This window comes from Bombina bombina, chromosome 1, assembly GCF_027579735.1.
Source record: "Bombina bombina isolate aBomBom1 chromosome 1, aBomBom1.pri, whole genome shotgun sequence".
Lineage (NCBI taxonomy): Eukaryota > Metazoa > Chordata > Amphibia > Anura > Bombinatoridae > Bombina > Bombina bombina.
Window position 1 is genome coordinate 542,514,114 of NC_069499.1, and position 72,089 is coordinate 542,586,202.

Sequence of the window (72,089 nt, forward strand, 5' to 3'; positions counted from 1 at the left end):
TGATTGTATGTTTTTTTTTCCTTTTTTTTTTTTTTTTTTTTACTTATCCTATGTGTGTGAGACTGATACATACTTTTTAAAGCAACAGTTGCTGAATATAAAAAGAGAAATTGTATTTTTGCTATACTAGGAGATGCTTGTTATTAATATTAGATCTTTAACTACTAATTTCCTAGGTGTATAGAACTCAATGAATAATAGGCAAAAATGATATATCAGAATCCTATTTTTGTTATATCTGGTTAATTGAGCAAAAATAATTGAAGTATGTATAATTGAGCCAAGGACTCACTGATTTAAACTGCTAAATCTAAGGGTTAATATCACCTCTTATATATTTTTTTTTTTTATAAGTTTTTTGTTACATAGTGAGACAGAAATACAGGTGTATAAACTGATTTAATTATACGAGATCCTTTTTAAACATAGTGGCAAAGGGAATAGTATTGCATGCACACCTAATGGAATAAAATCAAAATCATATTGCCTTATTGACTACGCCCTAGTTAAAGTGAAAAATATACTAAAAAGGGCTGAAAATTAACATTAGGCCGTCGTATAAATATATTCTTGTCTTCTTTATTTATTACATTTAAATACACTTTCTCTGTATGCTTCTGATCTTAATTAGTTTTTATTCATAATAGAAAGTGCTGGGGCAGTATATATTTTGAGTATTAATTATACCTAAGCTCAAAATCTTAATTTTGCACTTTGGTGTTAAAATTAAAGAGCACATTAATATATTGCCAGGTTGAAAAATTGCCTAAGGGAATTTATAAATTAAAAAAAAAAAATCTTTTTTTTTTTTTCCTTTTATTTTTTAAAAGGCAGGGTGGAGGGAGAGGAAAAGAAAGAAAGAGAAATTCCACCAGGAATTCCTAATTAATTAAAAGTGCTTACAAAGACTAGGTCTAACAGAAATTGAGCAGATAACAGCTTAGTACTGTGATTATCAGGATTGACTGAAGCAGTTCTCTGCTCTATAGAGGTAAATTGTTAATAGTATTTCTTACAAGTTTCTTATAAATATTCCGAAAATATACTAAATTGGGTACTCCTTAAGTGAATATATTGCATAGCCTAACTAGATCTCTGCAGGATTTTGGAAGGACATAGAAAGAAAGAAGGGGAAAAAGGGCAATTCTGCTACCACCACATATTCAAAAAAAATAAGAGCAAGGAAAGGGAAAGAAAGGGAAACAAGGGGAAAAAGAAAAAGATAATAATATATCTTGATTTAGAAATATCCCCAATTAACATGAAAATTCCATAACTGAGATGTTCTGAAATACACGGATTGATTCCTAATCCCCCCTTTTTTTTTTTTTTTTTTTTTGTTTCCTCCCTTGCTTTCCTTTCCTCTTTAATTCTTCATTGCAATTCTTCACGCAATACAACACTGCACTATACTCACTGTCACTTATTCACGTGATATTCTCCTCCCCTCACTCTCCCCTCTTTTTCCTTTTTTTTTTTTTTTTTCTTCTTCTCCCTCACTTACACATGGGGATTGGAAAATTCCTTTCCTTCCCCCTTTATTAAACCCTATCACTTAATCCACGACACAGATACAGAATTTTACACAATCTATGGATAAATATATCACTGCACAAGCCAGAACTTCTCCCTCAGCCATGGCAACAAAACAAAGAGAGAGGAAAAATAAGAACATGCAAGATATGGTAGCAGAATCTCGCCCAATTAGTCCACTAAATGTAAATGAACAATTAGATATACAGACATTAGTTACCAAAATTTCAGAAGCCCTCTCCCCTAAGTTTGAGCAGTTGAAAGAAGAAATTAAGCATGATATCAATTCCTTAACTAAAGAAGTACAACAGTTCTCTAAAAGAATCTCTGAGGCAGAGCAGAGAATCTCTGACTTAGAAGATACCACCCTGAACCAGAACTCTAGTCTAGACGAAATAAACGCTAAAGTACTGAAAATGCAATTAAAAATAGAAGATCTAGAAAACCGGGCAAGAAGAAATAATATTAGAATAATAGGTATTCCTGAAAATAAACAGTATGAGGATTTAAATAAATTAATTACAGAAACTATTCCACAACTTTTGCAGATGCCCCAACCATATCCACGTATAATAGTTGAAAGAGCTCACAGGTTAGGATGGTATGATTCGGAAAGAGGTAAAGATCGACCTAGACCCATTATAGCTAAACTACTCAATTACCAAGATAAACTTACCCTGCTCCAACACTTTAGACAAAAGCAACCCATTACGCTGGGCAACACCAAAATTATGCTTTTCCAGGACTTTTCAGCGGAAACTACAGCTAAAAGGCGAGAATTAGCACCAATCTGTACACGCTTGATAAACCAGGGATATCAAGCTACTCTAATATATCCAACTAAACTTAAAATAACAATAAACAACGAAGTGCAATTTTTTGAGACAGCTAAAGAAGCTGAGAAATATATAAAACAAATTGCTCCCCAAGCACAAGGTAAAAGCTGAAAACAAACTGTTCCCTAAGTATAAGGTAAAAACTGAAATAGTAACTAAAATTATAAGTAAAACATTAACGCGAACAATTGTTATATAAGATGTATAATGAATATCCAGTCTGTAAATAGGGTAGATACCGTGATAAGAGATACCTTGGTTATTAGGTTATCTTATAGGGGTCTAGCTTGCAGGAAACCAATTACAACAGGGTTGGGGAGGATTGGGGGGGGCCCGGGGGGGAGGGAGTCGAGAGGGGTGTATGTGTTTTTTTTTTTGTTTTTTTGTTTTTTTCTCCCTCCCTTGTTGGTCTTGTTTTTATTTTTTGGGTATTATGCCTGTTTTAATTAAAAATGACAGTAAATGACTGTAAAATAATTTCTTGGAATATTGGTGGCCTTACGTCCCCAATAAAAAGGAATACAATTATCTCACATCTTAAAAAGCTGAAGGTAGATATTGCTCTTCTTCAAGAAACCCATATAAAATTAGAAGAAGTTCATAAATTTAAAAAATCGTGGGTGAAAGAAGTTATAGCTACTCCAGCACTAAGAAGGAAACGGGGGGTAGCAATTTTAATAGGTAAAAAATAAAGGCAACAACTACGGTTATTGAATCTGATCCAGAGGGAAGGTTTTTAATTGTAAAAATAAAACATGGTAATTCTGTGTATACACTTTGTAATTTGTATGCTCCAAATATTATTGATTATGCTTTTTGGGAGACTTTACAAAATAAGATTCTTTCCAAGATAGAAGGGATGTTAATTATTGGAGGAGACTTTAATATGTCACCTAATTATGCCTTAGACAAACTTAGACACAATCTTAAAACACTGAAAACAAAAAAAGATAATTTAGAAGCCAAAATTTTTAATAAATTATTTAATAATCTAAGAATAAAAGATATATGGAGATCCCAAAACCCAGAGAGTAGAAACTTTACCTGTCTATCAAAGGCTCACAAATCTCTTACGAGAATTGACTTATTCTTAGTAGATGAGAAATTATTGAACTTACAAATTAAGGCCAGTATCTTGCCAATTACTATCTCGGATCATGCCCCAATAACACTTGAAATATATTCACAAAATGCTAATTTTAGAAATAATCGATTTTTTTTTCCCTCAACATCTTGCTTCAGACCCAGAATTTAAAACGATAGTAAACTTAAAATTTGAAGAATATGCTCATTTTAATAGGGAATATGAAGATCGCCCAATGCTATTCTGGGAAACTGCAAAGGCAGTTATGAGGGGAGAGATACTGGCTTATAATATTAACAGAACTAAGTTGTACAAAAAAAGAGAAGAAATCATTATGAAATCCTTATCAAATGCTTACAATAATTATATAGTCAATAAAACAGCTCGAACCTGGAATATATACGCACAAGCAAAAAAAGATAGAGATTCTCTTCTATTACATAAAGCCACACAACAGGAATTAAGACTTCAATCACAATTATATAAATACGGGAATAAGGCAGGAAAATTACTTTCCAGATTAGTTAAACAAGACAAAGGGAATACTCCAATTGAATTTATTCAGAATAATGATAAATTAGTCTCAGAGTCAGAAGAGATCTTAAACATAATGGTAAAATATTATCAAGACCTTTACTCTTCAAACCCGTCAAATAATTCTGAAAGAGAAGACTTTTGGAAAAAAATTTCATACTTAAAAATTTCAGAAGAAATGAATGAATTAATCAACCTTCCCATTACAGAACTAGAAGTTAAGAAGGGTATAGAGGATCTGCCTATCAACAAAGCGTCAGGCCCAGATGCCTTGCCCGGCGAATTTTACAAACTATTGTCGCCGGCTATAGTTCCATACTTAACAAAACTATTTAATGATTTGTATAAAGAGGGCAGCCCACCACCAGCCAGTTTTTCAGCTTCTTATACAACTCTTATCTTAAAACCTGGCAAAGATAAATCTCAAAAAGAATCATATAGACCTATTGCTCTACTAAATGTAGATTATAAACTGTTGACATCCATACTAGCACAGAGATTACAAGCTCCTCTCTCACACATAATACACAAAAGTCAAGCAGGATTTCTGACAAATAGAAATTCTTCAGCTAAAATCCACAAATTATTTCTTACTATTGACTATGTTAAAATAGAGCCGACCAAAGCCCAAGGTGGTGAACAAAATGACTCAGACAAAGCAATAATCTCAGTCGATGCCGAAAAGGCATTCGACTCGATTCATCATGACCATTTACTACATACACTATCTCAATTCGGGTTCAAAGGACAATTTCCTAAATTTATTGATAATCTCTATAAGAAAGCACACACGAAGCTGTTAGTTAATACAAGGCAATCAATAGATATACATCTTGCGAAGGGCACAAGGCAAGGCTGCCCTCTTTCCCCATTGCTTTTCAATATGGCAATTGAACCACTAGCAATCTTAATTAGGCAGGACATTGAAGGAATTAAAATAAGGAAAAAGGAATTGAAAATCTCATTATATGCGGATGACATCCTAATATATATGAGTAATATCCAGAGAAATATCCCCAAATTATTGTCTATTATATCACAGTTTAGCTCATTCTCGGGATATAGGATAAATACTAATAAGTCTGAGCTGTATTGGTTAACTCACCCGAAACAACCTATAGAAAATATTCCGTTTAAGATTGCAACTGATTAATTTAAATACCTAGGTATTATAATTTCCTCAAATCCAGAACAGTGGTATTCTCTCAACATTTCTCCAATCTTAGAAACTACTAGAAATACATTGAAGAATTTGCAGAACCTTCCCATCTCTCTTTCTGGCCGAATTGCTTTATACAAAATGATACTATTGCCAAAAATCCTTTACATATGTCAGAATATACCGATCCTATTAAAGCAAAAAGATTTAAGACTCTTAAACATATCACTTAGAAAATTTATATGGCATGGCAAGAAACCTAGAATTGCTCTTGAAAAATTGTCCCTTCCTATAAAATATGGAGGATGTGCCTTACCTGATCTATGTTTATATAATCTTGTCTTTTTAGCCCGTATAGTAACAGATTGGATTCATTGCAAAGATTACGTAACAGACAATGACTTAGAGAGGAGTATAACCTTCCCCTATCTCCCTACAGCGTTAATTCATAATAAAATCACTGATATACCAAGAGAGATTAAGAAATTTCACTCTATTATTGTTCCAATAAAAGCGTGGCTAAAGATCTGCAACCTATTAAAAGTTAATGAAAAAATCTCAAATTACTTACCCCTAATGGGTAACCCGCAGTTTGAATTAGGATTACAAATATCACCCCTCCAAAGATGGCAGACAAAAGGACTCGAAAGGGTAGCACAATTAATAGATACAACAGGGAACTGCATTAAATCATTTAATGATCTTAGGAGTGAATTTAATATCCCACAAAAAGATTTTTTTATCTACCTTCAGTTAAGACATTATACTTGGAAGTTAACTAGTACATCAGGCTGGAATTGGTCGTTAGGATCATTAGAGAAATGGTTATTGCTGGTTAAAAAAGGCCAGATGTCTATCTTTCCTTGCTATCAATTACTCAATGCAAATAAAGGACCAACTAATATAACAAAAATAGAACTGAAATGGGATTCAATTATAGACCCACTTCGACTAGATGAGGGATTCTCCCAAGTATCCATATCAATCGTTAAACAGACAACACTTTCCTCTACATGGAGGGAGTCACACCTGAAACTACTATATATGACATATATTACCCCGGAAAAGGGATATAGATGGGGGAATATTCAATTTAATAAATGTTCAAAATGCTCACTTGTTGCAGCTAATCTTAAGCATATGCTATGGGAATGCCCAAAGGTTAGAGCAATGTGGAAGAAGGTGGAATTTTGGTTTGATAGGAGAATAGGTATTACCCATGTTGCGCTCTCATATATAAAAATAATATTTCTTAGAACAGAAGAAGGACCTTCTTTAGATAAAGAATTTATTGTTAATATTACTATATTAGCAGCAAGATATTTACTGTTTAAAAAATGGAAGGAAACTTCAACCCCTAGCATATCAGAAATTATAAATTGCATAAAAAAGCAATGCATCTTAGAACAGTATGACTCAAAACTATTTGAACCACAAGATATCAATAGATTTTTCCAAAAATGGGCAGCATTTATAAAGACCCTTCCAAAAGAAGAAATAGATCATTTAATTTATCCATTTATGAACTCAGATATAGTTCTCCTAGGAATTTGGTAAAGACACTGAAAATGAAGATGTGAAGAGAAAGTAACAACTAAACTATCCTCTCTCTTCCAAGAATCATTTTTCCTTTTTTTTTTTCTTTTCTCTCCCTCTCGTTCCCTTCCCCCTTCCCCCGTGCCCCTCCCTGGGTTGCCCATCCCCCCCTCCTTCCGGTTTATACTAATCATAATTAATTTTCCGAGCGCCCGCAAGGGAGTAGCTGAATTGCAAATGTAACCAAATAATAGTTAAGTAACAGATTACGGAACTATATAGGTAAAATTACTCAGAATATAACAACGGGCCAAGATAAGATAGTTGAAATAGAGGACCCACAAGGGTCAAAAGGTTATTATTTAGTTTAAATTCTTGTAAATGGTATTATCAGAATTAGTCTACAGATTGTTCTTAGATATAGGGCCCTTATTAGATCCAATTGATAACCCCTTCTCAGAAATCAATAACATTGTCGCTCCTAATATTAGGAGAGCTCCCACAACAGTAGAGGGATAATAGGAGAGGCAGTGGGGAAGAATCATAATTATCAAGCAGTATATTATCGGTGGGGCTGGTGGGGAGCAGGACCTCAGGGGAGAGGGGTTATCTATTTTTTTTTATTTATATATGTTCTGGTTCATTATGGTTATAGAGGTAGCTAGTTATGAAAGTCAAATGTAAATATAGAATAAGACATTACACTGATCAAGTTATGTTCAGAAATTGTTTATTTTCAAATTTGGAGCTGTGTCTCCAAGACAATGACAGAACAAACTGGAGCTGCGTCTCTACAATTTATGTCTATTTTGCTAATTATTTTCTTTTCTGTATGTATTGACTGAAAATGTGAAAAATAAATATTTAAAAAAAAAATCGCATGCTCTATCTGAATCACGAAATAAAAAATTTGGGTTCAGTGTCACTTAAAGGAATTTATAAAGAGCATGAGCCATACTGATGATATGTAACTGTGAAAGCCTCTCAGGTGACTCTCAGGATAAGAAAGAAAGTTCCCTAAACAACATCAGAACCATGATTAGCCAATGTTGTCATTTTGGTTATATTTTCATCCCTTCTACTGTAGCATTAACTAGAATTTTAGTTTTGTTTCCTTTACAATCATTACATACTCTTCCTTGTAAAAAGTCTTAAAGGGAGAGTAAACAACCTGATATTTTTATATAAAATATTTAATTATGCATAGCAAAACAACTTAGAAAAATATTTTCATTATTTATTTTGATTTTTTTAATTCTCAGAGCTGCAAATACACCATGCTGACTACTCAAGGCTAACCCTGCTACATATATTTCCCTAATTGGCGTCAGCAGATAACACCAGCAAAATAATACACGTTATACTAACATACGGCCAGATTACGAGTTTTGCGATAACAGGGGTGCGTTGCTAACAAGCCTTTTTTTTCACAGCTCCCTTAAGACAACGCTGGAATTACAAGTTTTTTTAAACCTGGCGTTAGCCGCAAAAAGGTGAGCGTAGAGCAGAATTTAGCTCCACATCTCACCTCAATACCAGCGTTGCTTACGGTAGCGGTAAGATGGCTAAATGTGCTCTTGCACAATTTCACCATAGGAAACAATGGGGCAGATTCAGCTGGAAAAAAACCTAACACCTGCAAAAAAGCAGCGTTCAGCTTCTAACGCAGCCCCATTAATTCCTATGGGGAAATAAAAGTTATGTCTACACCTAACACCCTAACATGAACCCCGAGTCTAAACACCCTTAATCTTACACTTATTAACCCCTAATCTGCCGACCCCAACATCGTCGCCACCTGCATTATATTATTAACCCCTAATCTGCCGCTCCGGACACCACCGCCACCTACATTATACTTATGAACCCCTAATCTGTCACCCCCAACATCGCCGACACCCACATTATATTTATTAACCCCTAATCTATCGCCCCCAATGTCGTCGAAACCTACCTACAACTCCGAAGAAGCGCATCCACGCATGCGCGAAATGCGTCAGACGTTCTTCACTGTGACCATATTATTTTGCCACTGATGGTTGGTCTGTACAATAAATTATTTGTTCCAGCAATACGTTCTTTTGAGTCAGTGCATCTCCTTTGTGTCTACAATTATTAAACCCTAATCTGCCGCACCCACTGTCGCCGCTACTATATTAAATTTATTAACCCCTAAACCTAAGTCTAAACCTAAGTCTAACACCCCCCTAACTTAAATATAATTTAAATAAAACAAAATAAAATTACTACAATTAAATAAATTAATCCTATTTAAAACTAACTACAATTAAATACAATTAAATTAAATAAACTAAAGTACAAAAAAACAAACACTAAATTACAGAAAATAAAAAAATAATTACAAGAATTTTAAATTAATTACACCTAATCTACTCCCCCTAATAAAATAAAAAGGCCCCCCAAAATAATAAAATGCCCTACCCTATACTAAATTACAAATAGCCCTTAAAAGGGCTTTTTGAGGGGCATTGCCCCAAAGTAATCAGCTCTTTTACCTGTAAAAAAAAAAATACAAATACCCCCCACATTAAAACCCACCACCCACACACGCAACCCTACTCTAAAACCCACCCAATCCCCCCTTAATAAAACCTAACACTACCCCCTTGAAGATCACCCTACCTTGAGCCATCTTCACCCAGCCGGGCACAAGTGGTCCTCCGGAGGGGCAGAAGTCTTCATCCGATCTGGGCAGAAGAGGACCTCCAGATGGGCAGAAGGCTTCATTCAGGCGGCATCTTCTATCTTCATCCATCTGGAGCGGAGCGGGTCCATCTTCAATCCAGCCGACGCGGAGCATCCTCTTCAAACGAAGTCCAAGCAAAGAATGAAGGTTCGTTTAAATGACGTCATCCAAGATGGCGTCCCTTGAATTCCGATTGGCTGATAGGATTTTATCAGCCAATCGGAATCAAGGTAGGAAAAATCCTATTAGCTGATGCAATCAGCCAATAGAATTGAGCTCACATTCTATTGGCTGATTGGAACAGCCAATAGAATGCAAGCTCAATCCAATTGACTGCTTGGATCAGCCAATAGGATTGAACTTCAATCCTATTGGCTGATCTAATCAGCCAATAGGATTTTTCCTACCTTAATTCTGATTGGCTGATAGAATCCTATCAGCCAATCGGAATTCAAAAGACACCATCTTGGATGACGTCATTTAAAGGATAGGCAAGGACAGGGATAGGCAAGGTGTCCTTCACTAAAGGTCTTTACCTTAGAAAATGTCCGCCACAGCCTTAGCTCGTGCCTATCTCTGCACATGTGTCAATTTCTATTGGATGTGAGAAACCTTGATTTACATCTTATAATTGAATATCACTATATGTACCCTTCATACACAACTATGTGATGTGGAACACTATTAGTTAAAAAAAGGAATTTTAACTCGCTGCAGGATGCATTTTTATAGCATTTCCTTCTCCCCGTGCTATCAAAATGCATCCTGCAGCGAGTTACAATTTCTTTTTTAACTAATAGTGTTCAAAACCATTGTCTTATGCATAAGCACTCCAGCCAACAAATAAAGTCTACCGACAGTAGGCATTTTACTGGCATCCCCCAAATATTTGTGTAGTGCGTTTGCACCCTTCTAGTTCTCAGAATACCTATGTGATGTGGTTTATAGAACATGAATATGTCATAAACATGATGATATTACCTTTTTTGGGCCATTTCCACACAGGCCTTATTATATGTTTCAACAATATTAGTGTACTAAAACACCCCTCACATGGATGTGGATGACAATTATATGGTAAATAACAGAGGCCAAGATTTATGCTGAAATATAACAATTTTTTTTTTTTTAGGCTTCTTAGAAGAGGGGGCTGAGGTGCCTGGAGTGGCTCTCCTGGGTCTCCTGGTTTGTGTGGATTCAGAGGATTCTGCAGCAGTGCTGGCCACAGATGAGAGGCTGGAGGCAGTGTCCTGCTGGTGTGTGAAATGCTCCACCAACACACCCAACAGTTGGTTTTGTTCCTGCCATCTGTTGTCAGTCTGCATCTGCATATCCGAAATAATTCTCATCATCTGAGACTGGTTTTGGACTATACCATTTAAAGATGTTGCCATGTCCCATTGCAGCTCAATGGAATGCTGGAGTAAAGTCTGTTGGCTCCTGTAAAACCTGCGCTGGTCTCTCTGTATTTTCTCACAGCTTGCTATGAGCCTCCTATGGAGGGAAATGTATTTCTCGCCCATGGGAGAATACAGAGGATCTACAGGCTGTTGACCAGCAGGGATTATAGGCGCAGGTTCACCTCTAGCTGCTGTTGCATCTGGAACATCCTCAGCTTCTGCTGCATCTGGAACTATGACAGCTGGTGCTGCATCTGGAACTATGACAGCTGGTGCTGCATCTGGAACTATGACATCTGGTGCTGCATCTGGAACTATGACAGCTGATGCTGCATCTGGAAATATGACAGCTGGTGCTGCATGAGGAACTACGACAGCTGGTGCTGCATGAGGAACTACTACAGCTATATGCTCCTCTTCAGATGCTGGAGCTCTTCCAAGGGAAGCGGATGGTGGAGCTCTCCGGGTGGACTGGTAGTCCCATTGCCGACTGGTGTGCGACCACTCAGCCTGTCCAGTTTGCATGTCCTGTATGTACAAGCCCTGACTGGCCTGATATGGGGGGGGGGGGTAAAGACATGTACCCTTTGGGGCTGACTTGGCTCCCCCTCAAAGCCAAAAGAACAATCCTCCGGCCAGGGATTCTGCCAGGGCTCTTCTGCAAATGTTGGTGGCATGACGTCTGGCTCCTCAACAGAGGCAATCCAACTCAGCTCATGCCTGGGAGCATACTGTCCTTGTTGATGGATTCTCTGGACTGGTGGTTGTGGTGGAAGCATTCTCTGGGTTGGTGGTTGTGGTGGAGGCATTCTCTGGACTGGTGGTTGCGGTGGATGCATGCCCGTTTGCACCCTGGTGACAGGAGGTTCTGTGGAGGAGTCAAATGATGAGAGGTATTAGTACAATCATATATATATCCATGTGGGCATACAATGTACATTGATACATGCTAGGGCCTATACTCATTCTCATGTCAAACTCTATAACATGCATGTGCACATTGTGATTTGTGATATGAGGGATTTTAATATGCAAAGTATACATGTATGTGTTTCATACAATAGTTATGTGTACATGTCAGTGATGGAGAAAATGTGTTCTTTAAGTGACACTATGGTCACACAATTTCCTTTAGCCTGATGTAGGCACATAACGTGCTTTCTTGAGCTAAAAGTATTGTGATGGCTATAGTGTCCATTTACTGAAAACTCTACATGTGGCTTGTGGCCTGTGTTACTCTGAGACATGTTAGTATTTCACTATTCCACCTCATATCATGAATTTCAATGTGTTAAGTAGCATTAAATGGACATTAAACCCATTTTTATTCTTTCATGATTCAGCTAGAGTATGCAATTTTAAACAACTTTGTAATTTACTTCCATTACCTAATTTGTTTCATTCTCTTGATATTTTTTGCTGAAAAGCATATCTAGATAGGCTCAGAAGCTGCTGATTGGTGGCTGCACATCAATGCCTCATGTGATTGGCTCACCCATGTGCAATAATATTTAATAAACAAAGAATATCAGAATAATGAAGCAAATTAGATAATATAAGTAAATTGGGATGTTGTTTAAAACTGTATTCTCTATCTGAATAATGACATAAAAAGATTTGGTTTAATGTCCCTTTAATGTGAAATATAATTGTAGTAGGCCAAATACCATGCTCCTGATTGTGTACATGAATGTGTGACATTAAAGGATGTTATATCTCAAATACATATAATACTGGTGTGTGGGATGTTACTCACCAGCATGCTGTGCTGATGTTGCAGCCCCTGAGTCACGAGTCCCTGGAAGTCCACGGACCTGGCATTCATTATATTCAGCCTCCTGGGGAGGACCTCCGCCTGTTCCCCTCTGGTACATGGCTTCTTGGCCCATTTTCTCCTTCACCCGCCTCTTGCAGTCGTTCCATCTTTTCTTTAGCCCATCGACATTCCTCCTCTGCTGGGCCACGCTGTTGACTGCCTCTTCGACCAACAGCCATGCATCCCTACGCCTTCGGGCAACTCCTTTGCCCTTCTCTTGGCCAAAGAGGGCAGTGTGGTTCTCCATGACGGCCTGGACTAGCGCTAGATTTTCAGCGAAAGAGAAGTTCGGGCACCTCATGAGCTCATCGTCCGTGGCCACCTGGCTTCCTCCCTGGGATGTCCCTGGTGTGGGTTCCTCTCTATCCTCTCCCTCCTTCCCCTTCTGTCCCCATGTGCACCCTCTATCCTTCTTCTAAGTGTGCCTGGTCTCGGGGCAGCCCCACTCCCATCATCCCTTCTGGCTCTCCCTCTCCCCACTCCACTTACTCCCTGACGGGGACCCTGCTGCTCCTCCTGTCCATAATCCTCTCCATAATCCTCTCCATGCAACTACCCTCCTCCTCTCCACCCTAGCTCTCCCTGTCATCCTCAAACTACACACACTCACACTCACTCACACTTCAATCAAACACAATCACAACCAAACACTCAGCCGATCACACTGTAAAAGATAAAAAAAATGTGTGAGGTGTTAGAAAAAAAAGAGTGTTGTGTATTTTGTATATGTATGTATGCTAAATGTGTGCAATATGTAAAAAAAAGTGTAAGTAAATGTACAAGCTTAACCAAACACAAATCCAAAAATCCGACCTAACTAACTTTGATGAATTGCGCCTCTCTCACTGCTCTTACTAATAATCACTATACTCACTGTAGTGTGCTGTAGCTCCAAGAACCAACCAAACACACTAAAGAAAATGGCGGCTGCGCATGGGTTTATGTATGAATTTTGAATGGTGTAATTACGTGGCGCATCTTTTAGACCTGGCGGTTATTTTTTACGATTCGTCACCTAATTTGCATCAAACTACTCTTTGTTGAGACTTAACGTGAACAAAGTACTGGCGTAAGTACTTGCGACGACTAAAATGTGTATTTGCGCACATTTTAGTTGATCGCCGGTTTTTCATACTTACGCCAGTTTAGCATCTGACGGCATAGTATATTGGAAAGCTCGAGTTGGGAGATGAAATTACGGGCGGCGCGGGTTCCCTCGCTTGCGCCGAAAACTATGCCGTTTATCGTCTACAGAATCAAGTCTTGGCTGGTTCTCCCAAACAAGGCACCTAGTATGTGGAGTATGGCTGTTGAAAACCAATTGCAAAAAATAAGATGTTAAACTATTTGAAAAACAGTTAATACTTGGCTGATATGTTATCCTATAGCAAGACAACATTTTGTGCTTAGTGGAAAATTTTAAACTCACTTTTTACCTCCCCATAATTTTAAAAGTTGTTGTATTTTGCCCAAAAATCCACTTCACCCAGCAGTGATACAACCTACTCCCAGCTGATGAGTGGGAAAAACCATGAAACAGCTGTCCTGGGATAGTACTGTACTAACCATACTTAAGCTTAAAAGCTGTGTATACAGCAATGCTATGGCATAAAAGCAGACTGAAGTAAAAAAGTGAGTCATTGTGAACCTCATTTGCATGTCTTACCCAGAATCCTTTGCTGCATTGGAAACAATTAATCCAGTGGGCTTTCTGTGGGAAAAGCAAGTCTCCTGACTTGTCTAGATTTGTTAAATGAACTACACAAGTCATTTTCTTTACATATAGCAAGACAACAAAGACGTCTTGTAATTACAAGGTGTTTACTGTCCCTTTAAATGTAAGAGATACCTTTACGGGAATACTATGGACACAACTTTTTATTCGACAGCTCATAAAAGCTACACTAGACTAGACTATATCTATATTAGTCAGATCCTACAACCCTTATTAAGAGCCTCAACAATCCACACCTGTGTATGGTCTGACCATTCCGTCCTCTACCTACATTTAATCAGAGAACCAAAACGTGGACCTTTGACCCCCTATATCTAAAAGGATCCACTTAGATTGGATAAAACTACAAAGTCATTAACTGAATTCTGGGATACAAATAAAGGAACCACTACCAACCCAATGTCGCCATGGGCTGCACATAAAGCATACATAAGGGGGTTACTAATTCAGTGTAAATAATTTCCAATTAAACAACACAAAACCCACATTGCTCAACTTCATCGAGACATAGAGAAGTTGGAATCTCAACATAAACTGACCCAAAGGCCCAGTATTCTCAAGACCCTAGAAACTAAAAAAACATCCGTGGCGGCCCTATTGAATGCTCAATCAATGAGAGCTATACAAAAACTTAAAACACAATATTATATCTACGCAAACAAGTCAGGCAGATATCTAGCACACAAAATAAAAGAACGTAGCAAAATGTTAAACATTCCCTCTATCCTACTTCCAAATTTCACCTTAACCACCCATCCTCAACATATATTTTATGGGAATCTATATGATGGGAAGAAGGTAACACGCTTCCCAAGTCTAAGCTTAAAAACCAAGACTTTCTTGGAAGAAGCTAATTTAAAAACTATTTCCAAAGAGGATAGAGATATACTTAATGCTCCAATTACAAAGGCTGAAGTCCTTTGCGAGGACTTAAGCGAGGGAAAGCAGTGGGACCGGATGGATTTGCTAGTGAATATTACAAAACTTTTAAGGACATATTAGTACCCCATATCACAGACTTTTGTAATCACATTCTCAAAGGCCAGGCAATACCCCCAGAATTACTACAAGCAAAAATTGTGGTGATACTAAAACCGGGGAAGAACACTAAATTATGCTCCAACTATCACCCCATCTCACTTATAAATCAGGACCTTAAAATCTTTACTAAAAATCTGGCCAATAGATTAAATCCTATACTCCCCTCGTTGATACACTCGGATCAGGTGGGTTTTGTTAAGGATAGGGAAGCTCCAGATAATATTAGGCGGATGATAAATTTAATAGATTATCCGGGCAAAAAAAGAGTGCCTTTTCTGCTTCTATCACTGGATGCAGGGAGAAGGCATTCAATAGAATAGACTGGAACTATATGAAGGCGGTTCTAGCGCAAATGGGCTTTGAGGGTTCATTCATTAAGGCAATACAAACGATATATTCGACACCTTCGGCTCAAGTTGCGGTTGCAGGATATAAATTGAAAACCTTCCCAATACTGAATGGAAGAAGACAAGGGTGCCCCTTGTCTCCCCTGATTTTTGCCTTGTGTATAGAGCCTCTAGCGGCCAAAATTAGAATATCCCCAGATATCACGGGTGTACGAAAAATGCGAAGCATTACCATTAACTCTTTCACAGCATACTAAGAAGGTAATAGAAACTAATTTTTACCTAAAATGGGTCCAAAACTCCCTTAAATATTTGAGTATTCACCTCACAACAAATTTTAACCAGCTCTATAAATATAATTACTTACCCATCTACAAAGAAATTAGGAAGGACATAAGTTGAGCAATTTTACATTTTTGTGGTTAGGTAGGCTAGCTGCAGTTAAAATGAATATTCTACCCTGCTTGTTGTACCTATATTGGGCTCTTTCCATTAAAATCCCAAAGCCGGATCTAGAAAACTTACAATCAGATGTAATGACATTTATCAGGGAGAAAAAATTATCACTAGACATAGTAGTCGTGGGGGAGCACCAAATTTGGTAGAATACTACAATGCATCAAGGCTAGCACAAACTACCTTATTAGGGAGAGATTTGGAGGAAATCCTTTGGACCAAGTTAGAGGCTAAGCTACATGGGTCATCTCACTCTAATGAGATATTATGGGATCAGTCGTTCAAAGATAGACACAATAGACAATATGACTCTCCCATTTTAGAGTCCACCAGAAACACTTGGTCTTTTGCGACTAAAACTAAAAACTTACTACGACAATATTCATTGACAACACCTCTCAGATATATATTACCAAAGGAAACAAAGGGTAGTGGACAAATTGGCAAATAAGGGGTTAAATAGAGTGGCGGATGCATTAATTAATAGGAAACCAATGATTTTCACTCAATTACAGGACATTACATCTCCCCTAAAACTACATTGGTGTCAATATCTCCAACTTACCTCAGCTATCCAACAATATATAAAAAAAACACAACACCTGGAAACCACTACCCTAGAGCTTAAACTGAAAAATCCACACAGAACTAAACAAACTATTTCCAGACTTTATACTTTGATTCAATCAGTCTCTGATAAGACAAAATCCAATATAATTTTGAAATGGTAAATTGACTTAAATATAACAAATGAAAAACAAGCATGGTAAGACACCTTTAATTCCGCCTGTAAAGGTCTATAAAGTGCAGACGTAAGGGAAAACACAGTTAAAATAAAAAATAAGATATCCACAACATACAAGATACATGAATCAGCAGCTGGGATTCTAGACACAAATGAAACATTCAATAAAGTATGGTATTATTTGATTTTACAGGGAAATGCAGATATTTAAAAGACTTTGACCTTTAAGAGTTTAAGATAGTTCCACATTCTCAAGATGACCCTTTAGAGAATTTCGGTGTCTCAAATTCCCCCTTTTTTAATTATCCCTTTTTAGTTATATTGTATTTTTCTATAAATGTTACTTAACTTTTCCAGTTTCTTAATTTACCCTTGGTTTAGATAAGGTTAAAATGGCAAAGTTATGTTGACCCAATGTTTTTATTTGACAATATTGAGTTGGAAATCATCTCAACATAGGACAGATATAGAGATTCCCTCTGTTTTCTTAACGAACATGGTATGTGAATTCAAGGATACTAGAAGATTTTACTTGGACATTCGCTGTATTGTATTCTATACCAAAAACTTTTGCTCATCCTTAAAGTATGTATAGCAGTCGGTTGTATGTAAAACTGGGAACTACCACATCTCCTTCTCTGTAATAATTTGTTTGAAAAAGAAAAGAAAATTTGTTACAATAAAAAGATTTAAAAATAAATGTAAGAGATATTAAAAATAAGTATATCTTCTACAGTATGCATATTTTAACTGCAAAAGCAGACTGAAATTAGGGGGTCCTATTTTTCTAACAGAGAAGAAGTGATTAATTACTGATGACGTGCATCTGGCTCACAATGGCAATGCTCTGGCATGTGGCAAGCAGTGAGATTTGTTCTTCAGATGGCTGACCCAGTGACCTAGCTTCCTGCTTCCCTGTGTCTTATTTATCACGCATATCTCTTAATATCCTCCACAAGCTTTCCAGAAAAATGTGCTCAGTTTGTTTACATGGAAGACAAAATGAAACTTTCAGATTTAGATAATAAGTAAACATTTGAAAACAACTTTCCAATTTACTTCTGTTATTAAACACCTCTTTATCTTGGTAGCTCCTTTCCATGAAAGCATAGGTAGGCTTGGAAATGTGTGCATGAATATTGGTAGGTTCAGGAGTATGCATGTACCTTCTAATGTACATGCATACTCCTGAGCTCAGGAGGGTGCATGTACAACGGTAGTGTCAAGAGGGTGTGTGTATATTTGTAGATTCTGGAGTGTGCATGTATAATGGTAGGGTCAAGAGTGTGCATGTAAAATAGTAGGCTTAGGAATGTGCATGTATAATGGTAGTGTAAGGAGTATGCATGTACATTGGTCGGCTCAGGAGTGTGCATGTATATTTATAGGCTCAGGAGTGTGCATGTATAATGGTAGGGTCAAGAGTGTGCATGTATAAAGGTAGGGTCAGGAGTATGTATGTATATTGGCGGCTCAGGAGTGTGCATGTATATTTGTAGGCTCAGGAGTGTGAATGTTTAATAGAAGGTTTAGAAGTTTGCATGTATAATGATAGGCTCGGAAGTGTACAAGTATATTGGTAGGCTCAGGAGTGTGCACATATATTGGTAGGCTCAGGAGAGTGCATGTATATTGGTAGGCTCAGATGAGTGCATGTATATTGGTAGGCTCAGGAGAGTGAATGTTTAATGGTAGGCTCAGAAGTGTTCATGTATATTAGTAGGCTCAGTATTGTGCATGTACATTGGTTGGCTTAGAATGTGCAGGTATAATGGTAGAATCAGGAGTGTGCATGTATAATAGTAAACTCAGGAGTGTGCATGCATATTGGTTGGCTCAGGAGTGTGCAGGTATAATGGTAGACTCAGGAGTGTGCATGTGCATTGGTTGGCTTAGAATGTGCAGGTATAATGGACTCTCATTTGGATATCAAGTTCTGATACCTCCAATTTCATGAACTGAAGCCATTTGCTAAAGATGACAGTTAGGCATTGAAACGTCATGGATTTTTTTTAATGGAATTTGGAAAAATGCGACCACTCGCAATGACATGTGCCCTCTGTGTTTCTCGTACATGGGCACCAATCAGCTAAGTTGTGGGCGGGGCGTCCAACCGACACATTAAAAATATGTTATTATTCTGTTTACTATTACTTTAATATTAAATTGTAATTATATTTCTTTCCAATGGCATGGAGAGCCCACAAATCCATTCAATTACTAGTGTGAATTTAACTCCTGGCCACCAGGTGGAGACAAAAAACACCCCAGCAAAGCTTCGAATATCCTCCCACTACTCACAATGCCCAGTCATTCTTTGACTGCATAACATTGTAGGTGATGTGCGAAGAAGATGTCTGAAGAAATCAAGTTGTTAATCCTTTAATGGGTACCTTTCCCTGCAAGCAAGGATTTGGGTTATGCTGTGTCCATGTAATTCTCTTTAGTAAGAGTAATGGTGGCTTTTAGCAGTTGGAAGACGGTGAGGTGGTCTTTTTTGCTACCCCTATGTAGAAAACCAGGATTGGTTACTCTTTTTTCTTTATCTACAGGTCTATGTCAGTGAGGATTCTGTCAAAAAGAAGAGTCCGTAACCTGTCACACCTGTTTGCTGTACCTGCCCTACAGCGGATCCACAGGTAATTGCTTTTTTTTTTTTTTCTTTCTTTTTTTTTTTTTCTTTTTCAAAAGCTTTACTGAGAGAATTCACAAAATACAATAAATTAATAAAGAAAAAAAAAGGACAATTACAACGGCAATCAATGAGTCAGAGGTCATGAATGTCCAGCAAGAACAAAATCCACCTAGAACATACATATTCCAAAATAAACAACAGAGGTGGTAAGAGTTCCAAAAATAAGGAACTTGGTAACATGTCACAGATGAGGGACATAACGTCCCCCAGATACACTTAGAGTAAGGTGAAATGATGGATAGGGAGAGTGAGGGGGGAAAGAAGACGAGGATAAGGGGGGAGATGCAGTAACCAGTCAGGAAGCGAGTGGGTAGAAAAAGGGAAGTTAATTAATCAGAAATCAGGGGGTTTGGTTTCCAGGTTGTGTCAAAATGAAGCTGCCAGTCTGCCCAAATTAATTCAAAAATGTCAGAAGTGCCTAATTTGTAGTAGATATCCTTCTCCATAGTATACAGGTAGGCCATTGAGGAGCAGATTTTAGACCACTTAGGGGGGCACTCGCTCATCCAAGCGCATACAATGGAGTGCTTAGTAGCCATAAAAAGATATATGCATAAATAAGAGTGATGTTTGGGGAGGAGGTGTAGGCCTAAGTGTTGTAGAGCTACTGCAGGTGATTTGTGGAGAACGATGCCCAGTTTGTAGAGAACACAAAAACACGTGTTCCACAGGGGACGGAGCTTAGGACAGTCCCACCATATATGCATGACGTTACCCTTCTGGCCACAATTTCTCCAGCAGTCGGGTGATACATTTGGGAATATTTTAGAGAGTCTGGAAGGGACGTTTATACCAATGTACTAACAATTTGTAATATGTTTCAAACAGGGTAGTGCAATGAATAGTTTTACGGGTAAGTTCAAAGGAGCTTCCCCAAGTCTCCATTGAAATGGACAGCCCCAAAAGGGCCTCCCATTTCAAAAGATGGGCCGGAGGGTCTGGTGATGAGGATGAACCCTGAAGGGCATAGTGAAATGTTAAGGGGCCACAAAGCCTATTTCCAAGATTCCACATGGATTCCCAGGTGGTCAGAGGGTGAGCAGAGGTAGGACTGAAGCCCCAACTTAGTAAGAAACTTTTGACTCTGTAGTATTTGAAAGAGAAATACCGAGGTAGCACACAATCCTCTCCAATCTGAGAAATGAGCTTAAAACCCACATTTGGGTTGGAAATCCAAAGGCCTGAAACCGTAGTGAACCCTAATTGGGCCCATTTATTGGGGTGAGAATCCTGCAAACCCATAAGGAGTCCAGCCAAAGAGGCAATGGGGGAAGGGTGTGGGGCTATGTGCGAAAAGTGACGGAGACTGTCCCAAAGCTTTAGACATTCACAAATGATGGGGTTGGTAATACCTAATTCCCTACGGCAATGTAGGGGAGTCCAGATCAGATCTCTAATTTTTAAACTAAAGGGTAAGGAAGCCTGCTCAAGGGACCTCCATTTACTTGTAGAATGTTTAACTCCCCACTGAGCAATATGAGTAAGCATAGAGCCCTCATAATATCTAAGAACAGAGGGTGAGCCTACACCGTCCCCAATCCTAGTTAATTGGAGAAGCCTGTGGGCCACTCTAGGTGGCTTACTGCGCCAGATGTGTTTAGTAAATTCACCTTGGAACTGCAGTAAAATGTGTTTTGGAACTTTTATGGGGAGACAGCGAAATAGATATGTAAGTTTAGGCAGGAATGACATTTTAAGCACGGCTATCCTGCCTAGCCACGAGACATGGGACAAGTCCAAGGATTTATTGAGGGAGCGGAGTGTCGGCCAGTAGGGGCAAGTAATTTTCTCTAATGACTCTAGTCAAGTTCCCCGATAATTTAACTCCTAAGTGGAGGACTGAGGATTCCGTCCAATTGAAGGGATACTTGGACTTCAAGGGGGCTAAGCGCGAGCTGTGGATATCCTGTGTATATATCTCGGTTTTTGTTAAATTTAGTTTATAATATGAGTGGGCATTGAAGGAGTCAACTATTTGTAGTAATCTAAGTTTGTTTTAGATCTGACGAAAAAAGGGTCACATCGTCCGCAAATAAGGCTATTTTATGGACTGTCCCATGGAGAGTGACACCTTTAATGAGGGGATCGGCTCTAATCTGGGCTGCTAGTGGCTCAATGGCCATAGCGAACAATAAGGGCGACAGGGGACAGCCCTGTCTGGTTCCATTTGTTATGTCAAATGGGGCCGACTGAAATCCCAACCCTCTAACCAAAGCAGAGGGAGAAGAATAGAGGGCCCTAATAGCTCTCGCTAGGAAATCCAAAGGCCTCGAGGACCTTCCATAAGAACCGCCAGCGTACCCGTTCAAAGGCCTTTTCGGCGTCGAGAGAGATGACCGACAAAGGCTTGCGAATACTAGAAGAAAGGCTAAGAATATTTAAGAGACCACAAGTGTTATCCGGACCCTCTCGCCCAGGGACAAAGCCCACCTGATCAGGATTGATAAGATCGGGTAAAAGTGAAGCAATTCGGTTGGCCAGCAGTTTGGAATAAAACTTCACATCAGTATTAATAAGTGATATTGGACGGTTGCTGGAACATTGGGAGGGGTCCTTGTTGGGTTTAAGAATCGTTATAATATGGGCCTCGAGAAATTCCTTTTTCATAGTGCCCTCATTTCGGGTAAGGTTATAAAATTTGAGAAGTAGGGGCGAGAGCTCTTGGAAAAACGTTTTATAAAAATGGGCCGGGAATCCATCAGGGCCAGGGGATTTAAAGGGTTTTGAGTTTTTGATAACCTGTCAAACTTCAGTTAGGGTAAAGGGAGATTTTAGCTGGTCACATAGGTCTGTTGAAAGCATAGGGAGATTCAGGGATTTTAGATAGCCGCGTAATACCTCTGTGGGCGATGGGTTAGGATTTTCAGAGTTGTGTATATTGTACAGATTTGAGTAGTACTTGGCGAACTCATTGCCAATTTGGGACGGAATTTTAAGAAGGGAGTGAGGAGTCTTAATGCTATGTATACGCGAAGTGCCCGCTCTATATCTGAGTTTGTTGGCCAGAAGGTTATCTGCCTTATTACTTTTGTAATAGAATAACTGTTTCAGTTTGGTTAAGTTAGTTTGGGTCCTTTTAAGTTCAATTTGGGATATGTGATTTTTGATGGTAACAATCTGATTCGACAGAGTGGTTGAAGGGGCTTCTCTGTTTTGAGATTCAAGATTCCTCAACTGGATATGAGCCTGTGAAAGGGTCAGACCAGCTTTTTTCTTATTGCTCACCTGCTTACTGATTATGAGGCCTTGTATTGTCGCTTTAGCGGCGCCCCATAAGGTATCATCTTTGACCTGAGAGTTGACGTTTGTGTGTATGAAGTGTTTAATCTCAGTGCGTAAAAATTCTCTAAACGGGATATCACTTAATAAGTTGTGGGGCATTCTCCAAAGGGGTCTAGATAGAGAGGAATTTATTGAATTATGTCAGCTAAGACATGATCGTGGTCCGACCAAGCACAGAGTGAGATGTTAGATTGTGTAATGAGGTCTAACGAGTCTGCTGTGGAGAAGATGTAATCAATCCTAGCATACTGTCTGTGTGGGTGTGAATATTGTGTGAAGTCCTTATTTGTGGGATGGATAGCTCTCCATATAGCGTAATATCCTGAACAGGACATTAGCTTACGGAACTTCTTAGCTAAAAGTTCGGAGGCTGGGTGAGTCTTATTTGTGTCAGCAGATTTTTGTATCAATTTTAGGGTCCCAAACCATGTTGAAGTCACCTGCCAAGATGACTCTTCCTTGTTTAACTTGGTCTATTGTATGAAGAATACGTTTCAGGCACTTGGGCTGGTGAGCATTAGGGAGGTATACTGAGGCCAACGTGTAAAGCACGTGGTTCAGTCTGCAAATAAGAATTACATATCTAGCCTGTGGGTCTCTAATAGTCTGTATGGGCTCAAAAGTGATGCGCTTATGAAGCAAGATAGCTGTACCTCTAGCTTTTTTACCGAAGGGAGCATTGTCTATATGGGTGTACGACTTGGAGAAGAGTCTGATGGGTTCGTCTATTAGCCAATGCGTTTCCTGCAAGAAAACTATGTCAGGGTTATGGTTAATGAGAGAACGCAGTAGGATGCTGCGTTTGTGAGGGGAGTTAAGACCCCTGGTGTTATGGGTAAGCAGTCTAAGTGTAGGTCGGGGCATAGGTGACTACGAGAAGACCAGCTGTACGAGTTGTATACGTCACTTGGTAAAAAGAGTTAGGGAGGAGAGGTAAGGGGAAAAGGAGAAAGAAGGAAAGAGGCACTGGGAAGTACCTAAAGTGTGGAGAAAATAGTCCACCTTAGAGGAACCCTGGGGTGGGTTTTCTAGTGGGGGGGGGAGAACTTAGTGCTTGAAAGCAAAGTGGAGATGGTAGGGCTGGAATATCAGCCCCGCTCTAACATGCAAAACTTCACTTCGGAAAACAATAAACCTTAGGTGCAAACTAAACATATCTGAACATATAGTAATAGTTAATATAAACCGTAACAGAAAACATATTGGTTCACTTCAAGATCCCTTGAGGAAATCATTCAGAACATTTAACTAAACTTATTAACTTAGTTAGTGCAACTTTAGAGAAGGAGTGGTATCTGAGCTCAGAGGAGTCCTATTGAAAACATACTATACTCAAGTGACTGTACCAGGTTGCCCTGAAAAATCTCGGGGTTGTTGCAACTTAGGTCGCTTCGATCTCTGCTCCCTTGTAGTCCATTCCGGAGCCGAAGCTCGGAGGGTAGGTTGAGCTGGAGCCTGTGCTGTTGTGGGTTCATGGTGTAAACCCCATGACGTGAGAAGGGAGAATCCCTGAGACACCGAGGATGCCACAACTGTCTGGTTGTCTTTGGTAATAAAGAGTCTCGTAGGATAGCCCCATCTGTATCTAACATTGGCTTTGCGCAAGGCGGAGGTGATTACTTGGAACTGTCGTCTTTGTTGGAGAGTATGCGCTGATAGATCAGGAAGGAGTTGGATATCTTTGAATTTATCACTCAGTGTTGGCTTTTGAAAGGCTGCCTGCATTAACCAATCCTTATACAGGAAACTGTCGAAGCACACAATAACATCCCTCGGTTTATCCTGTGCTACCAATCTAGATCGCAATGCTCTATGAGCCTGCTCCATAGTACATATTAACCCCTCAGGGGCACCAATAAGTTCCCGGAAAAGAGCCTGCAGGTAATCTTGTAGTTCAGAAGGGGCAACAGATTCAGGAATACCTCGGAATCTAATGTTGTTGCGTCTAGCTCTGTCTTCTACGTCAGCTAGCTTGAACTCTAACTGAGAGATCTGTTCAGCTAGGCTCTCGGAGTAAGCCAGAAAATTAGATTGATCCACAGCAAAGTCATCCTGCTTACGCTCCAAGGCATCCACCCTTTCTCCAATCTCTGAGATTTCCTTCTTGAGCTCAGCCGAGCTACGTTGTATCTCCTGGGTAATGGAACGAGTATGAGTAGCTAGGAGCTTCTTGAGGGAAGACTCTGTGATGAAGGGCTGTGAGGCAGCCACTGAGTGGTAACTAGATAGAGAATCTTCATCCTGAGAGTCAGGCTCGCTCATCTCTCTATTAGGTTCCATAGCCGGTTCCCTGGACACTTGTGAGAAATGATACAGGACTATTTTTTTGGATTTGGGGGTGGACTTGAGGATCTTTCTAGCTGTGTGAGGCATTTTCATACCAAATTCCAGGAACCAGAGGGAGGAAAGGAGGATAACTTTTATACACTCAAAGAGTATACACAGCCCAGAGTAAATGATATATAAGCTAGATGCACCTGTACATTCAGAAGCAACACTTTCCACAAAAACCTGTAGGGCAAAGCTGGGGGAAATATCACATTTACAGTTTACATTATTACATGCTTATGCTACAAAACATGGCAGGTGAAATATAGAACATAGGAACCTGAGAAGCGAACCAACTCCAGAGCACCTTAATGTACACCTAATTGGGAGAAATAAGGTGTTAGAAGCACATAGGTATATACAGCTTAAGAACAACCTGTTATATAGTTAGAGCGGGGCTAAGCAAAGTACCATATTAGAAACTACATTATGTATTTGAAACAGAACAGTAACAGCCGTGCAGGTGAACAAATCCTAACCCCTTACCTTAGGGAGCTAGGGATACGACCCGAAGGAAGGGAGAGGGGAGTTGGAGGTGACCCACCCAGACTAGCTGGGCGTGAGCGGGAAAGTGAGGGGCGACCACACAGGCGTTACACTTAAAGGCCCCCAATCACACTGAAGAAATGCAGTTTTCAGTATAAATCAGAACAAAAAAGATAAGCTATTTGGATTCTATACCGTTATGCAAATCAAGTACTATGAGTGTCTTGAGGGGTTAACACTTAAGGATACACTTGTCTAAATTACAGCTTTGGTTATTACTGTAAGGAGGACCTGCTATAAATAAAAATTGTTAAGCAAACAGTAAAGTAACACAACACTCCACCTTGGATTAATAGCCCAAAGACACATAGGCTGGCGCAGCAGCAATATTTTAACAAATCAATAACTCTGGGGAAGGCCCACAGAGGCACATACGCTGATGCAGCAGCTTTTATTCAGTTGCTCCTAATAAGTTACAAATTGGCACAGTTCCCTCTGAGGGAGCCCAGAATGCAGCAAAAAGCGTCATCCAATGATACAAGAAGAATCCTGTGATGCAGAGAGATGGGTGCAGTGAGACAGGTAACTTATTTATACCCTCAGGGTTATGGCCTGGGCTGGACACAACTTAAGATAATACAATTCTCTCAACTTTGCAGCTTACTAATATCCCAGTCCCTAAGTATAGGAGAGGATAGCAACCAATAAGCACCCAGAGAGAGACTTTATGTTACTTGGTGCTTGTGAATGTGGACAGCTCAATAAAAGTCCCTCTGATGCTAGGGCACATATAACTCTGGTGTAGGGTGCCTTGAGTAGTAGGGGTGATCCCAAAGCTGTAGTTTAAGGGGCCCAAACTGGATCGAGATATAAGGAGGCCCAAAGAGCAAGATAAAAAAAAAAATGCTCAGGTTGGAGGAGGGGTTATAGTTAGTCTGTTGCCCCCATAAAGTCTCAGACCCGAATCAAGTGCTAGGTATTAAACAATGTACTGATATCCCCCAGGAATATGCTGAATAAAAATTAGATCTCACCAAGTCCAAATGGGTATGCAGCCGGTTCACTCCGCAACAGTTCTCTCCCAAGGTGGGACCCGGTCCAGCTCCCTGGGTCAGAGAAGAGAGTAGTCAGGAGCAGATCAGGGGTTGTAGTGCCGTAGCAGGCCTCTCTCAGGACCTGGCAATCCACCTAAACTGCAGCTGTAAGCCTCTGATGGCACTGCGGGGACCAAGGATGGTGAATCCCCAACTTGCAGACACCTCCCCACGTGGGCACTAGTGACAGAGAGGCCGGTGAGGGAGAGAGGCCCTTGGATCCAAGATGGCGTTTATTTGCGCCTTTTAGCCAAGCTTGAGGGGTAAGCGGAGATCTTGTTACTCGTGTAACAGGGCAGGACTCTCAGTGCCCTCAGTGCCCCACAAACTCACCGGTGTCACTGAGGAGTGCTGACCAGGCTAAGTGTGTCCTCAAGGCTCTGCCAGAGCTTCTAGTTTTGGTGCGGTCGCCTCTCTCACATGCGGTGCCGATAGATGTTCACTGGGTGAAGTGTCCCCATGCACCAGGCATCCGATGAAGTTCCACCTTGAAAGTGAGTGCTCCGGAGCAAGGCACACTGTGTGGACAGCTGTAGGGCTAAGACATCGGCAGCCGCTTGTGAGGGACAGTGCAGGGATCCGGATAGTAGACTGCTTGTCCCCAGCAGTTGTCTCGGGGATGGTGCTCTCTATGAAGACCTGCTGCAAGTTGTTGAAACTCCGGAGCGGGGCCCCGACCCTCCGGAGGGCAGCAACCCCCACAGTCACGCTCTGCACCGTCTAGGCAGGGAAGGTATCTCTCAAGGTGTACAATTGAATAAAAACCTCCAAGCACACACAAAAGGGGTCACAAATGTGCAAACTATGTGTGAGAGTAGAAATAAGTGAGAATTTTCAGCTTTAGCTACAAATTTTTTAGATAAAATAAACAACCAGAGCTGATATCAAGCATGTCTTAGCTCTTTCACGGCTAGCTCCGCCCCCCCCCCCCCCCCCCCCCCAGGTAAGTGCTTTTACCTTCTAGGTGAGAAGGATGCAGCACTTAGGAGTTCCTTGTTTTTAAAAGAAGAAAAAAAGGATAGTTTGAGAACAAGGTGGATCCTTATGGGACTGAATATCCCTTTTAAAGTTTGGGGATTTATTGGGCAGCAGTTCAGGGCACTAATCTGTCATGTGACGGCTTTTTTTTATTTTGGTTATGGAGATTTGTTTGCACAAAGTTATTTAGTCTTTGATGAAGCACCACTAGGGGGCGCGAAACGCATCAGACTAGTCTTTCTGTCTATGTCTGTCTAGGTCCAAATTTGAAAATAAAGCTTGGTGTTAATTTGGAACCTTTTGTGCAGCCGTTGTTTTTGTTCCTTATCTTTTATTTTGTTTGGGTAATATCTCTTTAAGAAAGTTGTTGGACCGTACCTTACTTTTGAATTTACAATCATGTGACCGCTCAGTTAGTTCCAGAGTGCTGAACAGTTTGTTTGTAGCAGGCTATTTGGATGCCGGATTTTCAAGAAATCAGAGCGGTTTTTCTGCCATAAGATCATTTTCCCTGCCTGTTGCTTCTCTCTGGTGGTTGCAGCTTTCTAGGATTTGCAGTTTGAACAAGATTGTTTTATCTGCTGGTGTGGATTGGATTCCTGGTTACCGGTTGGGTGGGTCTCTCCAGCGCGCTAGGGTGTAGAGGTGCTGGTTTTAATTATTACTTAATGTCTATGCCTAAAGTTTTTTTTTATTTGATAAATGTCTTTATTGTGCAAATGCCCAGGTTTTTCCTCCTGTGCAATTTTGTTCCCCTTGCCTTAATAAGATTTTATTATCTAAGGATAAGGATTCCTTATCTGAGCCTTCTTTTTCTTAGGATAATGCTGTTCAGGGGTTGTCTCAGCCTTCCTCTGACATTTCCCAGTCTTTGATAGATTCACATACAGTGCCCTGCGGGTTCCTCTCAGTCAGTTTCTGGGAGTGTTTGTTTGCCTAAATATTTTTGCTGCGCAGTTGACTCCTGCAGTTTCTGCAGCCCTAAGTGCTTTACCTAGTTCTGGTAAAAGGAAGAGGAAATCTAAGAACATTTCTATGGGTTCTTTTTCCGCCAAGACTGATTTGGCTAGTCTTTCTCAGTTATCTAGCAAGGATCATTCCTCTGCAGATTCTGAGGGTGAGATCTCTGATTCGGAATCTGTGGTTCCTAGTACAGTAGATTATGAGGAGATTAATTTTAGATTTAAACTGGAGCATCTCCATTTACATTTGAAGGAGGTGTTAGCTACTTATTACTCTGAATCAATTGTAGAGGCTCCTAAGAAGGCTAATAAACCTAAATCTGTGGAGGTTTTTCTGTTCCAGATCGCATGTCTGTGTCAGGTTTTATTTAACTCGGTATTTCCCTGTAAGTCAAAATGGGTATAGTTTAGCATAAGGACCACAACTGCAGCCTAATGGTTTTGTTTTAAGTGTATCTGGCAAACTGCAAACTGTGGTGGGCGCAACAGGGGTTGCAGTGAGCCAATGCACTTAAGTTTTGATATTAGGTTCTACAGTACAAATGGCTGAGATAAATGAACAATCTGCCCAGCTCAGTATTTGTCCTGTTCACCTGGTTAGGTATGATATCAATTCCAATCTGTATTCCAGTTTAGAATACAGTGATAGTACTTAAATAGCTATAGTACAGGATAGGTTCTAGTTATATATTGTATGTCACGGTGTACTAATTATAAGTATCAGTCTGTCTGAAAAATAGTAGTGGGAAAAGAGAAATAACTATTGTTCAGACTACATAGGAATAAGGCAGTGAAAAATCAACATCGGGTTTCTTGACAAGAGACGTTTGAGCAATAACAGCTATTCTCTATTGAGACTACAGGTATCTTTAACTTACGTTAATTCGTAAGGAATCGGTCCGGTACTTAGATCCGGTAGGTTAACTTTCTAAGGAGCAGTTTAGTCGAGAGGTGCTTCTTCTGTTTGGTGAGCAGTGACGAGACTGTGTCGGCGCGGCCGCGTACGTTGGCGTGTGACGTCACCGCTACCTCCGTGTTATGTTCTGTAGAATTATGTGTTAGAACAGGTGGAAAATAAGTTTAGGTACCTAGTATCCGCTATAGTAGGACCACTCAGCCTCACACCAAACCTTGGATTCACACAGATTTAACTTACAGGAATCCGGTTTTGCTCATTGAACTGAGGGTCACTACTGCAGGGTACAGAGTGAATACGGAGCTGTCACGCAACCAGGTACAGGATGCCTGTATTTCAGCAGATAGGAGGAGTATCTATAGATAGAATAGGTAGTTAATCAACTAATTACTTAGTGATTAAATGATATAGCTGACACATATACAAAGAAGACAGGTAGTGAAATGGAATGTAATACAAACAGATGTAGTACAAAGAGATATTATAATTAGGCCAAAATGTATTTGTTAGGAATTCAGCACTTCAGGGAATATCATATGTAGTTAGAATGATATTTTGGATTAAGTTATCAGATATAGTTTATGCAAGGATAAGATAGTAACAAACGATAAGTCACTTAGGCCTAGATTTAGAGTTCGGCGGTAGCCGTCAAAACCAGCGTTAGAGGCTCCTAACGCTGGTTTTGGCCGCCCGCTGGTATTTGGAGTCAGTGATTAAAGGGTCTAACGCTCACTTTTCAGCCGCGACTTTTCCATACCGCAGATCCCCCTACGCCATTTGCGTAGCCTATCTTTTCAATGGGATCTTTCTAACGCCGGTATTTAGAGTCGTTTCTGAAGTGAGCGTTAGAGCTCTAACGACAAAACTCCAGCCGCCTGAAAATAGCAGGAGTTAAGAGCTTTCTGGCTAACGCCGGTTTATAAAGCTCTTAACTACTGTACCCTAAAGTACACTAACACCCATAAACTACCTATGTACCCCTAAACCGAGCTCCCCCCACATCGCCGCCACTCGATTAAAATTTTTAACCCCTAATCTGCCGACCGCCACCTACGTTATATTTATGTACCCCTAATCTGCTGCCCCTAACCCCGCCGACCCCTGTATTATATTTATTCACCCCTAACCTGCCCCCCACAACGTCGCCGCCAGCTACTTACAATAATTAACCCCTAATCTTCCGACCGCAAATCGCCGCCACCTACGTTATCCCTATGTACCCCTAATCTGCTGCCCCTAACACCGCCGACCCCTATATTATATTTATTAACCCCTAATCTGCCCCCTCAACGTCGCCGACACCTGCCTACATTTATTAACCCCTAATCCGCCTCACTAACCCTATCATAAATAGTATTAACCCCTAATCTGCCCTCCCTAACATCGCCGACACCTACCTTCAATTATTAACCCCTAATCTGCCGACCGGAGCTCACCGCTATTCTAATAAATGTATTAACCCCTAAAGCTAAGTCTAACCCTAACACTAACACCCCCCTAAGTTAAATATAATTTTTATCTAACGAAATAAATTAACTCTTATTAAATAACTTATTACTATTTAAAGCTAAATACTTACCTGTAAAATAAATCCTAATATAGCTACAATATAAATTATAATTATATTATAGCTATTTTAGGATTAATATTTATTTTACAGGCAACTTTGTATTTATTTTAACCAGGTACAATAGCTATTAAATAGTTAAGAACTATTTAATAGTTACCTAGTTAAAATAATTACAAATTTACCTGTAAAATAAATCCTAACCTAAGTTATAATTAAACCTAACACTACACTATCAATAAAATAATTAAATAAACTACCTACAATTACCTACAATTAACCTAACACTACACTATCAATAAATTAATTAAACACAATTCCTACAATAAATACAATTAAATAAACTAGCTAAAGTACAAAAAATAAAAAAGAACTAAGTTACAGAAAATAAAAAAATATTTACAAACATAAGAAAAATATTACAACAATTTTAAACTAATTACACCTACTCTAAGCCCCCTAATAAAATAACAAAGACCCCCAAAATAAAAAATTCCCTACCCTATTCTAAATTAAAAAGTTACAAGCTCTTTTACCTTACCAGCCCTGAACAGGGCCCTTTGCGGGGCATGCCCCAAGAATTTCAGCTCTTTTGCCTGTAAAAAAAAACATACAATACCCCCCCCCCAACATTACAACCCACCACCCACATACCCCTAATCTAACCCAAACCCCCCTTAAATAAACCTAACACTAATCCCCTGAAGATCTTCCTACCTTGTCTTCACCATCCAGGTATCACCGATCCGTCCTGGCTCCAAGATCTTCATCCAACCCAAGGGGGGGTTGGCGATCCATAATCCGGTGCTGAAGAGGTCCAGAAGAGGCTCCAAAGTCTTCCTCCTATCCGGCAAGAAGAGGACATCCGGACCGGCAAACATCTTCTCCAAGCGGCATCTTCGATCTTCTTCCATCCGGTGCGGAGCGGGTCCATCTTGAAGCAGGCGACGCGGATCCATCCTCTTCTTCCGATGTCTCCCGACTAATGACGGTTCCTTTAAGGGACGTCATCCAAGATGGCGTCCCTCGAATTCCGATTGGCTGATAGGATTCTATCAGCCAATCGGAATTAAGGTAGGAATTTTCTGATTGGCTGATGGAATCAGCCAATCAGAATCTAGTTCAATCCGATTGGCCGATCCAATCAGCCAATCAGATTGAGCTCGCATTCTATTGGCTGATCGGAACCAATGTGGGTGGTGGGTTGTAATGTTGGGGGGGGGGGGTATTGTATGTTTTTTTTTACAGGCAAAAGAGCTGAAATTCTTGGGGCATGCCCCGCAAAGGGCCCTGTTCAGGGCTGGTAAGGTAAAAGAGCTTGTAACCTTTTTAATTTAGAATAGGGTAGGGAATTTTTTATTTTGGGGGTCTTTGTTATTTTATTAGGGGGCTTAGAGTAGGTGTAATTAGTTTAAAATTGTTGTAATATTTTTCTTATGTTTGTAAATATTTTTTTATTTTCTGTAACTTAGTTCTTTTTTATTTTTTGTACTTTAGCTAGTTTATTTAATTGTATTTATTGTAGGAATTGTGTTTAATTAATTTATTGATAGTGTAGTGTTAGGTTAATTGTAGGTAATTGTAGGTAGTTTATTTAATTATTTTATTGATAGGGTAGTGTTAGGTTTAATTATATCTTAGGTTAGGATTTATTTTACAGGTAAATTTGTAATTATTTTAACTAGGTAACTATTAAATAGTTCTTAACTATTTAATAGCTATTGTACCTGGTTAAAATAAATACAAAGTTGCCTGTAAAATAAATATTAATCCTAAAATAGCTATAATATAATTATAATTTATATTGTAGCTATATTAGGATTTATTTTACAGGTAAGTATTTAGCTTTAAATAGTAATAAGTTATTTAATAAGAGTTAATTTATTTCGTTAGATAAAAATTATATTTAACTTAGGGGGGTGTTAGTGTTAGGGTTAGACTTAGCTTTAGGGGTTAATACATTTATTAGAATAGCGGTGAGCTCCGGTCGGCAGATTAGGGGTTAATAATTGAAGGTAGGTGTCGGCGATGTTAGGGAGGGCAGTTTAGGGGTTAATACTATTTATGATAGGGTTAGTGAGGCGGATTAGGGGTTAATAACTTTATTATAGTAGCGCTCAGGTCCGCTCGGCAGATTAGGGGTTAATAAGTGTAGGCAGGTGTCGGCGACGTTGTGGGGGGCAGATTAGGGGTTAATAAATATAATATAGGGGTCAGCGATGTTAGGGCAGCAGATTAGGGGTACATAGGGATAATGTAAGTAGCGGCGGTTTACGGAGCGGCAGATTAGGGGTTAAAAATAATATGCAGGGGTCAGCGATAGTGGGGGCGGCAGATTAGGGGTTAATAAGTGTAAGGCTAGGGGTGTTTAGACTCGGGGTACATGTTAGAGTGTTAGGTGCAGACGTAGGAAGTGTTTCCCCATAGGAAACAATGGGGCTGCGTTAGGAGCTGAACGCTGCTTTTTTGCAGGTGTTAGGTTTTTTTTCAGCTCAAACAGCCCCATTGTTTCCTATGGGAGAATCGTGCACGAGCACGTTTTTGATGCCGGCCGCGTCCGTAAGCAGCTCTGGTATCGAGAGTTGCATTTGCGGTAAAAATGCTCTACGCTCCTTTTTTGGAGCCTAACGCAGCATTTGTTTTAACTCTCGATACCAGAGTTAAATTTATGGTGCGGCCAGAAAAAAGCCCGCGGAGCGTTAACAGCCCTTTTACCGCCGAACTCTAAATCTAGGCCTTAGTTAGGTTCAAGGTGGTCACAGCAAATGATGTTAATCAAGCAGTAGTTCAAACAGAGTAGGCAATGGAACAGGCAGTTGAAGTTAATCCTGCAGTTTAGTGATAGTAACAGTCATTGAATACAGTGCTTAGGTAGTTTGCTTACTTGAGAGATATAATGATATCCAAATAAAGTAATAGAATATACAGACCAATTCCTGATGGTTATTTGGAAGGCTAAGTCAGAGCCAGATGAAAACCTTACGGTATCCTGAATGCTTGTTTGTAGAGAGGACACAGCGCGGTACACGCGCTGCAGACACGCTGAGATGCCGGGTGTGACGTCACAGCCACCCGGTGTAACAGTTAGGGAATTGCAAGCTGCTCCTTTGGTTCCTAAGAAACTGCAAGTAATAGAATAGGCACACCGGCACACAGCAATGAAGGATTAATGTAAGCTGCAAAGTTTCAAAGCAACAAGTAAGAAATCCCCACAGATTGAGGAATGGGCTAGGTGTCTTCAGAGAGGAGTCACATAAAGTAACTGATTCAAATTACCAAGCGAGGAGCATAGAGAGGAGGGGCCTTAAATAGGAAGAGAGGATTCAGAATTAAAGGGACAGGATTGTAATAGTGAATACCCTGACAGGACACCCCCCTCAAGGAGCCGCTCAGCGGATCAAGGACCTGGACGGTGTGGATTCCTCCTATGGAACAAGGAAACCAAGCGTGGAGCCATAACATTAGTAGCAGGCTCCCAAGAGTCTTCTTCAGGTCCATAACCCTTCCAACTGACCAAATACTGAAGGTGGTTTCGAAAGTATCGAGAATCTTGAATAGAATCAATCTCGTACTCCTTCTCATCTGTCACATGAGTCAAAGAAGTATCCATCGAAGATGTAGCCCTGATAGAAGCATAGGGTTTAAGGAGTGAGACATGAAATGTTGGATGAATTCTCATGGAAGAAGGTAGTTGAAGAGTGACTGCATTAACATTAACAACATTCTTAATTTCAAAGGGACCCAAATAAAGTGAAGCAAGCTTTTTGGAAGGAACTTGTAATCTTATATTCTTCGTGCTTAACCAAACTTTATCTCCCACCTTATATTCGGGAGGTTTAGAACGTCGTAGATCGTAGTAATGTTTTTGAGCTTTTTGAGCATCGAGTAGTAGTTGTTTAACAGTGACGAAACCTTTCACTAAGGTATTGATTTTATCATTAACAACGGGTATAGGAGAATTTTTTGGAGTCTGAATGTCATAAGAAGGATGAAAACCGTAGTTAAGGAAAAATGGAGACATTTTAGTGGAGGAGTTGAGCATGTTATTATGAGCAAATTCAGCAGTGGAAAGGAGAGAATGCCAGTTATCTTGTTCTAGAGAACAGTAACAACGGAGATACTGTTCCAGGGCTTGATTTGTTCTCTCAGTCTGCCCATTGGTTTGTGGATGAAAAGCTGTACTTAACCTCCTAGAGATGTTGAGGGATTTACAAAGATGTTCCCAAAATCTAGAGGTAAACTGAGAACCTCTGTCACTAGTAATGGAGTTTGGTAGACCATGTAATTTGACGATATGATCTATGAAAAGAGTAGCTGTTTCTTGAGCTGTGGGTAGACCTCTATGTGGCAGGAAATGGGCCATTTTAGAAAAAAGATCAACAATGACCATGATAGTGTTGAAATTAGCAGAAGGTGGCAGATCGACAATAAAGTCCATGGCAATATCTGCCCAAGGTCTTTCAGGTATTGGAAGAGATAGAAGGTATCCGTAGGGACGTGTATGTTGATGTTTTTTAGTAGTGCAAAGAAAACATGTTTTGATGTATTGCTTGATTGTATCAGACATTTTGGGCCACCAATAATTCCTTGAGAGGATATGAAGAGTCCTGTGTACGCCAGGATGACCTGCTAAAGAGGAATCATGAGCTGCTGCTAAAAGTTGATTCCTGAGATCCTTGGGTACATATAGCTGATCATGATGATAGAACAGTTCATCAGAATGTTTATTTAAATTGAGGTGTGTTATTAATGAATCCTCCTTCTGTTGCAGCTTTAGGGTCTCCAAGAAATCGTTTGTTAAACAAATGATTCTGTCCGCAGGTATCACTGAGGCAGGTGTCAAATGATCTTGTGGCTTAGGAGGTATACGAGAGAGGGTATCTGCCTTAAGATTCTTAGAACCTGGACGATAGGTGATCACATAATCAAAACGTGAAAAGAAAAGGCTCCAGCGGACTTGACGAGAAGTCAGGGTCTTGTTTGACTTTAAATACTCTAAATTACGATGGTCTGTGTAAATAGTAATTGGAAATTTTGTACCTTCCAAGATATGCCTCCAGAATTCCAATGCGGATTTGATGGCAAGCAATTCCTTATCACCAATACCATAGTTTATCTCAGCTGAGCTCATGACACGAGAGTAGAATGCAACAGGATGTAATGGCTTTTCTTGAGAGGCCCTCTGGGATAGAACAGCCCCTATTGCAAATTCAGAAGCATCAACCTCAAGCGTAAAATGACAACTGGGATCTGGGAATTGCAAAATAGGGGCTGAAGTAAATTTATTCTTGAGGGTAGTGAAAGAGTCCTGAGCTTTACTATCCCATGAAAACCTGATATGTTTCTTAGTTAAAGTTGTTAATGGTTTGACAATATGTGAGAAATCTTTAATGAATTTTCTATAAAAATTCGCAAAACCAAGAAATCTCTGGACATCTTTTTTACAAGAGGGTACTGGCCATTTGAGTATAGCTTCTACTTTACTGGTCTCCATAGTAATCCCAGTAGGAGAGATACAGTAACCCAGAAATGAAATAGAGTTAGTATTAAATATACATTTCTCTAGTTTGGCGTAGAGATGATGTTGTCTTAAACGAGATAGAACTAATTTTACATGTTTTAAATGATTTTCAAAAGTGTCTGAATAGATAAGAATGTCATCTAAATAGATAACAATACATACATCCAGAAGGTCGTGAAAAACATCATTTATGAAGCACTGGAAAGTGGCTGGGGCGTTGCAGAGCCCAAACGGCATTACTGTGTATTCGTAAAGTCCGTATCGTGTACGGAAAGCCGTTAACCACTCATCCCCTGCTCTCATCCTGATTAAATTGTATGCACCCCTAAGATCGAGCTTGGTGTAGATGGTGGCACCCTGAAGGCGCTCAATTAGTTCAGGAATGAGAGGCAGGGGATATCTGTTTTTCTTAGTACATTTATTCAGTTGTCTGTAATCTATAATGGGACGTAAACTGCCATCTTTATTTTTCACAAAAAACATAGCAGCACCTGCAGAGGAAGTGGATGGACGTATAAACCCTTTTTTCAAGTTTTCGTCTAGATATTCCTTAAGGTGTGCTAGTTCAGGTTGGGACAAAGGATATATATGACCATATGGAATGGTACAGTTAGGAATGAGATCAATAGGGCAGTCATACTTCCTATGTGGTGGAAGTGTGGCTGCCTCAACCTTATCAAAAACATCAGCATATTCTTTGTAGCAATCTGGTAATGTCTCTACATTAATATGACAAAGTGAATGAGAATCAGTGCAGAATTGCTTGCAGTACTGAGAATCAAAAACTACAGTAGAGTCTGTCCAAGAAATAGTGGGGTTATGCATAGACAACCACTGAATACCGAGTATCATAGGGTAGACAGAACTTGGTAAAACATCAAAAGATATCAACTCAGTATGCCCTGAGTCTGAGGTAACCTTAAGTGGAACTGTATGGTGTGAAATAGGACCAGAACTAAAAAATGATCCATCAACCAAACGGATGGCTAGTGCAACACTCTTTTTTATTAGTGGTATTTTGTGCTTATCAACAAAAACTAAATCTATGAAATTCCCAGATGCTCCAGAGTCAATTACGGCCTGTACGTCTATCTTCTGCTGATCCCACTGCAACGAGAGAGGGATTGATAAATGAAGCAAATTATTATTAACCATATTAACATTGTGCTTAAATCTCACTCTCTTACCCTTCTTTTGACGAAGGAGAGATGGGCAATCCCTTACGCCATGATCCTTTTCAGCACAATAAAGGCACAAATTAAGCAGTTTGCGTCTGGCTTTCTCTTCAGGCTTTAGAGGGCCTCTAATCACAGCAACATCCATGGGTTCATCAACATTCTTGGTAGCATGGGTAGGAAGATTTATATGATAGGGAGTGTATTTCTTAGGAGTGATGTCAGTTGCGGATTTTTCATATTTCCTTTCCGTGAGTCTCCGGTCAATACCAATACATAAAGTCATAAGATCCTCAAGAACATCTGGAATGATACCTCTAGCAAGTTCATCTTTTAATGAGTCACTGAGGCCGAAGCGAAATTGATTTTTCAGAGCTGGGTTGTTCCATAAAGTGTCAGGAGCCCATCTTTTAAAGTCTGTTATGTATTCCTCTACCATCCTTTTCCCTTGGCGTAAGGATCTCAAAGCTGTTTCAGCAGTATTCTGCTTGTTATGATCCTCATATAAAAGGGACATCGCAGAAAAAAAAGAATCAAGAGAATTTAATATGGGATCATCAGTCTCATAGAAAGCGTTGGCCCAAGATTCAGCTTCTCCACGCAAAAAAGAAATCACAGTCAAAACTTTGATTCTGTCAGTAGGATAAGACCTAGGTTTCAAAGTGAACATAAGAGTGCAAGAATTTCTAAAGTCTCTGAACATGGACCTGTCCCCAGAGAATTTCTCTGGCGGACTCACAACAGGCTCCGGTGTAATCTCAGAAATAGAAGGTTTAGTTGTCATATGCTCATTAATAAATTTTCTAATATTCTGGTTCTCAATTTGTATCTCTCTTAAACCCTGTAACATACTATCCATACTTTGTGCTAGAGAACCGACTCTATTGGAAAGCTCACTTAACTCCATGATAGTGGATAGAGGTACTTTTATTTTGGCTTGGTAATATGTTATGTTCTGTAGAATTATGTGTTAGAACAGGTGGAAAATAAGTTTAGGTACCTAGTATCCGCTATAGTAGGACCACTCAGCCTCACACCAAACCTTGGATTCACACAGATTTAACTTACAGGAATCCGGTTTTGCTCATTGAACTGAGGGTCACTACTGCAGGGTACAGAGTGAATACGGAGCTGTCACGCAACCAGGTAAAGGATGCCTGTATTTCAGCAGATAGGAGGAGTATCTATAGATAGAATAGGTAGTTAATCAACTAATTACTTAGTGATTAAATGATATAGCTGACACATATACAAAGAAGAAAGGTAGTGAAATGGAATGTAATACAAACAGATGTAGTACAAAGAGATATTATAATTAGGCCAAAATGTATTTGTTAGGAATTCAGCACTTCAGGGAATATCATATGTAGTTAGAATGATATTTTGGATTAAGTTATCAGATATAGTTTATGCAAGGATAAGATAGTAACAAACGATAAGTCACTTAGTTAGGTTCAAGGTGGTCACAGCAAATTATGTTAATCAAGCAGTAGTTCAAACAGAGTAGGCAATGGAACAGGCAGTTGAAGTTAATCCTGCAGTTTAGTGATAGTAACAGTCATTGAATACAGTGCTTAGGTAGTTTGCTTACTTGAGAGATATAATGATATCCAAATAAAGTAATAGAATATACAGACCAATTCCTGATGGTTATTTGGAAGGCTAAGTCAGAGCCAGATGAAAACCTTACGGTATCCTGAATGCTTGTTTGTAGAGAGGACACAGCGCGGTACACGCGCTGCAGACACGCTGAGATGCCGGGTGTGACGTCACAGCCACCCGGTGTAACAGTTAGGGAATTGCAAGCTGCTCCTTTGGTTCCTAAGAAACTGCAAGTAATAGAATAGGCACACCGGCACACAGCAATGAAGGATTAATGTAAGCTGCAAAGTTTCAAAGCAACAAGTAAGAAATCCCCACAGATTGAGGAATGGGCTAGGTGTCTTCAGAGAGGAGTCACATAAAGTAACTGATTCAAATTACCAAGCGAGGAGCATAGAGAGGAGGGGCCTTAAATAGGAAGAGAGGATTCAGAATTAAAGGGACAGGATTGTAATAGTGAATACCCTGACACTCCGGGAGAGCAGGTTGCTGCTATAGGAGCGCAGCTGTGGATTAGGATTGTAGCGTAAGTGCGGCTGTCAAAGATACAGCGTGTGTAGCAATTTCCAAGCAGTGAATGCTTGAAGTAGAGTTCTTTTTATGTAATTATGTAAAGGAGGTGTCAGAGCCCAAAAGTGAAAAGGGCGGTAGTAAAAAGGTTAGATAAGAGAAGTAGGCAGGCACAATAAATGTGACAGGATCCCCCCCCCCAAGATCAACACCGAGGATCTGGTGAGGGACGATCAGGATGCCTACTGTGGAAACGGGTCACCAATCTCTGGGCAGAGAGGTTGGCAGCCGGTTCCCAAGAGTCCTCAGAGGATGGGTATCCCTTCCAGTGAACCAGATACTGCAGCCGACCAAGTACTCGGCGTGAATCCAGCACATCCTGAACCTCATATTCCAAAGAAGGATCCGGCAGCTGGGGGATGATCGGGGTTAAAGGAGAATGCTGCCGTAGCTGCCTATAAGGCTTTAATAGGGAGACATGGAATGTGGGGTGAGATTTCATGGAAGGAGGCAGACCAAGAGTGACTGCATTGGTGTTAATGACCTTAACGACAGGGAATGGTCCAACAAATGTGGAAGTCAATTTCCTGGAGGGTACTGGTAGACGCAGGTTACGGGTTGATAACCAGACATAATCCCCGATAGCATAGGTTGGGGATGGAATCCTCTTTTTATCATATTGAAGTTTATATCGAGATTTTGCTATGTTGATGTTCTGTTTCACCAAAGAAAATGTGTCAGATATGGTATTAAGTAGTTCATTTACTACAGGGGACATGTTAGTGGTTGAGGAATCCCATTCGAAGGTAGGATGAAAACCGTAGTTAGTGAAGAATGGGGTTGACTTTGTGGAGGCATGAACAGAGTTGTTGAAAGCGAATTCGGCATAGGGCAGGAGTGTAACCCAATCATCCTGTCTCGCAGAGACAAAACATCTCAAGTATTGCTCCAACCATTGGTTGGTTCTCTCTGTTTGTCCAATAGTTTGGGGATGGAAAGAGGTGCTGAGACGTCTGGTAATGTTGAGCGATAGACAAAGCTGTTTCCAAAATTTACTGGTAAACTGTGTACCCCTATCAGACGTTATGGTATTTGGGAGTCCATGTAGTTTGAAGATATGGTTGAACATGAGGGTTACGGTGTCTGCAGTGGTAGGTAGCTTATGGTAGGGAAGGAAATGAGCCATCTTGCTGAATAGATCCACTACAACAAGTATGGTATTACATTTCTGTGATTCAGGGAGGTCAACAATGAAATCTATAGCTATATCAGTCCATGGTCGGTCTGGGGTTGGTAACGGAATCAATTGTCCGAACGGGGAGGATTTCCCAGTCTTAGTTGTAGTACACGTTTTACAGGTTTGGACATACTCAGCTGTGTCCGGGAGGAGACTAGGCCACCAGAAAAACCTCTGTACCAGATCCCGGGTCTTATTAATACCCAGATGTCCCGCCAAGTGGGAATCATGTAGGGTCTTAAGTACAGTTGTTCTGAGTGAAGGTGGTACGTAGACTCGTTCTTGGTGATAGTATAGTCCATCATCATGCAAGGTGAGATTGTGAAGAGGTTTTTGAATGTCAGAGAGTTGTTCGGACTTGAACTGAGCAGTCTGTTCTGTGGTCAGGCCTAAAATCCTATCTTCTGGTATTAGAGGTGCTTCAGTGAGGGGTATCATGGGGTCTATAAATTGTCTGGATAGGGCATCAGCCTTTTTATTTTTTTGAGCAGGTCTGTATGTAATGAGGTAGTTAAATCTGGATAGGAATAGGTTCCACCGTACTTGACGTGAACTGAGTGTCCGGTTTGTTTTTAAATATTCCAAATTTTTATGATCTGTGTAGATTAGTATAGGGAGAGTGGTTCCTTCCAATAAATGTCTCCATTGTTCCAGGGAGCTTTTGATGGCTAACAACTCCTTATCTCCAATTGGATAGTTGATTTCTGCGGCAGTCAGGATGCGAGAGTAGTATGCCACTGGGTGTAAGGGCTGAGTAAGTGCAATTCTCTGGGAGAGGATAGCGCCAAGTGCGAAGTTAGAGGCATCCACTTCCAATACGTATTGTAGGGAAGGGTCAGGATAACGAAGGATGGGAGCTGTTGTGAAAGCTTTCTTTAGATATTCGAAGATTCTTTGCGACTCCTCATTCCAGAGGAATCGTAGACTCGATTTAGTTAAGTTTGTTAGTGGTCTGGATAGCTCGGCGAAGTTCTTAATGAACTTTCTATAGAAGTTCGCGAAACCCATAAACCTCTGGATGTCCCTCTTGTTTTTTGGTACCGGCCAATTCAGAATGGCTGAGACCTTGTCATCCTCCATCTGTATGCCGGTAGGTGATATACTGTATCCTAAGAACTTTATCTCTTGTGTATGGAAGGTACATTTTTCCAGCTTTACATATAGGGAGTTATCTCTTAGTCTCTTTAAAACTAAAGTCACATGTTTAATGTGTTCGTGGCCATTTGCGGAGTATATGAGGATGTCATCGAGATAGATGACCATAAAAATATCTAGGTAATCCTTGAAAATATCGTTAATGAAATATTGAAAAGTGGCTGGTGCATTACATAACCCAAAAGGCATGACTGTGTACTCGAATAACCCGTATCTAGTACGAAAAGCGGTTAGCCACTCATGTCCTTGTTTAATACGTACCAAGTTGTAGGCACCTCTGAGATCAAGTTTGGTATAAATGGAAGCGCCACGGAGTCTGTCAATTAGCTGTGGTATTAAGGGTAGAGGATAACGGTTCTTTATAGTACGTTTATTCAATTCCCTATAGTCTATTATGGGTCTTAAGGACTGATCTTTATTTTTAACAAAGAAAATGCCTGCCCCTGCAGGGGAGGTGGAAGGGCGGATAAAACCCTTCTGTAAATTCTCATTGATATATTTTTTAAGGTGTTCTAATTCTGGTTCTGATAAAGGAAATATATGACCGTAGGGAATATCAGCCCCGGGTAGTAAATCAATAGGGCAGTCATATACCCTATGGTGAGGTAAGTTGGAAGATTCTTTTTTGTCAAAAACATCAGAGAATTGAGTAGCAGTATCCAAGAAAATCTGTTCCTGATGGAGACAAGTATCAGCACAGTAGGTGGAGTTAAACATTACCTGTGCAGAGGACCAGGTTATAGTTGGATCATGCTGTTTGAACCAGGTGATACCTAAAATGATAGGGAACATAGGGGAAGGTATGACATCAAAACTCAAAAATTCAGTATGTAGATTGTGAGTTGTAACCCGTAATGGGATAGTATGGTACTTAATGGGCCCTGAGGCAATCTCCTTCCCATCAACAAAACGAAGGACACTGGGGGTATTTTTTGTGACAAGTGGTATTTTATTTTCAACAACAAACTGGTGATCTATATAATTGTGGCTTGCTCCGGAGTCTAGGATTGCCTTAGAGTGGAGTCTGTGATGTTCCCACTGTAATAGAACAGGAAGAGTACAATGGTTAGTGTCTCCTTGTTTAGCAGATAAACAAAACTGTGTGGGTTGTTGCTTACCCTTCCTGCGTTGGAGCTGAAGGCAATCCTTTACAGAATGGTCTAGACCCCCGCAGTACATACAGAGATCCAGGGTTTTTCTCCTTAGTTTCTCCTGAGGAGTGAGGGGTCCTCTAATGAAACCCAGGTCCATGGGAGTCTCGGCAGCCCTAGTTGGAGGCCTATGTGGGGGAGTGATACTTGCGCTGTGTGTGATTTGTTTTGGACTAGTGTCGTGGTGGGTTCTTTCAGAGCGTCTCTCCCTGATACGTCTATCTAAAATAATACTGATGTCAATGAGGTTATCTAGCATGTCTGGAAGTGGCTGTCTTGCTAACTCATCTTTTAGAGTTTCTGAGAGACCTAGCCTAAATTGATTCCTCAGTGAGAGGTCGTTCCATTGTGTGTCAGGGGACCATTTCTTGAATTCTGCAATGTAATCTTCCACTGGCCTTTTGTTTTGGCGCAGGGATCGCATAGCAGTCTCAGCTGATAACTGCTTGTATGGGTCATCATATAGCTGCCCCATTGCCTTGAAGAATTGGTCTAAGGAGTAGAGTATGGGGTCGTTGGACTCGAAGAATAAATTTGCCCATATACGGGGTTCGCCACGTAGGTAGGATATGGTAGTCAAGACATTTAAGTGGTCAGTAGTATAGGTCTTAGACTTCAATTGAAAGTAAAGAAGGCATGAATTCCTAAACTCTCTAAACTCACTTCTAATACCACTGAATGGTTGTGGAGGGTTTGGTTGTGGTTCATGTGGAGTTTGAGTAGTTTTCATAGTGTCTAGTCGCTCATTAATGTATAATCTTAATGAGGTGTTTTCTGCCTGTAGTGCAGTTAACCCCTTAGAGAGGTTTTCAACTGTTTGTGTCAGAGCCTCTACATGTGATACTAGGGCTGCTGGGTCCATCTTAAACAGGCTTGGAAATTACTGTCAGGTTTTATTTAACTTGGTATTTCCCTGTAAGTCAAAATGGGTATAGTTTAGCATAAGGACCACAACTGCAGCCTAATGGTTTTGTTTTAAGTGTATCTGGCAAACTGCAAACTGTGGTGGGCGCAACAGGGGTTGCAGTGAGCCAATGCACTTAAGTTTTGATATTAGGTTCTACAGTACAAACGGCTGAGATAAATGAACAATCTGCCCAGCTCAGTATTTGTCCTGTTCACCTGGTTAGGTATGATATCAATTCCAATCTGTATTCCAGTTTAGAATACAGTGATAGTACTTAAATAGCTATAGTACAGGATAGGTTCTAGTTATATATTGTATGTCACGGTGTACTAATTATAAGTATCAGTCTGTCTGAAAAATAGTAGTGGGAAAAGAGAAATAACTATTGTTCAGACTACATAGGAATAAGGCAGTGAAAAATCAACATCGGGTTTCTTGACAAGAGACGTTTGAGCAATAACAGCTATTCTCTATTGAGACTACAGGTATCTTTAACTTACGTTAATTCGTAAGGAATCGGTCCGGTACTTAGATCCGGTAGGTTAACTTTCTAAGGAGCAGTTTAGTCGAGAGGTGCTTCTTCTGTTTGGTGAGCAGTGACGAGACTGTGTCGGCGCGGCCGCGTACGTTGGCGTGTGACGTCACCGCTACCTCCGGGAGAGCAGGTTGCTGCTATAGGAGCGCAGCTGTGGATTAGGATTGTAGCGTAAGTGCGGCTGTCAAAGATACAGCGTGTGTAGCAATTTCCAAGCAGTGAATGCTTGAAGTAGAGTTCTTTTTATGTAATTATGTAAAGGAGGTGTCAGAGCCCAAAAGTGAAAAGGGCGGTAGTAAAAAGGTTAGATAAGAGAAGTAGGCAGGCACAATAAATGCGACAGTCTGACATTATATCTCAGGAATGGGAGAAGCCGGGTGTTTCTTTTAACCCATCTTCTGTGTTTTTAAGGATGTTTCCTGTGGCTAATTCAGTGCAAGATCTGTTGGCACACTGTTCCTAGAATAGAGGGCACTATATCTACCTTAGCCAACTACTATTGGTATTGAGGATAGTTCCTCTTTTAGAGACCCTATGGATAAGAAACTGGAGGGTTATGTAGGAAAAATGTTTCTTCATCAGGATTTGCAGTGGCAACCAGTTGCTAATATTGCGACAGTTGCTGGTGCAGCCTCTTATTGGTGTGACTCATTGTCTGTTCTAATTTCAGAGGAGACTACTATAGAGGAGATCCAAGATAGGATCAAGGCTCTAAAGTTGGCTAATACTTTTATCTGTGATGCCAGTATGCAGGTTGTCAGGCTGGGAGCCAAGATTTCTAGTTTTGCAATACTAGCCCGCAGAGTCCTTTGGTTAAAGTCTTGGTCTGCAGATGTGACTTCCAAATCTAAGCTTCTGTCTCTACCTTTTAGGGGTAAGACTTTATTTGGTCCTGGTCTGGCAGAGATCATTTTCACGGTTAGTGGTGAAAAAGGAGTATTTTTACCACAGGATAAAATGAATAGACCCAACGGTCATCAGACTTCTAAAGTCCGTTCCTTTCGTAATTTTAAGGGACAGAAATCTTCCTCTCCTAAATCTGTGCAAGCCAATACTACTTGGAGAGCTAGCCAGCCCTTGAATAAGGGTAAGCAGTCTAGCATGAAGAGGCCGCCCTCAATCCAGTTCTGGATCAGGTAGGGGTCAGGCTTTCCTTCTTTCAGCAGGCTTGGATTTGCAATGTTCTAGATCCTTGGGCAGTGGATGTAGTCTCCAGGGATACAGGATAGGAATCAAATCTTGTCCCTCCAGGGACAGATTTCTATTATCACGATTATCTGTAAACCAGGTAAAGAGAGAGGCCTTATTAAACTGCATAAGGGATCTGTCTTCTCTGGGAGTAATTATCCTAGTTCCTCTAGCAGAACAGGGTCAGGGATTTTATTTGAATCATTTTGTGGTTTCCAAAAAGGGAGGGAACTTTTCGACCCTTTCTAGATCTCAAGTCTCTCAACAAGTTTCTCAAGGTTCCGTCCTTCTAAATGGAGGCTATTTGTTCTATTCTCCCCCTGGTTCCGGAGGATCAATTTATGACCACCATAGACCTAAAGGATGCGTATCTTCATGTGCCTATCCACAGGGAACATTTCAAGTTCCTGAGGTTTGCTTTTTTGGATCAACATTTCCAATTTGTAGCCCTTCCTTTCAGCCTCGCCACTGCTCCTCGAATCTTTACGAAGGTTCTAGGGGCTCTTCTGGCTGTGGCCAGGTCTCTAGAGATTGTGGTGGCTCCTTACCTGGATGATATCTTGGTTCCGGCGCCATCTTTTTAGTTAGCAAGATCCCATACAGATTCTCTGTTAGTCATCCTCTGATCTCACAGGTGGAAGGTGAATATAGGGAAAAGGTCCTTGGTGCCAAGTACCAGGGTATGTTTTCTGGGGACAATCATAAACTCAGTATCTATGAAGATATTTTTGATGGAGGTCAGAAAATTCAAGCTTCTGGAGGCCTGTTGTTCTCTTCAGTCCTCTGTTCGTCCATCAGTGGAAGTATGCATGGAAGTAATTGGTCTCATGGTGGACATTATTCCATTTGCTTGCTTTCATCTAAGACCTCTATAGTTATGTAAGCTCAGTCAATGGAATGGAGACCACTTGGATCTCTCTCAGAGGATAGTTTTAGACTCTCAGACAAGGATTTCTCTGTCTTGGTGGATCTCCCAGGACCACTTGACTTAGGACACTTGTTTCTTGAGACCTTCTTGGAAGATTGCAACCACGGATGCCAGCCTGTTAGGCTGGGGAGCAGTTTGGGGGTTCCTAAGAGCTAAGGGACTTTGGACTCAAGAGGAGTCTGACCTCCCTATAAATATCCTAGAATTAAGAGCAATTTTCAAAGCTCTTGAACTCAGCTGAGTTAAGTCCGGGTTTATCAGATTTCAATTGGAAAACATCACTTCAGTGGCGTATATCAACCACCAAGGAGGAACTTGAAGCTTGTTAGCTATGAAGGAGGTGACTTGCATTCTTCAGTGGGCAGAGTCTCACAATTGTCATCTCTCAGCCATTCATATCCCAGGGAACTGGGAAGCGGATTATCTAAGCAGACAGACAACATTTTCTCATGCTAACCCTCAAATAGGAAGTTCCGGAGTTGGATCTGATGGCATCTCGTCTAAAAGCCAAGCTTCCAAAATACGGAGCAAGATCAAGAGATCCTCAAGCAGCTCTCGTAGTCGCCCTGGCAGTGCCATGGGATTTAGGTCTAATTTATCTGTTTCCTCCGGTTGCCCTCCTTCCTCAGGTGATGATATCTTGTATCAAAGAGGAGCAGGCTTCGGTGATTCTAATAGCTCCAGTGTAACCTTGCAGAACTTGGTTTGCGGCGATAGTGAAGATGGTGTCATTTCCCCCATGGAAATTGCCTCTGAGGAGAGATCTTCTACTTTAGGGTTCCTCCCTCCATCTGAACTTAGTCTCTCTGAAGCTGACTGCTTAGAGATTGAATGCTTAGTCTTGTCCAGGCAAGGTTTTTCTGTGAAGGTTATTGAGACTATGATTAAGGCTTGTAAGCCTGTTACTCGCAAGATTTATTATAAGGTATGGCGTAAATACCTTCATTGGTGCGGATTTAGGGGGTTTTTTTGGACTCAGGTGAGAATTCCCTGTATTCTGTCCTTTCTTCAGGAGGACTTGGAGAAGGGCTTATCAGTCAGTACCCAAAGAGGTAAGATTTCGGCTCTGCCGATTCTTCTGCAGCAGCGTCTGGCAATTTTGCCAGATGTTCAATCTTTTGTCCAGGCTTTGGTTAGAATCAGCCCTGTGTTTAGTTCAATTGCTCCTCCTTGGAGTGTTAATCTGGTTCTTAAAGTTCTGCAGCAGGCTCCATTTGAGCCTATGCATTCTGTTCTGTTCTATTGTCCTGGAAGGTCTTTGTTTCTGCTGGCAATTTCCTCTGCCCATAGAGTTTCAGAACTTTGACTCTACAGTGTGATTCTCCTTATCTTATTCTTCATGCGGATATGGCGGTTCTACGTACTAAATTAGGATTAATACCTAAGGTGGTTTCGCAACGCAATATTAACCAAGAAATTGTTATTTCTTCTTTTTGTCCTAATCCTTCCTCTAAGAAGAAGCGGTTGTTGGACAATCTAGATGTTGTGCGTGCTTTGAAGTTCTATTTACAGGTTACGGAAGATTTTCGACAATCTTCTGCTCTTTTTTGTTGTCTTTTCTAGTGAACAGAGGGGTCAGAAGGCCACTTCTTCTACTTTCTCCTTCTGGTTGAGAAGTGTTATTCTATTGGCTTATGAGACAGCTGGACAGCAGCCTCCAGAGAAAATTACAGCTCACTCCACTAGGGCCGTCGCATTCCTCTTGGGCCTTTAAATATTATGCGTCTATGGAACAGATTTGCAAGGCGGCCACTTGGTCATCATAGCATACTTTTTCTAAATTTTATGTTTTTGCTTCAGCTGAGGTTTCTTTTGGGAGGAAAGTTCTTCAAGCAGTGGTGCCTTCTGTTTAGGTTTGCCTGTGGACTCGAGCTTTGGTATTGGTTCCCACTAGTAATTGAATGGATTTGTGGACTCTTCATGCCATTGGAAAGAAAACATAATTTATACTTACCTGATAAATTATTCTCTTTCCTGGCATGGAGAATCCATGACCCGCCCTTATTTTAAGATTGCTTTTTTGGCATTTTCTAAACCTCAGGCACCACTATACCCTTTGTGTCTTCTTCTCTTTCCATAATTCCTCGGCTGAATGACTGGGGATAGTGTGTAGTGGGAGGATACTTGAAGCTTTTCTGGGGTGTTCTTTGCCTCCATCTGGTGGACTCTCCATGCCAGGAAAGAAAATAATTTATCAGGTAAGTATAAATTATGTTATTATAACTCAACTGTCAGATGTTAAAAATATTCTGTTTACAATTAGTTTAATATTAAATTGTAATTATATATTATTATATTATGACTCAACAGTAAGATGTGAAAAAAAGAGTATTCCTCTTGAGAACTACTGACATTAGGAGCATGTAAACTTACTTTATAATGAAGATTTTAAATTATAATTTTTACTTTTTCTAACAGCTTCAGTTTTTGAGATATAGGTATACTTATAAATCATTCCCCCTTAACTGGATTTTCCAGAAATGGTAAAATATGTGTTTCTTTATTTTTTAAAGGAAAATCTAAATACCAATTTTCACATCTGTAACATGTTTTGTTTTTGAGATATAGGTATCCTCATAAAAAATTCACCCCCCCCCCCCTTTTTCACCCCCTTAGGGAAGTAATTTCCAAAAATCTTTCCTTAGTGTGTGTCTACGTCATAAAAACAACGTACCTTCCAAATTTCATGTTCCTAGGTTAAACAGTTTGAGCTGGGCGTTGATGAGTCAGTGAGTCAGGACTTCTTTTATATATATATATATATATATATATATATATATATATATATATATATACTGTATATATATATATATATATATACTGTATATATATATATATACACACACACACACACACATAATGTTGTTGTCAACAATGCTGACATATATTGCATGCCCAGTCAGAGCCACTCTCATGTAAAGCAGTTATGTTTTATCAAAGGATACCATGAGAAAGAAGTTAAATTGGAAAGGTTTTAAAACTGCTATGTGAAACAAGAACATTTTATTTTTAATTAAATGACGCTTTAAGTGGCATTCTCCAGTAAACAATTAAATATGTCTAGCAAAAAATATATCTAATTCCTCTAGGAATTCATCTAAGAACTAACCGTACATATTTATTTAAAATATCTAAGCATATGGAATTCAAGCAACAAGCAAACCATGCTATAATACGCAGCTCTAGAATCTTAGTTTTGAAATGCAGAGCCAGCAAACCTGTTGTCCCATTGTGCCTCATTAGCATGAGATGGGTTACAGGCTACAGCTGTGTTCTGTCAGAATGTCTTACCTACCAAAGATGACTAATTTGCAAATAAAATAGCTGCTAATGGCTTCTTCACATACACTTGCATATCTTATATAGAGATTGTATCCTTGGCAGTGCAGACTTGTGCTTTTTGGTAGCTGGGAGGAGTGGTGTGCATGTCAGTGGTCACATCTACCAGGCTGCCTGATAAAAGGTAGAGCAGGGAACTGAGGAGCTTGTTCATAGAGATAGGGAATCTGGCCCTGAGTACAAGTAATTTATGGCTACGAGAATGTGATGAGAAGCTCTTTACAAGAACATAAAAAACAGAATTTATGCTTACCTGATAAATTACTTTCTCCAACGGTGTGTCCGGTCCACGGCGTCATCCTTACTTGTGGGATATTCTCTTCCCCAACAGGAAATGGCAAAGAGTCCCAGCAAAGCTGGTCACATGATCCCTCCTAGGCTCCGCCCACCCCAGTCATTTGACCGACGGACAGGAGGAAATATATATAGGAGAAACCATATGATACCGTGGTGACTGTAGTTAGAGAAAATAATTCATCAGACCTGATTAAAAAACCAGGGCGGGCCGTGGACTGGACACACCGTTGGAGAAAGTAATTTATCAGGTAAGCATAAATTCTGTTTTCTCCAACATTGGTGTGTCCGGTCCACGGCGTCATCCTTACTTGTGGGAACCAATACCAAAGCTTTAGGACACGGATGAAGGGAGGGAGCAAATCAGGTCACCTAAATGGAAGGCACCACGGCTTGCAAAACCTTTCTCCCAAAAATAGCCTCCGAAGAAGCAAAAGTATCAAATTTGTAAAATTTGGCAAAAGTGTGCAGTGAAGACCAAGTCGCTGCCTTACATATCTGGTCAACAGAAGCCTCGTTCTTGAAGGCCCATGTGGAAGCCACAGCCCTAGTGGAGTGAGCTGTGATTCTTTCAGGAGGCTGCCGTCCGGCAGTCTCATAAGCCAATCGGATAATGCTTTTAAGCCAAAAGGAAAGAGAGGTAGAAGTCGCTTTTTGACCTCTCCTTTTACCAGAATAAACAACAAACAAGGAAGATGTTTGTCTGAAATCTTTAGTAGCCTCTAAATAGAATTTTAGAGCACGGACTACGTCCAAATTGTGTAACAAACGTTCCTTCTTTGAAACTGGATTCGGACACAAAGAAGGTACAACTATCTCCTGGTTAATATTTTTGTTGGAAACAACTTTCGGAAGAAAACCAGGCTTAGTACGCAAAACCACCTTATCTGCATGGAACACCAGATAGGGCGGAGAACACTGCAGAGCAGATAACTCTGAAACTCTTCTAGCAGAAGAAATTGCAACCAAAAACAAAACTTTCCAAGATAATAACTTAATATCTACGGAATGTAAGGGTTCAAACGGAACCCCTTGAAGAACTGAAAGAACTAGATTTAGACTCCAGGGAGGAGTCAAAGGTCTGTAAACAGGCTTGATCCTAACCAGAGCCTGAACAAATGCTTGAACATCTGGCACAGCTGCCAGTCTTTTGTGAAGTAAAACAGATAAAGCAGAGATCTGTCCCTTCAGAGAACTTGCAGATAATCCTTTCTCCAAACCTTCTTGTAGAAAGGATAGAATCTTAGGAATTTTTATCTTGTTCCATGGGAATCCTTTAGATTCACACCAACAGATATATTTTTTCCATATTTTATGGTAAATTTTTCTAGTTACAGGCTTTCTAGCCTGAATCAGAGTATCTATTACAGAATCTGAAAACCCACGCTTTGATAAAATCAAGCGTTCAATCTCCAAGCCGTCAGTTGGAGGGAAACCAGATTCGGATGTTCGAATGGACCCTGAACAAGAAGGTCCTGTCTCAAAGGTAGCTTCCATGGTGGAGCCGATGACATATTCACCAGGTCTGCATACCAAGTCCTGCGTGGCCACGCAGGAGCTATCAAGATCACCGAGGCCCTCTCCTGATTGATCCTGGCTACCAGCCTGGGGATGAGAGGAAACGGTGGGAATACATAAGCTAGGTTGAAGGTCCAAGGTGCTACTAGTGCATCTACTAGGGTTGCCTTGGGATCCCTGGATCTGGACCCGTAGCAAGGAACCTTGAAGTTCTGACGAGACGCCATCAGATCCATGTCTGGAATGCCCCATAATTGAGTTATTTGGGCAAAGATTTCCGGATGGAGTTCCCACTCCCCCGGATGGAATGTCTGACGACTCAGAAAATCCGCTTCCCAATTTTCCACTCCTGGGATGTGGATCGCAGACAAGTGGCAGGAGTGATCCTCCGCCCATTGAATTATCTTGGTCACTTCTTTCATCGCCAGGGAAGTCCTTGTTCCCCCCTGATGATTGATATATGCAACGGTCGTCATGTTGTCTGACTGAAACCTTATGAATTTGGCCTTTGCTAGTTGAGGCCAAGCTCTGAGAGCATTGAATATCGCTCTCAGTTCCAGAATGTTTATCGGGAGAAGAGACTCTTCCCGAGACCATAGACCCTGAGCTTTCAGGGATTCCCAGACCGCGCCCCAGCCCACTAGGCTGGCGTCGGTCGTGACAATAACCCACTCTGGTCTGCGGAAGCTCATTCCCTGTGACAGATTGTCCAGGGTCAGCCACCAACGGAGTGAATCTCTGGTCTTTTGATCTACTTGAATCGTCGGAGACAAGTCTGTATAATCCCCATTCCACTGTCTGAGCATGCACAGTTGTAATGGTCTTAGATGAATTCGTGCAAAAGGAACTATGTCCATTGTTGCAACCATCAATCCTATTACTTCCATGCACTGCGCTATGGAAGGACGAGGAACAGAATGAAGTACTTGACAAGAGCTTAGAAGTTTTGATTTTCTGACCTCTGTCAGAAAAATCCTCATTTCTAAGGAATCTATTATTGTTCCCAAGAAGGGAACTCTTGTTGACGGGGACAGAGAACTTTTTTCTTTGTTCACCTTCCATCCGTGAGATCTGAGAAAGGCTAGTACGATGTCCGTATGAGCCTTTGCTTTTGACAGGGACGACGCTTGAATCAGGATGTCGTCCAAGTAAGGTACTACTGCAATGCCCCTTGGTCTTTGAACCGCTAGAAGGGACCCTAGTACCTTTGTGAAAATCCTTGGAGCAGTGGCTAATCCAAATGGAAGTGCCACAAACTGGTAATGCTTGTCCAGAAAAGCGAACCTTAGGAACTGATGATGTTCCTTGTGGATAGGAATATGTAGGTACGCATCCTTTAAATCCACGGTAGTCATAAATTGATTTTCCTGGATAGTAGGTAGGATCGTTCGAATAGTTTCCATTTTGAACGATGGTACCCTGAGAAATTTGTTTAGGATCTTTAGATCCAAAATTGGTCTGAATGTTCCCTCTTTTTTGGGAACTATGAACAGATTGGAATAAAATCCCATTCCTTGTTCTCTTATTGGAACTGGATGTATCACTCCCATCTTTAACAGGTCTTCTACACAATGTAAGAATGCCTGTCTCTTTATTTGGTTTGAAGATAATTGAGACCTGTGGAACCTTCCCCTTGGGGGTAGTTCCTTGAATTCCAGGAGATAACCTTGAGAAACTATTTCTAGCGCCCAAGGATCCTGAACATCTCTTGCCCAAGCCTGAGCAAAGAGAGAAAGTCTGCCCCCCACTAGATCCGGTCCCGGATCAGGGGCTATCCCTTCATGCTGTTTTGGTAGCAGTGGTAGGCTTCTTGGCCTGCTTACCCTTGTTCCAGCCTTGCATTGGTTTCCAGGCTGGTTTGGGTTGTGAAGTATTACCCTCTTGCTTAGAGGATACAGAATTAGAGACTGGTCCGTTTCTGCGAAAGGGACGAAAATTAGGCTTATTATTAGCCTTAAAAGACCTATCCTGTGGGAGGGCGTGGCCCTTTCCCCCAGTGATGTCTGAAATAATCTCTTTCAAATCAGGTCCAAATAATGTTTTACCTTTGAAAGGAATGTTAAGCAATTTTGTCTTGGAAGACACATCCGCTGACCAAGACTTTAGCCAAAGCACCACGACAGCAAACCCTGAATTTTTCGCCGCTAATCTAGCTAATTGCAAAGCGGCATCTAAAACAAAAGAGTTAGCCAATTTAAGTGCTTGAACTCTGTCCATAACCTCCTCATATGAAGATTCTTTACTGAGCGATTTTTCTAGTTCCTCGAACCAGAAACACGCTGCCGTAGTGACAGGAACAATGCATGAAATTGGTTGTAGAAGGTAACCTTGCTGTACAAAAATCTTTTTAAGCAAACCCTCTAATTTCTTATCCATAGGATCTTTGAAAGCACAACTATCTTCGATAGGAATAGTAGTGCGTTTGTTTAGAGTAGAAACCGCCCCCTCGACCTTGGGGACTGTCTGCCATAAGTCCTTTCTGGGGTCGACTATAGGAAATAATTTCTTAAATATAGGGGGGGGAACAAAAGGTATGCCGGGCCTTTCCCACTCTTTATTTACTATGTCCGCCACCCGCTTGGGTATAGGAAAAGTGTCGGGGGGCACCGGAACCTCTAGGAACTTGTCCATCTTACATAATTTCTCTGGAATGACCAAATTGTCACAATCATCCAGAGTAGATAACACCTCCTTAAGCAGTGCGCGGAGATGTTCTAATTTAAATTTAAATGTCACAACATCAGGTTCAGCTTGATGAGAAATTTTTCCTGAATCTGAAATTTCTCCATCAGACAAAACCTCCCTCATGGCCCCTTGAGATTGGTGTGAGGGTATGTCAGAACAGTTATCATCAGCGTCCTCTTGCTCTTCAGTGTTTAAAACAGAGCAATCGCGCTTTCTCTGATAAGTAGGCATTTTGGATAAAAGATTTGCTATGGAGTTATCCATTACAGCCGTTAATTGTTGCATGGTAATAAGTATTGGCGCACTAGATGTACTAGGGGCCTCCTGTGTGGGCATAACTGGTGTAGACACAGTAGGGGATGATGTAGTATCATGTTTACTCCCCTCATTTGAGGAATCATCTTGGGTAATATCATTATCTGTTGCATTACTGTCCTTACTTTGTTTGGACACTATGGCACAATTATCACATAAATTTAAATGGGGAGACACATTGGCTTTCATACATATAGAACATAGCTTATCTGATGGTACAGACATGTTAAACAGGCTTAAACTTGTCAACAAAGCACAAAAAACGTTTTAAAATAAAACCGTTACTGTCACTTTAAATTTCAAACTGAAAACACTTTATTACTGAATATGTGAAAAAGTATGAAGGAATTGTTCAAAATTCACCAAAATTTCACCACAGTGTCTTAAAGCATTAAAAGTATTGCACACCAAATTTAGCTTTAACCCTTAAATTAACGGAACCGGAGCCGTTTTTACATTTAACCCCTATACAGTCCCAGAATGAGGCTCTGTCTATAACTAGAAAGGCCCCCATCTGAAAAAGGTGTCCAACACAGTGCCTGCCGTTTTTCTAAACGTTCCCCAAGATTATAATACCAATAATTAGTTAGAATCTGCATAATATGCCTAGTAAAGCAATTGTTTTAGCCCAGAAAAATGTCTACCAGTTTTTAAGCCCTTTTTGAAGCCCTTTATTCTTTTATGTTTAACTAAGAAAATGGCTTACCGGTCCCCATGAGGGGAAATGACAGCCTTCCAGCATTACATGGTCTTGTTAGAAATATGGCTAGTCATACCTTAAGCAGAAAAGACTGCTAACTGTTTCCCCCAACTGAAGTTACTTCATCTCAACAGTCCTGTGTGGAAACAGCAATCGATTTTAGTTACTGTCTGCTAAAATCATCTTCCTCTTACAAACAGAAATCTTCATCCTTTTCTGTTTCAGAGTAAATAGTACATACCAGCACTATTTTAAAATAACAAACACTTGATAGAAGAATAAAACTACATTTAAACACCAAAAAACTCTTAACCATCTCCGTGGAGATGTTGCCTGTGCAACGGCAAAGAGAATGACTGGGGTGGGCGGAGCCTATGAGGGATCATGTGACCAGCTTTGCTGGGACTCTTTGCCATTTCCTGTTGGGGAAGAGAATATCCCACAAGTAAGGATGACGCCGTGGACCGGACACACCAATGTTGAAGAAAAACATTTCAAATGCAAATACACAATAGTGAAAACTGATTCTATCTATTCTGCATTTCAAGAACCCCCCACATATGAAAACAATATGACATGCCATGTAAATTAAAAGAAAATTCACACTACAATCTATCATTGTAGTTTTTGTAGCTGATATAAAATTAACAATCAGTTAGATTACGGGTTTTGAGCGCTATAGGGAAATTAACGAACACAACAAAAGTGGTGTTATTTAATTCCCTATAGCGCTGCCATTACAAGTTTTGAAAAACACGGCTTGCGTGTGCGATATGGAGATTTTATGCTCCATACCACACCCAAAACAAGCGATGTGTTTGACGTGCTTGACGTGCTCGTGCACGCTTTCCCCATAGACATCAATGGGGAGAGTTGGCAAAAAAAGTCTAACATCTGCGATCGCAGAAAAATACAAACACCCCCTAACACTATACAAACCACCACCCCCCAAACTACCAAGGGTCATTAAAAGGGCCTTTTGTAGGGCATTGCCCTAAGTTAAAACAGCTCTTTTGCTAAAAAAAAAAAAAAAAACCTAAAAATATACATTATACAAAATAACAAACATATTATCAAAAATAAAAAAAATATTTATATTCTAATACCCATAAAAAACACCCCAAAATAAAAAACCTAATCTAGAATAAACTACTATAATACCTTAAAAGGGCCTTTTGTAGTGCATTTCCCTAAAGATAGTATCTCTTTTAGTGATACAAAGATCCACTAATATTACAAACCCCCAACCCACAAAATAAAAAAAATATATCTAAAAAACCTAAGCTACCCATTGCCCTGAAAATGGCATTTGTATGGGCATTGCCCTTAAAAGGGAATTTAGCTCTTTTACTGCCCAGACCATAAACTAATTAAAAAAAACACCCAAAAAACCCTTTAAAAGGCTAACACTAACCCCTTGACAATCCACTTACAGTTTTTGAAGTCCCGCTTGAACTATCTTCATCCCGGTGTTGAAGTCCTCATCCAGGCGGCGAGAAGTCTTCATCCAGGCAGCCTCTTCTTGATCCCGGCGGTGCAGAGCGGGTCCATCCTGAAGACTTCCGGTGTGGAGCATCCTCTTCATACGGTCGCCGCCGTACACTGAATCTTCAATGCATAGTACACAATTCAAGATGGCATCCCTTGCATTCCTATTGGCTGAAAAAGTTGAATCAGCCAATAGAATAAGAGCTACTAAAATCCAGCTCTCATTTTATTGGATGATTCGTCGGCCAATAGATAGCTGCTTAAATCCTATTGGCTGTTCAAATCAGCCAATCTTATTAGCTGATTTGAACAGCCAATAGGATTTTAGCAGCTCTCATTCTATTAGCTGATTAAAAAATTTCAGCCAATAGGAATGCAAGGGACGCCATCTTGAATAGTGTACCTTGCATTGAAGATGCAGTGTACGGCGGCGACCATATGAAGAGGATGGCAATGGGTAGCTTAGGTTTTTTTAGATTTAGGTTTTTTATTTTAAGGGGATGGTTGGGTGGTGGGTTTTACTGTTGGGGGGTCTTTGTATTTCATTTTACAGGTAAAAGAGCTAATATCTTTGAGGCAATGCTCCACAAAAGGCAATTTTAAGGGCCATTGGTAGTTTATTTTAGGCTAGGGTTTGTTTTTTATTTTGGGTGGGCTTTTTTTATTTTGATAGGGCTATTAGATTAGGTGTAATTCTTTTTTTATTTTGGATTATTTAATTTGTTATTTTCCGTAATTTAGTGTTTGTTATTTTTTGTAACTTAGTCATTTTTGTTTTTGTAATTATATACTTTGTAATTTTTAGAGTAGTGTTAGGATTTTTTTTTAATCTGTAGTTTAGTTTTATTTATTGGTAGCTAGTTTAATTTTGGTTTCATAATTATATTAGTTTAATTGTTAGTTTAAACTTATTTTTTTTAATTTGACAGGTAAGTTTTAATTTAATTTAAGATAGGGAAATTGTAATTTTAATCTAAAGTTAGGGGGCGTTACGTTTAGGGGTTACTAGTTTAATTTAGTTTATTGAGATGTGGGGGGCTTTCGGTTTAGGGGTTAACAGGTAGTATATTTCGTTGTGGGGGGCTTGCTGTTTAGGGGTTAATAGGTTTATTATAGTGGCTTGCGGTTTACGGCTTAATAACTTTAGTATACCGGGGGGCGATGTGGGCGGACGGCAGATTAGGGGTTAATAATATTTAAATAGTGTTTGCTATGCGGGAGGGCGGCGATTTAGGGGTTAATAAGTTTATTATAGTGATGACAATGTCGGGAAGTGGCGGAATAGGGGTTAATAAAAAAATTTAGTGGCAGCGGTGTTGGAAGCGGCAGATTAGGGGTTAAAAACTTTAATATAGTGTTTGCGATGCGGGAGGGCCTCGGTTTAGGGGTTAATAGGTAGTTTATGGGTACAGGGAGTGCAGAATTATTAGGCAAGTTGTATTTTTGAGGATTAATTTTATTATTGAACAACAACCATGTTCTCAATGAACCCAAAAAACTCATTAATATCAAAGCTGAATAGTTTTGGAAGTAGTTTTTAGTTTGTTTTTAGTTATAGCTATTTTAGGGGGATATCTGTGTGTGCAGGTGACTATTACTGTGCATAATTATTAGGCAACTTAAAAAAAAAACAAATATATACCCATTTCAATTATTTATTTTTACCAGTGAAACCAATAAAACATCTCAACATTCACAAATATACATTTCTGAAATTCAAAAACAAAACACAAACAAATCAGTGACCAATATAGCCACCTTTCTTTGCAAGGACACTCAAAAGCCTGCCATCCATGGATTCTGTCAGTGTTTTGATCTGTTCACCATCAACATTGCGTGCAGCAGCGACCACAGCCTCCCAGACACTGTTCAGAGAGGTGTACTGTTTTCCCTCCTTGTAAATCTCACATTTGATGATGGACCACAGGTTCTCAATGGGGTTCAGATCAGGTGAACAAGGAGGCCATGTCATTAGATTTTCTTCTTTTATACCCTTTCTTGCCAGCCACGCTGTGGAGTACTTGGACGCGTGTGATGGAGCATTGTCCTGCATGAAAATCATTTTTTTCTTGAAGGATGCAGACTTCTTCCTGTACCACTGCTTGAAGAAGGTGTCTTCCAGAAACTGGCAGTAGGACTGGGAGTTGAGCTTGACTCCATCCTCAACCCGAAAAGGCCCCACAAGCTCATCTTTGATGATACCAGCCCAAACCAGTACTCCACCTCCACCTTGCTGGCATCTGAGTCGGACTGGAGCTCTCTGCCCTTTACCAATCCAGCCACGGGCCCATCCATCTGGCCCATCAAGACTCACTCTCATTTCATCAGTCCATAAAACCTTAGAAAAATCAGTCTTGAGATATTTCTTGGCCCAGTCTTGACGTTTCAGCTTGTGTGTCTTGTTCAGTGGTGGTCGTCTTTCAGCCTTTCTTACCTTGGCCATGTCTCTGAGTATTGCACACCTTGTGCTTTTGGGCACTCCAGTGATGTTGCAGCTCTGAAATATGGCCAAACTGGTGGCAAGTGGCATCTTGGCAGCTGCACGCTTGACATTTCTCAGTTCATGAGCAGTTATTTTGCGCCTTGGTTTTTCCACACGCTTCTTGCGACCCTGTTGACTATTTTGAATGAAAGGCTTGATTGTTCGATGATCACGCTTCAGAAGCTTTGCAATTTTAAGAGTGCTGCATCCCTCTGCAAGATATCTCACTATTTTTGACTTTTCTGAGCCTGTCAAGTCCTTCTTTTGACCCATTTTGCCAAAGGAAAGGAAGTTGCCTAATAATTATGCACACCTGATATAGGGTGTTGATGTCATTAGACCACACCCTTTCTCATTACAGAGATGCACATCACCTAATATGCTTAATTGGTAGTAGGCTTTCAAGCCTATACAGCTTGGAGTAAGACAACATGCATAAAGAGGATGATGTGGTCAAAATACTCATTTTCCTAATAATTCTGCACTCCCTGTATTAGTGTACTTTTTAACACTTTTATTCTGACTCAAATAGTTGTAATAATGATCTATCCCTTTCTGAGACCTCTATGCCTGGCCTGTATAAGAAGATACAATCACTGCAGACAATCCTTGTCCATCCACAATGCCTTGTCCATCCACAAAGTTGCTTTATTCTGAATATCAGGTTACAGCAGATAATAAAATACAGCAGATGAATGAATGGTTACAGTATTTAAGCGGTCAAAAGATGATACTGATCGTAGCTTGCAATGTATTAACACAAGTGCTTGTTACATGAGGCCTGTTAGCTGCAGCCATGACACAGGAAAACATCATCAAACTACAAAGGCAGAGCAATACACAAAAAGGAAATGCATAATAGGTAAGAGGTAAGATACTATAGAAAACAGGAGTATTACCAAAAAGGGTCACTAGATGTTAGTACAGAATAAACATAGGAAGCCTTGAGAAAAACGGAATAAAAAATATATAATTTCTTAACTATAACAACATGAATATTAACAGAGGCTAATATTAGTAATGTAATATTCTATGCACCTTTGAGGCAGCACAACTTTAGTTATGAGTTTTATGTTACAGCTTTGTAGCGTAAAACTCATAACTACTGACTTTAGATGGAGTTACGGATCTTGACGTTTTAGGCTGTAACGCACGCTTTTTTTTAGGGAAGCCTTGGCATAAAAAATATATAATTTCTTAACTATAACAACATGAATATTAACAGAGGCTATGTAATATTCTATGCCCCATTGAGGCAGCACACTCCCCATCTGGCATAATAAATGTCACTATTTAAATCATAACGGAAGTTATGCATAACAATGTAATTTGCAGAGATGTCTTGAAGACCTGAAAGATATAAGGAGAACATATGTGTAATGCAAGAACAACTATAATATAAGACTTCAAGTTGTGTCAATTAAAGTTCGAGATTCTTCCATCTTCAAGTCACAGGAAGAATCCGACAGCATACATAAGTAGGCTCAGTCTCCAAAAGGCAAGAGCAAGATAAGTTCTGTGATCAGTCTGATGAAAGTTTTTATAGTCCCTTGTCTTGCAACTTTCACCTCCACCTTACGCACCTTTCCATCATCACTAGGAATGCTCTTTACAATCAATCCCATGGGCCATTCGATTCTTTCAGCTTGCTGGTCCTTGAGGAGAACGAGATCTCCAACCTTGATGTTAGGGCTCAGACGTTGCTATTTCCTGCGTCCTTGCAGAGTAGAGAGATACTCCATCTTCCAACGATTCAAGAAGCAGTTGGCAAGGTGTTGTACAAGCTTCCGCTGATTATAGCACAGATTTCCTGTTTTAAAGTCTCCAGGGGGAACAGGAACAGACCCAAGCTCCTGGGTAAGAAGAGTAGCCGGAGAGAGGAGAGTTGGGGCCTCTGGATCTACAGACACTGGAACAAGTGGTCTTGAATTGATTATGGGTGAGTCTTGTGGATTTCAAGTCCCTAAGCATGGAGTCCAGTATTTTACGTGTGATACCTATCATTCTCTCCCAAGAGCCACCCATATGGGAAGAATGAGGAGGATTGAAAATCCATGTACAGCCCTTTTCAGTTAAAAGGTCTTGAATTGGCCTAGAGATGAGATGTAGCTCTCTGCAGGCTCCAACAAAATTAGTTCCACAGTCAGATCTTAATGTTTTGACTGGTCCTCTGATGGCAAGGAATCGCCTTAGAGCATTTATGAAACTTGAAGCATCCATATATTCTATTACTTCAATGTGTACTGAACGCACACTCATGCAAGTGAACAGCACTGCCCATCGTTTGCTATTTGCTTGGCCACCTCGAGTTCTGCGGGCTGTTACCATCCATGGTCCAAAGACATCCAAACCAACATGAGTGAAAGGTGGGTCAGTACTTAACCTGTCAGCTGGCAAATCTGACATTTGCTGTTGCTGATGTTTACCTCTTAGTTTACGGCACTGAACACAGCTATGCAGTGTAGCTGTAATTTGTCTTTTTGCTCCTATAATCCAAAGGCCTGCAGCTCTTATGGCACCCTCTGTAAAATGTCTACCTTGGTGCTTACCCCTTCATGGTAGTGCCGTATGAGCAAAGTGGTGATATGATTGCGAGCGGGTATAATGAGAGGATTCTGTTCTTGACCTCCCAACTTAGCCTTGTTTAATCGTCCTCCAACCCTTAACATGCCATCATCATCAATGAATGGGTTCAGGTTAGCTATTGGACTGTTTTTTGGAATGTCCCTCTTGTCACGGATACATTTACTTTCTGAGCTAAAAACATACTGTTGTACACTGCGTATTATGAACAGTTCACTTTCAGCAATATCCTTTGCAGAAAGAAACCTTTGGCATACGTGCCAACCTTGACAGTGAGCATCTGTGGGCTTTGTGTGAAAGTAGTGTGCAATGTGGACTAACCTAGCAATGGTACGTACAAGCCTTGTCCACTTGGAGAAACGTTCAAAGCATTGACAGCCCAAGACGAGTCTTTGTTTAGTTCTGGTGACAAGGGTTTTTACTTCAGGACGAAGACATCAGCTGTGGTTTCTTCTGGATGATCCAGCAGGAATTCAGGGCCTGTTAACCAAGAAGAATTTGCAAAGACACTTGCAGACACCGGCCTGGTGGCATGATCTGCAGGATTAATTTCAGATGGAACATAATGCCATTGTTTGGGCTTAGATGATTTCCTGATTCTTTCTACACGGTTGCTGACATAGACATAGAAACATTTAGTCTGGTTGTATATGTAGCCCAGAACAACTTTGCTATCTGTGCAGAACTTGACGTCGTCTATCTGAATGTCTAGCTCCCACAGAATAAAATCTGCAATTTCTACAGCTAGCACGGTCCCACAAAGTTCAAGCCTGGGAATTGTGTGTTCAGGCTTAGGAGCTAACTTAGCTTTCCCAAACAGAAACCCTATATCGGTTTGATTAGAAGAATCTCTTACCTTGAGGTAGGCAACAGCTGCTATGGCCTCAGTAGACGCATCTGAGAAAATGTGAAGCTCTTTTCTCTGACTTGTAGCAAGGGAAGCTGAAGTGTAGCAACGTGGTATACAAATTCCATCTAAGGCATGTAGAGAATGTTTCCAGGACTCCCACCTTGAAAGCTTGTCTATTGGTAGTGGAGCATCCCAATCTTTAATAGTCTCTGAGAGCTGTCTCAATAGGGCTTTACCTTGTATGGTGATGGGGGCCACAAATCCGAGTGGATCGTATAGACTGTTCACCACCGACAGAACACCACATTTGGTAAATGGCTTATCTGCAGAGCTGACTTGAAAGCCAAAGGTGTTCTTTAACAAGTCCCACCGTATGCCCAGACTTCTCTGTACAGGTGGAATGTCCATTCCCAGATTTAAGTCTTTAAACCCTGTGGCATGGTCGCCAGGTTGAAAGGCCTTCATAACAGTAACACTATTTGAAGCAATCTTGTGTAGTCTGAGGTTAGCCTCAGAAAGCATACTTTGTGTCCTTTGGAGCAGATCTATGGCTTCTCCATCTACAGGTAAAGATTTAAGTCCATCGTCGACATAGAAGTCTCTCTCAACGAAGTGTCGAGCATCCACACCATACTCCTTTTCTCCGTCAAGAGCAGTCCTTCGTAAACTGAATGTTGCCACAGCAGGTAAAGGACTATTTCCGAAAACATGTACCTTCATGCGGTACTCAATCATTTCATTGTCCATGTTGTTGTCACAGTACCACAGAAACCTTAGGAAATTCCTATGGTCTTCTTGTACAATGAAGCAATGAAACATTTGTTCAATATCAGCAGTTATGGCAACTGGCTCTCTTCTGAACCTCATAAGTACACCTACAAGGTTGTTGGTTAGGTTAGGACCAGTGAGAAGAACATCGTTCAGGGATAAGCCATGATGCTTGGCACTGGAGTCGAACACTACCCTGATTTGTTTTGGCTTACGTGGATGATACACTCCGAAGAAAGGCAGGTACCAGCACTCTTGAAGTTTTTGAAGTGGTGAAGCTGGTTCAGCATGATCATTGTCAAAGATTCTTTTCATAAAGGCAATGAAATGGTCCTTCATTTCAGGCCTGTTCTTTAGTGTTCGTTGAAGTGAGTTGAATCTGGATAACGCCTGTTCACGATTGTTTGGGAGTTTGACCCTTGCAGCATGAAAAGGCAATGGTGCAACCCAATTCTTAGACGCGTCCTTGAAGAATTCTTTGTCCATTAATTTGATGAATTCTCTGTCTTCAACTGACAAGGCTATTTTGTTGTCATCACTTGTAGTACAAAACACTATGGTACCCAGATTGCCGTCACAAAGTATAGGAGTAACATCAGGTATTTGGATGATGTCAGGAGGCTTCTCCCTTACTTCATAATGATGAGAGCACTGTTTGAAGAGGGATGCATGACCATTTCCTAATATGTAAGTTTTGAAGGAGTGGATCTCAGATGACGTACGCATACTATTCAAGCTTACATCGCCCACTATCACCCAGCCTAGATCCAGTCTTTGTGCATAAGGGGCATCGTCAGGTCCATCGCACTGCTCGCGTATTTTATGTACTCTGAGAATGTCTCTTCCTAGCAGGACCAAGATTTCAACATTCATGTCCATTGCCGGACATGGGTCTGTCTTTGCCAACTCTAGCTCCATGAGGAGGTCACTTAGTTCTTGGAGCTTGCGATAGTCTTTTTTCCCTATTTTCGGGAAGTTTGGCTTCAAAGCTACCATAGGCTTGCTCAAGTCTTGCCCATGCAGCAACAAGGCTTGAATCTGGGTGGTCAACATGTACTGTTCTCAGTCTTTTAACACGATCTGCAGATTGTGGCACCAGACACTTTATGAGCAAATCAAGTTCCTCCTTGGTTGTAAGGTCGAGATCAGCTGTAGCAGCCTTGAAGGTTGATCTCTAGGCCCTGTAGCTCTCTGGACAGCTGTCAAACCTTGAGAGGCTTGTGTTAATGAGCTCACGGCGTATCATGTATCTGGCAAAGTCAGTCAAGTCTGATCTCTCACTCTTTGGTGCCAAAGTAACTTGAGGAACCCTTTGGGTGTGAAAGTTCTCTGGTGAAGAAGGGTAAAGTTTACCAGGATAAAATGATGTTGCAAGAGCGTTCAACTGTAGTGTAGTCTCTAAGGCTTTTGCTGGCTGTGGCTTGAGCTGTGGCTTGTCACTGGAAGTCACCTTGTTGTCAGTGGGAGGTGATGAGGTTTGCTGCGTAGATGCACTTGTGTTGTGGATTTGAAGAGGCTCAGGCATTTGGTGCTGAGAGGTCTCTGTGTTGAGATTGAGAACGATGGTATTAGTAGGAGGTACAGGAGATGACTCTGTATCATTGCAAATATTATGCTTTAGCACGTATTTACTAGTGCGTTCAACTGGGTCTTCCAGATCTGCTGGGATATGGCAATCTGAATTAGTACTTTCTCCCATTGCTTGTCGAAGGACTTTCAGCCTTGCTAGGGCTGCTGCTTCTTCCTTTTCCATTTGCAGAACCTTTATTTGGGAATCCACCTCTGCTTGCTGGGCAGCCATTTGTGCTTCCTGGGCAACCCTTTGTGCTTGGAGAGCTTTGCTTTGGGCTTCCATCTCTGCTTCCTGGGCAGCCCTTTGTGCTTGGAGAGCTTTGTTTTGGGCTTCCATCTCTGCTTCCCTTCTGGTAAAGGAGCTTTGCGCTTTTTTTTATCCCGCATCAGCACGGGCCTCTATTAGCTTGTCGCTTAATGTTGAACTTCTGGAGCGAGAGGATCTAGAAGAATGTGCAGTGAGCTTAGTTGATGTGGATCTATGAGATCTGGTCTCCTGCAGTTGAGCAATGCGGAGCTCTGCCTTTTCTTTAGCGATTTGCACTAAGAGATCTCTATGTTGGTACAGTGCATCAGTCCTAGTCAGTTCTGCTGAAGAGTCCTCTATATTAAAGTCCTGTAAGAAGGCTGTGTATTTTGCAGACAGCCGCTGGTAGCGTTCATATGCAGCAGATAGGTGATCTATAGAGTCTCTCAATTTGGCTGGTTGATCATTAAAGTGTGACAAAACTGACATGCATTGTGAAATTCTGTCCCATAGGTCTGACAGATTGCTGGAGAACTCATCTCTAGTGAATTCATAGTTTTCTTTGAGTTTATGTGTCGGTTTTATTGTACGTTTGGGTCTTACACTCTGTTCAGCAATATCTGCAGGATCTGCTCCCTGTATGTCTGCGGGTTCAGAGGCATGATGTATCTGCGTAGGTTCAGCTATAAAAGAGTGCTCAGAGCCTTGTCTAGACATTTTTTCAAGTTTTGCAAAAAATGGTACTGTCTCTTTAAGAAGACAAACAGCAGATTAGACAGGTGGGGTAACAGTTCAATGCAGAGAAACAGTTTTCAACATTCAGATGAAGTGCAGTAAACTTGTGCGACCATGTGCTTTCACAAGATTGGCGGATGGCCCTGAGCTTGATTGCAGATTAGACACACACATATACATAGCAAGCTGTAGGAATTCTATACAACTTTTGACTATTCTATTATTAGTTGTAATAATGATCTATCCCTTGCTGAGGCCTCTATGCCTGGCCTGTATAAGAAGATACAATCACTGCAGACAATTCTTGTCAGATAGCTGAACTCACCAATACCTTGTCCATCCACAAAGTTGCTTTATTCTGAATATCAGGTTACAGCAGATAATAAAATACAGCAGATGAATAAATGGTTACAGTATTTAAGCGGTCAAAAGTTGATACTGATCGTAGCTTGCAATATATTAACATGAGTGCTTGTTACATGAGGCCTGATAGCTGCAGCCATGACACAGGAAAACATCATCAAACTACAAGGGCGGAGCAATACACAAAAAGGAAATGCATAATAGGTCAGAGGTAAGATACTATAGAAAACAGGAGCATTACCAAAAAGGGTCACTAGATGGCAGTACAGAATAAACATAGGGAAGCCTTGAGAAAAATGGCATAAAAAATATATAATTTCTTAACTAGAACAACATGAATATTAACAGAGGCTATGTAATATTCTATGCACCTTTGAGGCAGCACAACTTTAGTTATGAGTTTTATGTTACAGTTTTGTAGCGTAAAACTCATAACTACTGACTTTAGATGGCATTACGGATCTTGACGTTTTAGGCTGTAACGCTCGCTTTTTAGCCAGAACACAAAACTCGTAATACGAGCGCTATAGGAATCCCATTAAAAAATGTCATTTTTAAGAGTGCGGTACCGACGTTGCATTACAGGCTAAAAAGCTTGCGGTACAGCTATACCGACAAGACTTGTAATGGCTGCGATGCTGTTTTAACGCTGAAAATACCATATTTTCACTGTTAAAAGACGAACGCACAAAATTGTAATCTAGGTGATTGATATTTAGATAATAAATAGGTGATTGATATTTAGATAAAAAAAGTAATTTATGCCTTAATAAAACTTGATGTTTAACATTACACAATAAAAGCAAGTGCTTTCTAAACTGGAGTTAAAGGGATATAAAGGTCAAATTTGCAGTGCACTACAATGCATTTCATTTTTAAATAGAAGCATTTTTGCAGTGTACTTCCATTACCAAAAACGCTTCTATTACAAACTATTAATGTTTCAGCAGGATACTCACATATGCTACATGTATCAGGATTCAAACTCCATGCTTGCTCAGAGAGCTGATGGTTGTAGCTATTGTGACAGTTGCTGACTCTCTAATTGTGGTGCTTGAATCCTTGTGCACGGGGGGCACTCACAGCATATGTGCGCATGCATCAGGGAAAAAAGCTGTAATAGCTTTTACTAGAAGGTTTATTTGCTAATAGAATTATATTGCAAAAATGTTTCTTTTCAAAATCCAAATGTGCACTTGCACATTTCACTTCTGATCTTTCTATCCCTTAAACTACAGCCCTCAAAGAACTGGGATACTTTTTTTGAATCCTCCCAGTCACACACTAGGAGGAAAATAGGTCCACAGAAAATAGTTTAGGGATGCTGTTTTAAAAATAATGTTTCACAAACAATCAAAATTCAATGATACGTAGCTAATAAACAGAAAACTCTCAAAGTTTCAGTGCTTAGCATCAAAATTAAACTTTCATGATTCAGATGGAGCATGCAATGTATTTCTATCAAATTTGCTTTGTTCTTTTGGTGTCCTTTATTTCAAAATAAACCTACAAGCAGCAATGCACTACTGGGAGCTAACTTAACACATCGGGTGAGACAATGAAAAGAGACATATATGTGCAGCCACCAATCAGCTAGCTCCCAGAAGTGCATTGCTGCTCCTGAGCCTACCTACGTATGCTTTCTAGATTGTAAGTTCCCACTGGAATAGGGCCCTCAATTCCTCCTGTATGTGTTTGTAAAATTTTGTCCTGTCTCTTACAAGTTTTATATCATTGTTTTATTTAAATGAATTGTACCCATGGATAGCGCTGCGGAATATGTTGGCGCTTCATAGATAAAGTATAATAATAAATGCTTTTCAACAACGGAAACCAAGAAAATGAAGCAAATTTGACAATAGTAGTACATTGGAAAGTTCTTTACAATGTCACGCTTTATCTGAATCATTAATATTAACTTTATTGTCCCTTTAAAGTCAAGATCAAGTTACTAATATTGCCCCACGGCATTGCATAGACATTTAAAAATTAAGAAGGGTTTAATTCATGGAAAGTTTTAAATTTATATATATTGAAGAATTTTTACCTATTTACCGATGCAACGATAAGCGCAGCTCACCCGTTCGCCATTTTGTCAAATTGATTGACAGATGACGATTCGTAAAAGAACCAATCCTTGTTTTCTCCCGGGCTGTGACGTTTAAGCAAAGAGGCTGAACGCCCCGGGGGGGAAACAAGGATTCGTTATTTTACAAATCGTCATCTGTCAATCATTTTGATAACATGGCGGGCGGGAGAGCTGCGCTTAGCGTTGCAGCGGTAAATAGGTGAAAAATATTCAATATATATATAAATGTAAAAATTTTCATGAATTAAACCCTTCTTAATTTTTAAATATCTATGCAATGCTGTGGGGCAATATTAGTAACTTGACCTTCACTTTAAAAGTAGTCTCTAATAAAGCCTCTTTAGACTGGGTACAACAGTTCATAATAATACTTCTCGACCAGATGTTCTTAACACCTAATTAATCCTATGTTAAATTCAATTATTTAGACTCTTGCTTTTTGTTTTACTCCATATTTACTGAATATTATATTACAATTGGAAAATGAGTCACCATGTTAATGTCACGTTTGGATCAGTATAAAAAACTGCCACTGTCCTTAACTAAACAAAGTCAACAAGTGTGAACAGAGGATCACATTGTATCTTATCACATGTGAAAATAAGAAAGAAGACAGGTTTAACATGTAAATATATGAAATGGGGAAATAGCCAAGTGGCCAAGAGGCTAATCCTGTTATGTGGGAGATAAGGACCATTTGATATTTTTTAGGAAAACACAGCTGAGGATGAATAAATCAGTTCCAATAAATCCATTCACAGAACACTACACAGTTAAAGGGACAGTCAACACCAAAATTGTTATTGTTTAAAAACATAGATAACGCCTTTACTACCCATTACCCAGCTTTTCACAACCAACATTGTTATATTAATATACTTTATAACATTTAAACCTCTTAATTTCTGCCTGTTTCTAAGCCACTACAAACAGCCTCTTAATAACATGCTTTTTTATTTGCTTTTCACAACAGGAGACTGCTACGTCATGTGGGTCATATAGATAACATTGTGCTCTTGCCCGTGGGTACTGCACAACACAGCTAAAATGCAAGTCAATAGATAATAAATAAAAAGTCATGTGATCAGGGAGCTGTCAGAAGAGGATTAGATACAAGGTAATCACAGAGGTAAAAAGTGTATTAATATAACAGTGTTGGTTATGCAAAACTGGGGAATGGGAAATAAAGGGATTATCTGTCTTTTTAAACAATACAAATATTTGAGTTGACTGTCCCTTTAATGGCTATTATTAAAAACAATATAAAAAGCTGTGAGGGCAATACTCTCAAGATACACAACAACTAAACGTGAATTTGGTGTTTCATTTTATAAACAAGTGCCGAATATGGCCACAGGCAGCTGCATTCAGGTCATCACCTGATTTATTGGTTTGAAAGTGCAACACACAAAGATCTGGATTTGCACAGATCTTTGTGTGTGTTGTACTTTCACACAAAGAAATCCAGTCCCGAATAGACCTCAATGCTGCAAACTGATGTGACTATGATAATGCCTCTATATAGGCCAGACACACAAAACCAAGCTTGCAGACATAGTTTACTGAGTCAAAATCAATGTCTAACCTATTACAAAAGAGCTATGTTCTACACTAACAGGCTGCTCTATCACACTAGTCTAGACCCTCTCTAAAACTGGTACCCTCTTCTTGCACTGTCTCTAATTGTAATGTATCTAGGTAAACTGTGTGGTGCAATGTAATCTAAAACCTCAAGATAAACAGTTTTTCAGATGGAACGGAACTGTGCAGCATGGCACTTTAGACAGCTTTTGGAATAGACCCCAGTGAACCATAGTTGGATAAAAACCATACTATAGAACATGTATTGTTTATAAAATATTCTATAATTCATAATATATTATCTGTTTTTAATATATCAAAGACAGACTTTTTTCATTTTGTCCTAAATAAATTAATTAAAATGATTGCATTACTACTGCCATGTAAGAAGGATATTATGAAATACAGTATATGATTAACCATTAGGATGCTGCAGTAGTGATCACAGTGCTGATGAGAGTGATTTCTTTTGCAAGATGTACCGAGTCCACGGATTCATCCTAACTTGTGGGATATTGTCCTTCCTGACAGGAAGTAGCAAAGAGAGCACCACAGCAGAGCTGTCTATATAGCTCCCCCCTTAACTCCACCCCCCAGTCATTCTCTTTGCTGGCTCTAAGCAGGAAGGGTAAAGAGAAGAGGTGTTAAACTGTTAGTTTTATTTTATCTCTCAGGCAGGACATAGATGAAGATTTCTGCCTGGAGGATGATGATCTTAGCATTTGTAACTAAGGTCCACTGCTGTTCCCACAGAAGCTGAGGAGTCCAGGAAAACTTCAGTGTGCGGAACAGTTTCTTGCTATACAGCAATGAGGTATGTTCAGTCATATTTTCTGCAGAGACTGTGTTAACTCAGAAAGGCTGACAGTGTCCCATTAGGGGAAGGGTAAGCAGTAATCCCAGTGTTATCAGAGGTTTTTACTAGCTTGCATAAAGGGTTAATTTTTTGTGGGCACTCACGGCTAGATTTAGAGATTTGTCGGTAATGACCCGAGTAGCTAACGCTGGCTTTTTTCCCCCTGCACCTTTTAAATACCGCTGGTATTTAGAGTTCACAGAAGGGCTGCGTTAGGCTCCAAAAAGGGAGCGTATAGCATATTTACCGCCACTGCAACTCTCAATACCAGCGATGCTTACAGACGCGGCCAGCTTAAAAAACGTGCTCGTGCACGATTCCCCCATAGGAAACAATGGGGCAGTTTGAGCTGAAAAAAAACCTAACACCTTTCCTATGGGAAAACACTTCCTACGTATGCACCTAACACCCTAACATGAACCCTGAGTCTAAACACCCCTAACCTTACACTTATTAACCCCTAATCTGCCGCCCCGCT